Source organism: Heterocephalus glaber, unplaced genomic scaffold (genome assembly GCF_053883595.1).
Source record: "Heterocephalus glaber isolate CG9 unplaced genomic scaffold, H.glaber_assembly_v1.0 deba00000331, whole genome shotgun sequence".
Classification (NCBI taxonomy): domain Eukaryota; kingdom Metazoa; phylum Chordata; class Mammalia; order Rodentia; family Bathyergidae; genus Heterocephalus; species Heterocephalus glaber.
Genome location: NW_028258142.1, coordinates 3,126,022 through 3,198,110, shown reverse-complemented (window position 1 = coordinate 3,198,110; position 72,089 = coordinate 3,126,022). Strand labels below are relative to the sequence as shown.

The window sequence follows — 72,089 nt, the reverse complement described above, 5'->3', positions numbered from 1 at the left end:
GTGTGAGAATGATTCAAGCCCTATTGCTGCCTTGAGATATAAAGGCCACAGGCAAGGACAAAAGAGAGGTCCACAAGGGGCCACCAGCAAGTAAATGAGGGCCCTCATCCTGCATCCACAAGGAACTGGATTCTGCCAATTTGAATGACTTTAGAAGGGGATTCTTCCCAGAGACTTGATCTAGTAATACACCATTATAGGTCCCCCAGTCTCCAATGTTTCTGAATTTGTCATTTTTTTGTTGTTCTGATTTTTGTGGTGCTGATGATTGAACCCAGGGACTCAGGCATGTTAGCAAATCACTCTATCACTGAGCCACATACCCAGCTCTGAATTTGAACCCTTAAAATTCTAAGCTTGCATTTTCATTTCCTCTGGATTTCTGTGTCCCTAGCCCTCTAGCATCAGACTTATGTGGTTCCTCTGAAAGACAATTGCCTCTTCCTGGGATCTCAGAGTTTCCTGAATCATAGATACTCTTCACATTGGGGACCGCCCATGCTTTCCACCCAGTCTTCCCCCCGCCTCCCCCCATCTGGTGGGACCCAAACCCTCTTGGCCAGGGCTGATGTTACTTTCTTATCTCTCAAGGCCTGGTGAGGAATGTGTCCCTCACCACCTTCTCCTGGGTCTCTGTCCTCTGTCCTTGATTTGGCTAATCAGATGCAAGGCAAACAATCCTTGGTGGCAAGAACTTCTCTGTCAGCAGGATTTAGTCATTTTCTCTAGAGACACATTCTCAGCTTTATTTAGAAAAATAGTAAGGAACCTGTGTTAGCATGTGCTCCTACAAGCCATGTGCTGTCCTGCCGAAGTCCTCCCTTGACCAGGAGTGAAGAGCAGCACCCAAGAGCCCCAGCCACAGACAGTATCCAGGTCCCTCTCATAGAGAGGGCTGACCTCTCCCATGTACATTCTGCAATTCCAGCTTCCTGAGGGAGCTGGCCTGCTGCTAGAAAGAAGTCCCAAATAGGTCAACTGCAGGCCTTCATGACTTCACACAAAGCTTTTTGAGAAATCAGTTGTCCTGGCTACTTGCAGCATGTGGCTAGTCTATTATGACCCCATAAGATTAAGCCCTCAGTAGTCAAAGTGAATCCAGCTGCGACTCCAACTTGTCAGTGTTGGCCACACATTAGGATCACTTAAAGAGCTCTCGAACTCTGTGCACCAGGCTCCCCTGGCCCAGGCAGGCCAGAGGTTTTACAGGATCACAGGACTCCAGTGTGCAGCTTTGCTGAGCACACTGTTCTAGACCTTCTCCCAGAGCAGCAGACTGCTTTGCACATGCACTGGGCTCAGATGGTGCACAATCAACTCAAACAGTGCACACTCAACTCAGAGCAGTGCATGACTGGCTCATAGCAGTGCACACTCAGCTTATACAGGCATACAGTGTTTGAGTTTCCCTAGTGTTGTGGTCTCCGAAGTGGATCCCATCCTTCCAAGGTCAGAATCCTTCACTGCAGTGATTGGAATCTCTTCACTGAACCTAGGGTCTTCTTGTTGCCGAGCAGTGCACCATGTGGCAAGGATGCTCTTGTTGCACAGGGAGGCCTATTCCCTGCCATCAGACCCCACTGGAATGGACACTGTTCTTGAACTAGGCTGCACAGGTCAGTTACCTGGGGAGCTTTAGAGATTCTTAGAGCTGAGATCTCATCATAGAATTCTGCTTCATTTGTGTGGCTTGTGGCTTGGACCATAGGTGTCTGAAAAATCTCCCAGGGAGATCTTACATGCACCTGAAAACCACTGGCCTAACTCTGGTCCTGATGTCCACTGTGGCTCATGGTCACCTGGAGAGCTTGTTAAAACCTTATTTGCTGGATTGCAGCTCCAGAGCTTGCAATCCAGAAGGGGTGGGACAGAACACGATAATGTGCATTTCTAACAAGTTCCCAGGTGGTGCTGGTGCCAGGACCACATTTTGAGGACAATTGAATTGATGGAACTGAGCCAGATCCTCTGATCCTTCTATAGGAAAGGTTGATGGGCCCTGCTGACTTGAGCAGAGTGGGAGCTCAAGACCCCATTTTTATCTACATGGGGAAGCTCTGGACAGAAAGGAGAAGATCTAGTGTACTATAAGTAGTGATTTATGATGAGATTTTTGGCCTAAAAGCTCTGAATTCTTCGTGAAATGTGTTTTTTTATTTGTGAGATTTTGCATTTGTTGCAATCTTGCCTGTGTTGTTGGTATAATAATAGGATAGTGTTTCTCTGCTTGAACTGAAGTTCTTTGCCTGTCTTCCCTAAAAGGCCAATTGTGAACTCAGGTGGGGCATACAGAGAACGCAGACCAGGGCTGTGGAGCAAATTGTTAAAGCTCTGTGATTTGTTCCTTAATATACATCCATTCCTCTGAGACTTTTTTTTCCCGACTACTTGCTGCTTCAGCGGAACATGCCAAGACTCAAAATTAGTAAAAGTGAAAGCCCATTGCCCGCCTTGGATGCATTAGAGTGCTTATTCAAGGAAAAAATGAAAAATAAAATATGTGTTACGGGTGCCAGTTAATTAGCAAACTGCTTTGGGCCCTGGGACCCACAGGCTAACATTTTCTTCATAGAAAATGAACTCCCCATGGGAAACAGAAGATGTCATGGCACAGGTTTGCTTTGGAGCAGAGGCCTGGAATCAGACTTGAGCTCTGGTTTTACTACTTACTAGGGATGTGACCTTGGTGAGCCCTACCATTCGTGCCATTGTGCCTTCATTTCCATCTTTTTTTTTTTAAATCCAGGTAATGATGGAAACTCTCTCACACAGCTGGTGTGACACCTCCTCAGGCTGCTACATACCATGCCTGGCCCAGGGGCTGCACCCAGATGACTTCAGCATATCCCATCATATCCTTTGTCCTCCTCCTTTGAGAAGTGGTCTTTCCTGTTTCAGAACTGCTGTTAAAGTCTGGCAGTTCCAGACTGGTATTTTCCCCCTTCATTTCATTGTGGACTCCAGGCTCCTCCTATAACCTCAGTCTCCTGGTGAGATCATGGTGCATCCTCTCAGAGGCACGGCTCTTTCCAGGGTGAGTATTGATTTTCTCTTCCATACACCCCTCTTCTGAAGATTTCAGTCAATTAATTTGGGAGAGGGACTTAGGAAGAAGATCATGGTTGTGGAAGAGAGGGATCTAAATCAGGGAGGCCCTGACCATCAGATGCCATCAGATGGGTGAGTAGACTAGAGAGTGGCCATTTGTCCGGTTTTTGTTTTGATTTGTCTGCTCTTTGCAGAAGACAAATCTGTACAGGTATAGAAAATTTGTTTCTATTGTCTTCCACTCAATAGAAGACTGACTTTTATCTGCTAATAGACCTTTTGTGTTGTGATGTATGAGATCTTTGGCAAGGCTCTATCTCTTGACTCTAACAAATGCCACTACCATATTAGCATTCAGGACTCTAATGACTCATCATAGCTTTACACTGAGGGGCAAGGTGAAGAAAGCTGTCAGGCACAACCTGGAGACTAACATTTCTGATTCTCCTTACTAAGGAGAGTTTGTAGATTACTGTGTTGGAGAGGCCTGGGAGTTCTGAGCTCTAGGGGTACTTTCAGAAACAGCTCCTGGCATTAACACCAGAGTGATGCTGATTTCTCAGAACTAGGTGGAAGAATGAGTAGCTCTTTCCTATTTTAGTATATGTGGTGCCGAAGCAAGCACGAGTAGCTCTCTCCTGATAAACAGCAACTAGTAGATACCATGAGTACAGGCTGGTGAAGGTTGAGATTCATATTCTTGGATTTCAACCTCAAACACCCACAGGAGCTTAATGTTTTCAGTAACCACTACTAGCACCTCTGATGAAGCACAAAGTGCTCTCATCTGTGAGAAATCCTGGCTTCTCCTCTTACTTGAGCGAGCAGCCGGGGGTTCTGGACTCAGTTCTTTCCCTGTGTGACAGTCCTGAGTAGCACACAGATGTGATTCATATTATTGGCAAGCTGTGTTAAGGTGATATTGTCTCAAGGAAGAAGGTGGGAGAGTTGAGAAACGGGAATAAGAATGTGGGTTCTCATTGTTATGACTCCAGCGGGCTACCATACAGTGAGACTGTTGGCTGAGTGAGCAGTGTTTCTGAGCAGAATGTTACTACATTTGACTTACAGGCTGCTGGTATTTCCATCTCTCTTGGATCTACCCTCCTTTTCCTAGTTAATATAGTCCCCAGAGTTGGAGAGTTCTCTTCTCTTCTCAAGATTGCCTGTTTATGCAAATGAATGCAACCAGGCTTATAGCAAGGCTGGCTATTCTCATAGCCCTAGGTGCTGAACTGCCTCAAAGCTACACAAGCAGAATTATGACAGGGTGTACAAGCTACTGAGTGTCCAAGGAACGGCAGTAACTCCAATATTGATGGATTGTCTTTAAGCAAGGGAAGAAGCTGGATAGAACTTCTGGCTGATGCAGGGGAAGGTGAATGAACATGACAGGATGTCTGGAGCCACGGCCTGGGAGGACATAAAGCACAGCAACAGGGAACCTTGGAGACAAGACCAGCAAACTTACAGATGGGCTGCTTGTGGAGCAGATGTACTTTGAGGTGATGATTGTTCCTCTTTCACATTTTTATCATCTTAGTTGTAAAAATGACTTCTACATCCACTTTGTGTGTTTTTTCATGCACAATAACTTCACAATAAAAAAAGCCTTTCTTACAATAAACCTATGTGGTTGATCGTACCCAGAATTGTAGCCAGGTAAGCGGAAGTGAGTGAATTTTCCAGGGCTGTGCAGTGAAATGGAAGGGCTGAGAAGCAGTGGATGCACGTCTGTGCCTCTGCGGTTCAGGATATCCCAGGAGGCCCCATCTCCTATTAAGTCATGTTACTGAGCCATAGATCTTGGGCCAGCTGTTTCTAGTAAATGTCCATCAGTGAAGCATTATAATCTCCCAAATCAGCCTTAAATCAAAGTCCTCCTTACCACAACATCACCCCTGTGCTTTCTGGAATTTGGGTCCCAAATGCCCAGACTCATCAGTTGTTCCCTTGTCTCCTGGCATTAGTACCCACGTAAGTCAAGAGTTAGGATGGTGAGTTCTTGTAGCCTTGTCGAGGGCTGCCTGTTCATTTTCATTTTCTTTTTTAAAAAAATTAATTTTTGGGTACGTTTTAGGTATGCAATATGCTGACATTCATTATTGGGAATTTGTACCTTTACATAATATATCTTGGTTCTTATTTTTTCCCCATTCTTCTACCCTCCCTGCAACCCTTCCACCCCTCTCTATTTACAAAGACTTTGTTTCCATTTTTTCATTTTCTCATATTTGTTCTTTTCCCTTCTTTCCTTTCCCCAATCCCTCCCACTTCTCCTTGGACCTTTTCTTCCTATTTCATAATATCTATTATGCCTTTTGATTCTTATTTACACTTTCAGTTTCTCACACCAGAGAAATCATTCAGTATTTACACATGTCTGTCCTATTTATTTCACCTAAGAGTATGGCCTCAATGTGCATCCATTTAGCTATAAATATCTCTAGTTTCTCATTCATTATGGCTGAGTAGTACTCCATTTTATAAAAAAAACCCCACATTTTCTTTATCCAGTCTCCAGTTGATGGGCATTTGGGCTGTCTCCAAGTTTTAGCTATCACAAACTGTGCTGCTATGAACATGGGTGCACATATATCACTGTGGTATGATTCTTTTAATTCTTTGGGGAAGATCCCCAGCAGTGGAATAGTGGGACTTCCAGTCCTAGTTCTTTGAGGTATCTCCACACTGATTTCCACAGTGCTTGCACCAGGCTACACTCCCACCTGCAGTGGAGCAGGGTTCCTCTTTCCCCACAGCCCTGCCAGCATTTGTTATTGGTTGGTGTCATGATAGCAGCCATTCTTTCTGGAGTGAGGTGGAATCTCAGTGTTGTTTTCATTTGCATCTCTCAAATGACCAGTGATGTTGAGCATTTTTTATATATTTATTTGTTATTTCTTCACAGACCTTGAGAAAACAATCCAAAAATTCATTTGGAACAAGAGACCTAGAGTAGCAAAAACAATTCTAGGCAACAGAGACAAGGTAGGGGGTATCACAATCCCCAACTTCAAACTATACTACAATGCTGCTGTGTCTGTTCATTTTCCCTGTTCCCCCACCTGTCTCAGGGGTGGTGGCCTTCCATCCTGGGGAGAGTAGATACTCTTGCTCCCCCTACTGCTTGGAAACTGCTGCCCCTTTGGGACTCTGTCCTAATGGCTATGCTTGTCCCTCTCTTGCCTTGCCTTAGCCTGGAACCTGTGGTATCATTCATGGTGACTTTGGCAGCCAGTTTAGTCTCTCTCTCTGTACTTATGATGCCAGTCTTGGACTGCATGATGCAGTCAACACCCTTGATTGTCCAAGTGTCTAAAGGCTCTCTTATTTGTATTCATATCTTCAATTTGCTAGGTGAATGAAATGATCCTTTCCCATTTGCCAGGTACAGGAAGGACAGGAAATGACACACCTCATTAGACTAGAACACAATAAATCTGTTGCATCCAGCAGGGAAGTTTCTGAGGAGGGGGAGCCAGGAGTTTCCCATAATGACCCTCTGCCACTCTTTGAGTCCATGCTGTCACTCCAGCACAGAATAAAGAAGTGGAGCTCTTATCAGAAAATGAGAGAATCAAGACTCATATAGTGCAAAGTGGAAGCTTATTTACAGTGTGGCAAATTCAGAAGAAACAGAAGAGCTATCTTAACAGCAGAGTGAACTGCAAGATAGGGGGCATCTTGCTCAGGATCCCCCAAAGGGCATGAGATGTGGTCATACTTATAGGGACAAACTGTTTTGTTGATTGGCGTGGGCTAGGCCAATCAGGGTCTTAGTTTTTGTTTTTGGGAAGGGGACTAGGTCAGTTGGGGACTCTGTCTTTTTTTGTTTTGGTACCGGGGATTGAACTTGGGTCCTTGCACTTGCGCAGCAGGCAGCGAAACCACTGAGCTAAATCCCTGGCCCCCGTTGAGGATTTCTTAAGCATGAGTTACATTTTCATAAAGGATACAGTAGGGTATATTTTTTCAATCACACAATACATAATAAGCATGTGATGATCTTACAATTGTCAGTCACACATAAGCATGTGATGATCCTACAGTGTTAGTCATGTGTGTTTTGTCTTGGTTATTTATTTATGTCCCTCTGATATGTCCCTACAAATCCATGATTTTTCCATTGCAGATGTTTTCTGTGCTCAGGAATTCTACTAGCTCTCTCCTGAGTTTATCCTTCAGCCTCTACAACTGTTCCTCAACCTCTACTCTCCTCACTCTCTGCCTAGGAATTTATTTCCTGTTCCACTGAGTTAATTAAAAACATTAGACAAAGATACATCAGCTTCTTCCCCAGAAACTCTGTATTGCTTCCCAGAAGTGTGCACTAAATCTCTTCTGTTTTCTCGTGGTTTGGCAGTGGTCTCTTCTTCCATCTAGGGGACATTTCAGTCATCCCATCTTCCATCTTTTTTCCTTTTTCTGTTAGTATCTCATTAACATTTATGTTTTCCCTTTTCCCTTTGTCACCCCGTGGCTATTTCTCTTTTTGCCTTCTTTTTCTTCTCTTCAAACAAAGCTTCTCAAAAATCCATTGGTAATGGTAATGTTTCTCATTTCCTCTTTGACTTCTCTAGTTACCCCAGTGTATTTTTTCCTTCATTCTTTTTTACTGAAATATCAGGGTGCTTACTGGTTTTTAGTATGTTAAGCAACAAAGTATCTGATGGTCACATCAGTGTATCCCTTTGTGTCCGGACATGTCCACCTCTTATCTTTCCTTCCTTCTAACTCTTCTGTGATCTTGTAAAGCATGAGTTACACCTTCTCCTCTGTCAGTCCTCCTCTCTACTTCTCATCTCAGTGTTTAACTTCCCTGTGCCTCCTTTGTGCTTTAGTTAGCCCCTCTGTGTCAATAAGTCAATATCTTTATCCATACTCATGCCTCTCTTCCGAGCACTTGAATTTCCCATTTGGTTAGCTCACAGGCTTCTGGAAATAGATTTGACCATGACTGTCCTTATAGTCTGCCCCATACCCAAGGCACTGGGGCTGAGATAAGCCACCCACTCCCATCCACATCTGGCTGGGGAGGACCTGGTGACTGACCCTGGCAGAGCAGTGTGCTCCTCACAGGTGCCTTTCCCCAGTCTCCCTGCCCTGGGCCCAAATGTTGTCCTAGTCCTGCTGTTCAGAACTCCAGAAGGTAGAGAACTCTACCTTCTCTTCATCTTATTAATTTTTAATCAGTCTTCAGGTTAAATTTAAGAAATTATTGCTAAAGAAAACCTTCCCTGATTTTGGAGTTAAGTTTGAAAATAAAGATATAACATTCAAACACATGATAACTTGTCTCTAGCACTTTGCCCTCTTCTCATCATTGATTTAATATTTTTGAGTTATTTGCTCTATAGCCATCTTCCTCACCAAGCTATAAATTTTATGAAGTCAGGGATTATGTTCTATGTCATTATTTTCATAGTGCCTGTGCCTGAAATAGTGTGGGGTCTCCATATATATGTGTGAATTTTAAGAATTTAATAGGGTCATAGGACTTTTAAAAAACGAAATATCTATTTGTCATGAAGTGGGTCAGCTTAGCATGTTGAAGGGTAGTTTGGATGGGTGAGGAGACTGGGTAGGAAGGTGGAGTGATAAAGCATGGGCTGCTAAGAAAGCAGAGGGAAGAGGTGCTGCTGACTGGGTCGGTCCTTAGGGTGGGAGGAAGTCACAGGAAGGCAATGTGGTACCTGAGAACAGCTGTTGGGGCGTGGCATGCTTTGAGGAGGAGTGCTTCTAGGCGGTGACAATGGCCAGGCAGAGTTTGGGGTGCTGATGCTGGATGTAGGCTTCCGTGCATGCAGGAGAGCAACAAGGGGCTCAGGGGACAGGCTGCCAAGGTTAAAGGATGCTCTGGCCAAGTGGCATGAGCTCCAGACAGGGACCACAGAAGCTTGCAGTGATGACAGGGGGCTCTGAACAGGGTCAAGAAAACACTGCTCTTCTCTCCAGTGTCCCTCATTGATCTTAGGGGATGAAGCATTTGGGAGAATTGGAAGTTCTCGTCTCTGGGGCTTGTGGGGAAGCAACACCTGGAGAAAAGGGCCACATTTCAGTTGAGGTAAAGAGATAGGGAGATTTTTCCCCCAAACCAGAGGATAAAGGAGAGTTTGTTTACAATGTAATAATTCCAGGATTTAAAATCAGAATGTGTGTGTCAACACTGAGAAGGAACAGAGATGAGAAAGTAAAGGTCAGTAGAAGAACACGGGGCTGAGGGACTGTACAAGGGATCAGCGTTCACAGCATTCGGAGTGCTGGCTGAAGTGTAGCCTAAGGTATATTTAGATCAACAAGCTTCAAGTCTCTCAAGGTTAGCGTGAGGGAGTGTGTGTGTGTGTGTGTGTGTGTGTGTGTGTGTGTATGTGTTTATTTGTAACTGTACGGAGATGTCAGAAAGTATGATATCGCAGAGCTGGTGAAAACTTCTTCCATAGTTCAAAAGGCCCTGATGTGGCAGCAATCAGCATTTTTTCAGAAAAGGGCAGTTGGCAGGCAGCCAGGTGGCCAGTGGTTTCTATCATATGTTTGGAGCTGCAGGCATTTTTGCTAAAGAGTGAGTTCTGAAGGTGTTGGGAAGAACCTTTGTCTGATGAGAGGAAAGATTCTTTTTTTTTTTTTTCATTATTGGGAATTTGTACCTTTACATAATATATCTCGGTTCTTATTTTTTCCCCTTCCCCTGCCCTCCCTTCAACCCCTCCATCCCTCCCTATGTACAAAGACTTTGTTGCCACTTTTTCCTTTTCTCATATTTACTTCTTTCCCTTCTGTCCTTTCCCCTACCCCTCCCACTTCCCCTTCTCCTTTGTGCCTCTTCTTCCTATTTCATATTATCTATTATACATTCTGATCCTTATTTACACTTTCAGTTTCTCACACCAGAGAAACTATTTGGTATTTACATGTGTGTCCTATTTATTTCACCTAAGAGTATGGCCTCAATGTGCATCCATTTAGCCATAAATGTCTGTAATTTCTCATTTTTTATGGCTGAGTAGTACTCCATTTTATAAAAAAACCACATTTTCTTTATCCAGTCTCCAGTTGATGGGCACTTGGGCTGCTTCCAAGTTTTAGCTATTACAAATTGTACTGCTATGAACATGGGTGCACATATATCGCTGTGGTATGATTCTTTTAGTTCTTTGGGGAAGATCCCCAGCAGGGGAATAGCGGGGTCAATGGGACCTCTGTTAGATATTTCAGAGCCCCACAGAGCAAGCCCCCTCCTCTCCTTTCCCCCTGCCCCACTCTGGCCACAGGGAACAGGGAACTTCTGCCTAACTAAGGCCTGACCTCCCTTTGTTGCTGACTCTCTGCCTAGTTAAGGACTTTCTGCTCCACAGGTTTGGTGGCCGGATGTTCCTGTAAGGCAGGGGCTTCCTGGAAACGGTGGCTCCATCCCCTCCCAACCGAAACTTCTTGCCACACACCCCAGCCCCCATCACCCACCCCCACCAATGGCCTGTGCCCTCCCACCTGCAAAATCCTACGTAAGCCTCCGGCTCAGCCCATGCGGGCTTCGGGTCTCCATTGTGTGAGTCAGCCCGGCAGGCTGCAGGCTGCCACCCTAAACAGGCTTGCTTCTTGAACGCCTGTGTGTGCCCCCTTCTTCGGGGACCGTTTCAACCTCTAGTCCTAGTTCTTTGAGGTATCTCCATACTGATTTCCACAGTGCTTGCACCAGTCTGCACTCCCACCAATAGTGCAGCAGGATTCCTTTTTCTCCATAGCCTCTCCAGCATTTGTTATTGGTTGATTTCATGATAGCAGCCATTCTTTCTGGAGTGAGGGGGAATCTCAGTGTTGTTTTCATTTACATCTCTCCAATGACCGTGATGTTAAGCATTTTTCACATGTTTATTTGCTATTTCTACTTCTTTGTCTGAGAAATATCTCCTTTTAATGTGGTGGAGACACTGAAGAATTCTTCAGTAAGTTCCAGTTTATCATTCTCTTCTGCTTTCATGAAGCTTCCAGCAGAGCCAAGAGAGACATTGACTGATTATCCACACCAAGCCTTAACTGCAGTGTCTTTGAATTTTTCAAAATATAAATGAGTGTCATCAATTCCACTCTTCTCCTACATTGTTTCCATCTGAGCCATTTCTTGGATCTTTTCTCATCTGTTAAGGCTGTTTGATTAATGAGGATATATTCTTCTCATCTTAAATATTTAGCTTATGTGCTTTTTCTCTAGTCCCACAATACATATTTGCCTATTTATGAAGTAAGTACTTAATTACATTTTTATTAATCAGTTTATCAAGTTCCTTTGATTCATTATGCTTTTCCATAGTATTAAACTACACATGGTCAAAACAGACCACTTAACTAATTTAAGCCTAGTTGGATTAGAACACATTAAAATGAATAATAAGTTACTTGGCTTATTTAGAGAATATTTTGAAACCTTTCATAAAGGCAATTGAAAATAAAAGGATAGCATGAGTAAAAGTGCTCAGACAAAGGAAGATGATATATTCTATCTTTGATGTCTAGAATATACAGTAGCTGTTCTGAAAAAGTTTAGTAAGAATAGAAAATAATTTATCTTTTTATTAGGATATGAACAGAGTATTAAAACTTTCACTAAAGATAAATTTACTGAAATATATGTAGATTATTGGAGGCTGATCAGACCCCCCAATCACTTGAGCAAGGGTATGGTGGATGGATTAAAAAAAATACAAAACAAGATTTTAATGCATATATGGGGGGCCCAGGCTGGTCAAAGCTCTTATCTAGCTAAGACACCATCTCCTGGAGCTTACCACTATTTATTGAACATGCAGCATCCAGAATGGGTAAGGGGCAGTGCAGGGAACAGTGAAGTGGATAGCACTGACGTGGGCAGGATCCTAGCAACAAGGGAGCAAGGTATTTTAGTAGGAGCAGATCACTGATTAATGGGAAATTTGTTTCTTCCCATGGATTAATTTTTGCCTCTATGGAGTTTTCTGTATGAATCATGCTGCCTTAACTGCACTATTGTCTTGCCATCCAAGATGTCACAGCGTCACAGATCACTGAGACCTCTGCTGCAGCCAGTGAGGTGGGGAGTTGTTCTGTTCCCACACACACACTGCTGGCTCTTCAGGCAACCATTGTGGGAAAACAGGCAGACTCAGGCTTTTAATATGAAAAGCCAATTTATGAATTTGTAGCTTGCTCAGAGTGGTCTCGATCAGTAGATATTTATGTAAGATTAAATTTATCAATTGTGGTTTTGGTTTAGAAAATTGATACACATAAATTTCATATATTGTTTACCAATTCTATTTATATTAATATAACTTGGATATCTATTTGTATGAAGACTGATTTTCTGAAAGCGCAGTTAAATTCCTAGAGAAGGATGGTTTTCTGGTGGTTAGTTTTATTACTGCGGTGGCCTGGACATGGTTCAAGTATTCCCCAGGGGTCTTGTATGGGAGCTAATTCCCCATTGGGAGGAGCTGGGAGTGGAAACTGTATCAGACTGTGGTGTTAGAGGTGGGCCTTCAGTAGGTGGGCAGGATCAGATAAGGTCATGAGGGTGAATCCTCAGATTGGAAGCCTGGTGGATTTATAAGAAGGAAGAGATACTGGAGTACACAGACATGGACATTTCCTCTCTTAACATGTGATAGCCTGAACCACCTCAGTTCTGCCAGCAAGAAGCCATCCCCAGATCCAGCCCTAATCTTGATCAGAACTGTGAGCCAAAATAAACTTTTCTTTGTAAATTACCCAATCTCAGATATTTCATTATACAACAGAAAGCGAAGAACACAGTTATTATGTATTGTTTATTCAGCTGTAATGCTAATGGAGAGAATGAATCTTCCCTATCTTTGTCATTTTACCATAGCATGTATTATATGAATGAAAATGATCAAATGTTGATAGAATACAAAAATGAATGAATGAATGAATTTTCTATGTAAAGAGAGCTTTACTTTGGAGAAATTAAAACTATCTACTTGAAATTAAATTTCTTTGTCTCCTCTGAAGTGTAAGATATATTTTCTGAAGTGATATACCAGTGGGTATATTTACAAGTAAAAGGATCAGACTCTCATTTCCCCAATATTACTGTTGTTATCATTTTGTAATTTTCATATGTAGATCTTATATATGGGTGGTTAAATGTCTAAGTATTTTCTTTTCTTTGGAGTATAATTAGCATTTGTGATCTTAACTTCATTTTTCTACATGTTTCATTGGTATATAAAAAATGAAAGTTTTTTTTGAGTATTTTCTTATATTCTTTGGTCTTTCTGAACCCACTTAATATAGGGCATGTTGGTAGATTTTTTTATGATTTTTTCATACACAATCATGTCATTTGCAAGTGACACTAGTTTATATTCTCTTTCCCAGCCTAGATGGTTTTTCTCTTTTCCTTGCCTTTTTCTCTGATTAGAAATCTCAGCACTATTTTCAATGAGTGTTGAGAGTAGACTTCTTCATTTTTTTTCCTGGTGTTCGGAGAAGGCTTCGTAGTTAAGTATGGTGTTAGCTGTAGTGCTTTTCTTTTTTTGTAGATGTGCTTTATCAAGTTGATGCAATTTCCCTGTGTTCTTAGTTTGATGAGTTTTTAAAAATCCTGTATGAGTACTGGGTTTGTCAAGTGCTTTTTGTATTGCTATGAGTAGATCATTTTTCTTCTTTAGTTTGTAGATTACATAGTTGGTTTTCCAATATTAAATCAGCCTTGTTCTTGTACATTTTCTATATTATTTTTATTCATGTATTTACTTGATTTGCTAATAATTTAAGGTCATGTGAGATTATGGTCTATAGTTTTTCTCATTGTGTACTGTATTTTATTTTGGTGGCAGGGTAATACTTGCCTCATAAAACAAGTTGGTAAGTGTTCCCTCCTGTTCTCCTTTGTGAGAGAGACTCTGACATTGGTGTTAATTTTTTAAAGGTTTGTCACATTCTCCAGTGAAACCATCTGAGTCCAGAGATTTATGTTTGGGAATATGTCAATTACTAATTCAAGTTTTTTATGGTTATAGATAGGACTATTCAGATTATCTACTTATCCTTGGCTGAGTTTTGATAGTTTATGGGTATGGTAATCATCCACATTCTAATTCCTAGAACCTCAGAATATATTAGGGTACATGGAAAGGCAAATTAAGATACTGGGTAGAATTCAAATGCTATTAATCCAACCTTAAAATAAAGTGAAACCTGTAGACCATCCAGGTGAGCCTAAAGTACTCCAAAGAGTCTGAAGAAGTGAAAGAGAGGGAGGAGAGAAGCAATAAAGACAGCAGCAGGGAGTCACTGGAGCAATTTGTCTTTGAAGTTGAAGGAACTGTAAACCATAGACTATGCAAGACAAAGAAATGGACTCTGTCCTATAACCTAGAACAGTGGTGGTAAGACTATGGCATGTGTGCTGAAGTGGGCATACAAAGCCTTCTATGTTGGCACACAAGCCAAGCCACCTCAGCATTGCCCCAGGAGCTTAGCATTAGATAATAGCTCACATAAGGGCCATGAATATGCTTGAAAAGGAGTAGTGGTGGCAGGAGGTGACTTTATGAGCTGTGACTTGTCCAAGCTTTCACATGGCCCATCAGTGCACTGCAAAGGATATATATATATACACATATATATATACATATATATATATTCACAGCATATGTATGTATATGTGCAGTGAGTTTTAATGCACTTGTTGTTATTAACACAAGATTTTAGCTTTGAGTTTTCTTATGAAAAATTGAAATTTAATATTTAAGATTTAGCAGAGATGTTCTAGTTAAGAGATAGATTCTTTTAATGTTATGCTCTCCCCCTGGCATGTGTGAATCTGCAGAATCATATTTAGTTGTTTTTGAAGAAGTTATGAAAAGAAGAGCAAGGGTATACAATGGTACCATGGTTCACAAACTCAATTCTTTCCGCGATTCTGGTTGCAAACTGAACTGGATGAGAACTGAATCAAATTTTCCCCAAAATCAATGTTGAACCTACCCATTGAATTTGATTTAGTCCCGGTCCATCCTGGGCTGTGACCGGAATTGTGGAACCAATCAAGTTTGTGAACTGAGTACTGAAGACCCTAGTTAGCAAGACAGACTCCATATTGCTGCTTGACCCACCTGCCTGTCCTTTAGATGAACTCAGAAGGAGGAAGCTTAGAGACCTCCTCCCCTTAAAAAGTCCCTTTAAAATAACAATTAATCAACTATTGTTTTACAAATGTTCTAACAGCAGGACGTTCCGCTTCTGTACCTTTTGCTTGCTTTGCTAGTTCTATCCCATAGCGGGGCCTAGAAGCTATTGGCCTCAAAGGTGTATAAAACATGTTTGTCTCCTCCCAGTCTGGGCTCGAGTCCGATGCTCGGCTCGGCTCGGGTCCTGGCCGGTAATAAACTCCTGTGTGGATTTGATATCGGACTCTGGTTGGTTCTTTCTCGCTGGGTCTAAAAAGTACCATTGTATATATATTTACTTGGACTGTCTGTGATTTTAGCAGAAGCCTCCACAAGGTAGGAAATGTACTCTGATGCCATTTTCAGACTAGGGCAAAAGCTGGTGGTCAGTGGAACATTGGCTGGTTGTGCTGGTGGTTAGCAAATTTAAGAGGAACCTCAGTTGAGGATCACTGTTACAGATTTTGGTTCAGGGAATATCCAGTTCTGTAGTGTTAACTAATAGTGTTAGCTATTTTGGTATAGGGATAGGTTTGTATTGGATGCTTCATTTTTAAAAACTATGTGTTTTTATCGACTCCAAGTTTTGAACCCCAAAAATGACTATAGAAAAAGAAGCAAAACTGAAAACACATAATAGAAAATCATTCTAAGAGGGCTAGACAGGGTCATTTGGGTTAACTCAATGCAAAGGGAAAGCGTTATGTATTCTATGTAGTGAAAGTGTTGTGTGTTTCATATTAAGTGTCAGATGACACTTTGACACCAACCACAAAAGTATTGCTGATCTTGGTGAAACTGAAAAATCTGTCTTGAAGGGAAATTGAGGAAATATCCCTGGTATTTTAGTTTTTGCAACTATCTTTTAAAAACAAATCATTTATGAGCTACCCGGTTTCAAATTTTACTGTGTGTAGCAAAACATGGTAAGCCTCTTTCTGATAGAGATTTTATCAAAATGGCTGTGTTATCTGGAAGTAGTTTCCTTTTCAATGATTTCCCAAACAAGGATAAAATTATGCAATGCAACTCTGAGATACCATTTAACAGAAATACTGTTAAATACTGAGTTCTGTGCATGTGAAGTTAGTCAACAGCTCACCATGGACTTACAAAAGGCAGCCTGTCACTTCATGTGATTGGATGAAAGCTCAGATATAAATAATCATGCAAGGCTAGCAGTAATTTTGCATCATGCTGTTGGCGACGTCATGAGAGAAGAGCTGGTGAAGCTGGTGTCTTTGCCTGGAAGAACACAAGGGGTAGATATCTACAGTGCTGTGATGAAGGCGTTTTTTGTCACAAGGCATAAGAGCAGAAAAAGTGCTTTTAATTACATGTGATGGGGCACCTTGCACAGAAGGGGCAATATTTGGCTTCATATAGTTCTTTGTTAAAGAAGCAAAACATCCAGTCATTTAGTTTCATTGTATTATATATCAAGAAGTTCTTTGTGTTATGGAAAGCTTCAAAAAATTAGATGATATTCTCAGAAATGTCAGAGAAATGGTGAATTATATCATGGCTCGTGCTCCTAATTTTCAACAGTTTTAAGCATTTCTTAATGAGGTTCAGCATAGTATAATATTTTACTTATATGCGATAATGTTCCATGGCTGAACAGAGGATGAGACCTGGAGATATTTGTAGCTTGCTTAGGTAAAATCAGGTTGTTTATGAACGAGAAGGGCAGGAATATCCACAACTCACTGATATGACCTGGCTTAACAACTTCATTTTTACAAATTTTACAAATTTTATACTACATTTCAATGTAGTACAACTACAATATGTAGGGATAACAGCAGAAAGGATGTTTTGTGATATCAAATCATGTGAGAGAAAACTGCAGGTTTTAAAAGAGTGAGGAACTAAATTATTTTCCAAATCTAAAAATACACTTAGAAATTTCTACAATATTTACAGACAATCCCACATGCCATTTGGGAAATCTACACGGAATTTTCTAGCATTGTAGCCACTGCCAAGAAGAATTTTAGTAATAGATTTTTACAGCTCCATAACATGGAGACAACTCTGTGTTTTCTTACCTCTTAAGATAAAGCCAGATTTAAAGAACTTGATCTTTCTTGCTTACACTGGTTAGATTTTGGAAATATGAAAATGGAGTTATTGGAATTTGAAGAAAGCTCTGTCAAATTCTATGGCCTGTTACAACACTTGAGAAAAATAGAGTGTGAAGAGATGACAAAGGGCAGCACTGATGGTAGTGCTGAAAACTGAATCCTTTAAGTGTGGAGTTCTCTGCCAAATAATTTTAAGTCAATGAAAGCACTTGGGATAGCTTTTCATACTTTGTTTGGATCATCTTATGTTTGTGAGCAGCTGTTTTCAGCTTTGAATTATATTAAGCTTAAAACAAGAAACAAAGAGATGACCTGAGTGCTGAGTGTCTTGCTCTCAAAGTAACAAGAATGAGCCCTTGCTTGAAAAATTATCAGCATGCATACGACAGCAAAAATCACATTAATTGTACAAAAGCATGCCACATGCAAACTTTTACTTTTCAATAAGGTGTGCCATTGAAAGCTCTGTTATTGTATTTTCTTCTAAGACAAAAGATGTTAATGTATGAGTTGTTTTTTCTAAACTGAAACTTCAGTATTCAGGTTTAATTACAGTGTTGGCACTTTGTGAAAAATAACTGGGTTTTGTGTTGCAGTTTGGGCACTCTGTTTCTAAAAGATTTGCCATCACCAACCTAGAGCCTTCAGAAGGAACCAGCTCAGCTGACCACTTGATTTTAACTCGAGAGCCATTTCATCCCTCTGATGTTAAAAATTGTGAGATTTAAAAAAATTGCACTATTTCATGCCACTAAGTTTGTGGTAACTTGTCACAGTAGTCATAAGAAAAGAATAAAATGTGCTTTGACAAATACACTCATTTCTTCTAAATTATTGAATTTGTTAGCATATATTGATCAATAATATTCTCTGATATTAGTGACTGCAAGATCTAATGGTAGTAACTCTTGGCCTTTTGATTGTGAATAATGTGTTTGTTTTTGTCATTCTGCTTAAAGATTTTCAATTTTCAATAGTTTGTAAAGAAGAAAATTGTTGTTTCTCATTTTAGTTTTCCCTTTTAAATTTCACTGATTTCTATTCTTTAATGTTTATATTATCGGTCATTCATTATATGTTAACTATTTCCTTCCTAATCTTTGCTTTTATTTTATTTTGATAATATTTTTCCAGTTTCTTGACATATTGATGCTGATGATTTGAGACTTTCCTCTTTTCTAAAGAAACTATGGAGTGGTATAAATGCACCACCACTACTGGTTTTGTTTCATTCACATAGGTTAAATGGTATCCTAACCTTCCTTCCATTGTCTTTATTATTATTATTTCCCTTTGAGAGTATGTTTTTGAGCCATGGCTTTTTCATATGTACTGCATTTTATTTCCAAGTGCTTGGATAATTTTTTTCTTCTTCTGAGATTGCTTTCTGATTTGATTCTATTATGGCTAGAAAATGCAGACTGTTGAATTTCAATTCTCTTAATCTTATTTGAGTTTGTTTTCTATCCTAGGGTGTTAGATACATTGTTTTTGGTTTTTTTTTTTTGCCAAGGTATAGTCTCCATGACCATTTAGGAAGGAGTGTGTTTCCTGCTATTGAGGCTGCAGTGATTGTTTACATTACTTAGGTGTTGTTGGTCCATTGCCATCTTCAGTCAGATCTTCCATGTGCTTGATGAATTTGTGTCTAGTGGTTGTGTAAGTTGCTGAGAAGGAAATGAAGTCCTCAGTTGTGATTGTGGATTTACCTATTTCCTTTCAGCTCTATCAGTTTATTTCTCACATATTTTGAGGTTTTATAGTTTGCTGTGCTTCCATGTAGGATTATGTTTCTTCCTGGTGCAGTGACGCTTTATTCTTATTGACCAGCGACACTGAATTTCAGCCTTTCTTTTCCTTTCGTGCCTGGACTATACTCTCAATGGAGGTAACATCCACAGATGACCAGTATTTCAGTCCTTAAGAAATATGTCACTTCTTTCTGGCCTCCATTGTATAACTAAGAAATCTGCTGTCATTTTATTTGGTGTTTTTATATAGTTCATTGTGTCTTTTCTCTCAGGGTATTAAATTTTTTTTTAACTTTCTTTTTCAGAATTTTGACTCTACACTTGATCTTAGCCAAAAGGCTGAAAAGCAATTCAGAATTTTGACTCTATCTGGGTTTGAAGATTTATAAGGTTTATAAGGTTGGGAGCCACTAATATTATTAAATCTGTAGGTTTATGCCTTTGATAAATTTGGAATATTTGGAGCAATTATTTCTTGGAATACTCTTTTAGCCTCACTTTCTTCTTTTTTTCCTTAAATTCTTTTATTGGTACATTTTAGGTATACAATATGTTTACATTTATCATTGGGTGCTTGTACCTGTACATGATGTACCTTGATTCTTATTTTTTCCCCATTCCCCTGCCCTCCCTGCAACCCCTCCATCCCTCCCTATTTACAAAGACTTTTTTCCCATTTTTTCCTTTTCTCATAATTTTTCCTTTCCCTTCTTTCCTTTCCCCTTCCCTTCCCACTTCCCCTACCCCTTTACACCTTTTCTTCCTGTTTTAAATTATCCATTGTTTGTTTTAATAAGTTGAATCCTTATTTACACTTTCAGTTTCTCCTAGCCCCACGTTCTTTATAGGACTGATAATATAAATGGTAATTCTTATATATTGTCGCATATGTACCCGATGTTCTCTCCTTTTAAAAAAATCGAATTTTTCTGTTTTTGAAATTCCTAAAATGTCTAACTCAAGACCATCAAGTCCGTTGTCTGCCATCTCCAGTTCCTACTGTGTCAGGCCAACAGCATTTTGTTTCCTTAAACAGCAGCAGCCTACAGCTTTAATGATCCCAGCCCTGTGGCCATGTTGAGATTGGACCCTTCACCTTTGTTCTTCACTTTCAAAATCATTCCACTGTTTTTTGTTCCATGACACTTCATGACTATTCAGATCTCCTTGTCAGTTTCTGCCACAATGGCAGTGGGATTTGACAGAACAGCACTGAACGTACAGATAAGTTTATGAAATACTGCCACATTGTCTTTATTGATTTTACAATTGAAGAACTCAAAGTGTCTTTCCATTTACTTAGGTTTTGTTTAATTTCTTTCAGTGGTATTTTGTAGGTTTCAACATAAACAGTTTGCTTTTTCTTGGTTAATTTATTCCTCAATATTTTATTCTTTGGTGCTATTACAAATGTAATTGCTTTTCTAATTTTATTTTGAGATTGTTTATTGATAGTTTGTAGAAATAAGATTAATTTTTGGATGTTGAACTTGTTTGGAGTAACTAATTTACAATTTTTAATAAATCTGTATGTGTGTACTATTTTGAAGTTTCTATATGCAAAATCATGTGAGAAGTAAGTAGACACAGTTTTACATTTTTCTTTCCAATCTGATCCTTTTCATTTCTTTTCCTTGCCTATTTATCCTGAAAAAAACTTCCATTACAATCTGAATAGAAATGATAACAGTGATGGAAATCCTCTACTTTTTCTTGATTTTAGGGATAAAGCTTTCAGGTTTTCATCAAGTATGATATTAGCTGTAGGTTTTTTTTTTTTTGGTACTGGGGATCCAACTCAGGACCTTGAGCTTTCAAGTCAGGCGGTGGCACCACTGAGCTAAATCCCCGGCCCTTGTAGATTTTTTCATAGTTGTACTTTAACATGTTGAAGAAGTTTCCTTCTATTATTAGTTTCTTGCGTTTTTTTATATCACAGAAGAATGTATTTTCAAATTTTTTTTGCATATATTGAGATTATCACATGCTTTTTTGTCATTTGTTCTATTAATAGAGTATATTACATAGATTGATTTCGGTATATTGAAACAACCTTATATTACCAGGATAAATTGCACTTGGGCAACATACATGATTCTTTTTTCATATTATTTTTATTTGCTAGTATTTTTCTTGATAGTTTTGGCATCTATAATCTCAAAGGATGTTGGCCCATAGTTTAAACTTTCTGTGATATCTGTGGCTCTAGTGTCAGGGTAGAACTGACCTTACAGAATGAGTTAGGAAATTTTTCTCCTCTTTTGCTTTTGAAAGTGTTTGTGATGCACTGATGTTAAAACTTCTTTTGGCTCTGGAAGAATTTATCAATGAGTTAATTTGTTTCTGTGTTTTCTTTGTAGGAAGTCTTTTAGTTACTAATCCTATGGCTTGCTGTAGGTCTAGTAAGATTGTATATTTGTTCTTGAAGCACTTGGAGTAGCTTATGTTATCCTAACAGTGTGTACAGTGGGTCTGGGTTGTATAATTTGTTAGCATACAACAACAACAAAAGATTTTCTCTACTGTATTGACTTTTTATCCTCTACTTCATTTATTTCTACTGAATCTTTATTACCTACTTTTACCTTCTGCCCTGAATTTACATTGCTTGTCTTCCACTTCTTTTAGATGGAAGGTTAGGTTATTGACATCAGATTTTTCTTCTTTTTACTAGAGATGTTGCAACTATACATTTACCTCAAAGCTCCACTTTACATAGATCTCATGAGGCAGATCTGGGAGAGGTTCCTCTTTGCCTCTTGCAGCTTCTGGTGTCTCCAAGCATCCATGGCTTATGGTTACACCACTGCAGGCTCTGCTCAGTCTTTATATGGCTTTCCCTCTTCTCCATGTGTATCTCTGTAAGGACACATTTAACTGTATTTGGAGAACCCAGGATAACCCAAGGTAGGCTGATTTTGAGATCATTTATCCAGATAAAATCACATTCAAAGGTTTTGGAAATTAGAACATGGATGTATCTTTCTAATTCACTGTAGCATAATATAAATGACATTTTCTGGATAGTCAGAAGACCTAGTTAAGCAGCTTGCTAGGCCAATGGTAGATGTCACATAATGGTAGATAATAAGGACAGGGTATCTTCCTGGCTGATCAACTGGGATACCATACCCTGCATAAGACACCCTTCATAAGATACTACTGCCCATCCCTCTACTTGTTGTGTGGGCCAAGCCCTGAGTTGCTGCCCATGGAAAAGGAATCTCTGTCAGTATCATGTATGATGACAAAAGCAAAGCCCGGAACCTAGGGCCTCAGAGAAAGCAGACCCAGCACACAGGGTGAACATTGTTCCAACATGGGCTCCTGGATAACCACCTGAGTTTGGAAAAGAAAAAATTCCAGGTTAAAGCCACCATGAAGTGAAGTGGTAGGAGAAAAGTTACAATTCATAGCTAGCCAGGCTCTAATTTCTCATATCCGAATGGTCTTAGTTCATAAAATGTTCTAGTTTATTAAATTTGGGTATTCACTGAAAAAAATATGAGAAGTAACTGGCTTTCCAGACAAATTGGCTTCAGATGACTCCAGTGAAAATCCATCTGACTGAACCCTAAGCTACAGCAGCAGCGGAGAGACTGGCTGGTACTGTTCCAGAACACACAGAGATGTATAAATCACCTAAACTATATTTTTAGCTGGAAAAGTCACTAAGTCCTTTGACTTGTACCTATATTAACTGGAGAGTGAATTCCTGTGTGTGTACACATCACAGAGGAACATAATGTTTTAAAATTTTTTGTGAAACTGAACTGTGCCATCCATGCACAACAGTGTATTTTTAAGAGACATTTTTTCCTTTTGTAGAAATTCTATATTCAAAAATTTCTTTAAATATGCTGACTCAATTATGGTAATGTTTTGGCTTTATTCAATTATTTGGTGAAAATTCGAAACTCCTCAAAGGTTACCTCATCAATCTGGTCAAGACAAAGGCAATGTCTGCTGGAGAACTCTGGTTCCAACACATTTGTTAACGCCACTCTAGAAAGACTAAGTTTTCAACTTTCCAGAGGCTTTTTCAAGCTATCAAAAGCATAACAGATGACATGCAGTTTGGTTCACATATAATTTATCATGCATGTAATAAACAGATAAACTTTGCTTCGAATTATTGGTTCTTTCAATAGAGTAAAATACTGTTTGTCCTACAGTATATTATTTTACAGTCACAGAGGTCCCTTGTTCAGAGAAAATAGCTGGAAGTATGAAAGGCAAATGTTAATGAAATCATTACTGCAGCTGGCTTTTGCATGGTCTGATAGAAACTAAACTTCATGTGCTCAAAACATAATTTATTTTCTCTCATTCCCACATTCCACCTTGCTTCATGGACTGTGGCATGATTTAGATGGGAGGCATCAGAGTGCAATTCAGATACTCACGCCAAATCTGAAATGCACTCAAAACTTTTGTCTTTTTCTTTTATCTTTAACCCACATTTAATTTACAAAAAGGTGATGAAAGTTACTCTTTTAGAGTTTTAAATCTAAAAGGAAATGGTGCAGAAAGTACAGAGCACCCCATGTACTCTACCCTTCCCCCTATTATAAGCATCTTGTATTGGTGTGGTATACTTGTTAAAGTTGACACAACAAATGATTAGGGACTCATTTCCTCTAGGGATAAGAAAATTTGGAAAGATCACAGTTCAGGCTCTTGGTGAATATCTTGCGTTTACTGGGTGAGAGAAGGCAACAGTTTTGGGTGAGAGCAATGTGGAATAGAAGCAGGTTGGAAGGTTTGAGCCTTGGGGAGGGGCAGCTATGACAGAGAGGGAGTGGACAGCTCAGGTGTTCATGTCCATAGTAACCAGAAGTGAAAGCAGTGTACTTGAGAAGAGCATGTTCGAGAGAGACGAAGACAGATCACTGTCCCCTGGTCACTTCTCTAGTGCAGAATTTAGTGACTTCATGGCTGTGGCACAGCTTGGCTATTTGCTCTATTGGGTGTGCCATTTAGACTCATCCAGGCTAAGGCTCGACCTGATGAGGGCAGCCCACAAGCTGCCAAGTACTGGCACTGGAGAGTGCAGATCTTTATTGAAACTCAGACTTTGCTGCCAGGTGTGCAGATGGAGAGCCGTGGGGGAGTCACACCTGCGTGGTTCAGATGCCACCAAGCCCAGACTAGTGGGATGGGCTCCTGGGGGACCCTTGGTCACCTGCCACACTGCTGTACGGAGAGAAGAGGTGTAACAAATGTGCAGCCATCCTGTGTGCACCTGAGACTGGCTCGGAGACGAGGGCTCGTGGCTGTCATTCAGCCAGTTTTTACACTCCAGGTGCAGACATGAAATCTTGCAGGCACACATTCCAGGGTAGTCAGCACTTTCTTAGCCTGCTCAGCAAGAAAGGAAAAATGTGTGCAAAAGCCTGACACTGCCTTACTGGGTTGACACTGCAGAATGGAAGCAGGATTTAGCACCTTTTCATTATTCACCCCATATTTGCAAACTTGATCCTCCAACCTAATTCCTTAGGTAGGAAGAATTTCTGACTAGTCTTTTGTTTTTCTGGTTTTTTTTCATGTGTGCTCTGCTATTTTCCCTTCTCCTTTTCCTCTATCTACCCTGTTTACTATCATCTATAATTTTTCTTATTTTCTCTTTAAAATTTGTTTTATTTCTCCCTATTTTTCCCTACTTTGAGTTTTCTTTATTATTCCATTTTTTCTTTTATCCTTTATTGGATTTTATTTCACTCTCTATTTTGTTTTCTTTGCTATTTTACCTCATGTTTTACATCTTTCCTCTTACTTTTTTCTTTTTCTTCCACCTTTTATGCCATTTCTATTATTTTTCTTTTTCTCTTTTTTTTTGTTGAGCTGTACTTTATTAATCTTTAACTTTTTAGTGCATTGCATATTATATTTTCTCTTTTTTATGGTCATGATCATTGTGATTAGGGGTTTTTGATTAGCTTTTGCTGTATTTCTAGATCAGGTTTGTTTAAATGTGGGCACTGCCATTGCTGTTTGTCTTCCCTCTGAGCAGGGCTGGGAATTGAGTCTGACACTACAAACATACTGGGAGGGTGGAGTGTCTCTGAACTACACCCCAACTAGTTAAGAGAAGTGGCATCTTATTTCAGCCATCCATTAGTGCCACTCAAACGATGACACTTAGTTCAGCCTAAAGAATAAGGTAAATAAAAATTCCCAGCCAATGAACTAGCTAGACCACCTACAACTGGCACAGCTAGAGAGGGACTGGAGTTTCATGTTTGGACATCCCCATATCAACAGCAGAGAGAACCAACATAAGTTTTGTTGACACCACTCTTATGAAAGAACCCAGTGTAGATCAAATCCAAAACCTTTCAGACTGCATTGTGCTGATGAAATTAGAGAAGCATCCACAAAGAGTCCACCCCACATACTCTTATTTTAAAGTACACCTGCCTTAACTACCAAAAGAACTTCACTCTGAAATTTACAGAAAAAGGGAGTCACAAAGTGTCCCACAGTATATGCTTGTCAATGCCCAGTATTCACAAAGAAGCTGCTTATAAGTACACCTTACTGGCAAAGACATACACATACTGAAACAGCTAGGATTGAAAGTGATATTGCATGCAAAAAGAATCCAAAAGCAAGCTGGAGTAGGTATACTCACATCTGACAAAGTAGACATCAAGGTCAAATTAGTCAGAAATGACAAAAAAGTGACACTACATATTAATGCAGGGAACAACCTATCAAGAGGATACAGCAATTATAGATATATATGCAATGAACATATGGGCACCTGATTTCATAAAACAAACACTATTGAACATGAAGGGCCAGTAGTGGGTGATTTCAATTTCCCACTCTTTTGAATAAATAGGATATCTAGAGAAAAATTATGAAGAAACAATAGAATAAACTAAAATATTGATCAAATGGACTTAATAGATATTCACACAGTGTTCTATCCAACAATAGTGGAATGTATATTCTTTTCAGCAGCTCAAGAAACATTCCCCCAAATTTTAGGCCATAAATCAAGTCTTAAAATGAAGTAAATTTTACCAAGTAAAAAATAATTACTTGCATGTTATCAGATCATAATGGAATGAAACTAGAAATTAATAAGAAAAAAACTACAGAAACTACACAAACACATGAAGATTTCATAGTACATTTCAGAATAATCAGTGGCTTATTGAAAAAATCTGGGAGAAATTAAAACCGTTCATTAAAAAATGAAAATGGAAACATACCAGAATCTGTGGGATGAAGCAAAGGCATTTCTGAGAGGGACATTTATAGCCACAAATGCCTACATTAAAAAACAAAGAGATCTCAAATCAATAACCTAATAATGCATCTCTAGGTCTTAGAAAAATAAAAACAAACATATTTCAGAACCAATAGAAGAGAAAATAATAAAGATTAGAGAAGAAATGGATGAAATAGACACTAAAAGAACAATACAAAGAATCAATGAAACAAAGAATTTCTTCTTTGCAAAGACAAAATAGATTGATATATTAACCTAAGAACCAAAGACTTGACCAAAGTCCCTAAAAGATAAAGAAAACATGAATTAATAAAACTAGAATATTACAACAGGTCCTATTTCATCTAGAGGATAATTAGGGACTATTTTGAAAACATGTACTACAATTACAATAAATTGGAAAATGAAGAAATAAATACATTTCTATATACATGCATCTATCAATATTGAAGAAAGATGACGTAAAAAATCGAAACAGATCAATAACAGGCAATGAGATTGAAATAGTAATAAAAAGTTTCCCAAGAGAGAAAAGCCAAAGACCAGATGGATTCACTTCTGAATTTTCTCAGACTTATAAAGAACAACTAACAACTATGGAAAGGGAATGAATGATTTCAAACACATTCTATGAAGCTAATGTGACCCTGATACCATAATTGGGATAAATTCTCAACAAGAAAATAAAACAACAGACCAATATCCTTATGAACATAGATGCAAAAATCTTTAATGAAATCATTGCAAATAGAATTCAATAATACCTTTAAAACATTATATACCATGATCAAGTTAATTTCATTCCAGGGATGCAAGTATTGTTCAGCATATGCAATTAAATAAATATAATATACAACATAAATAGAGGCAAGGATAAAAATCATGTGGTCATCTGAATTGATGCAGAAAAATAAAGCTTTGGAAAAAATTCAACATACCTTCATGATAGAAGTCCTGAAGCAACTATGTAGGAAAGGAACTTACCTTAATATAATAATGTTTATATATAAAAGTATATATCCATAGTCAACATCATACTTAATGAGGAAAAGTTGAAAGCATTTACTTTACAATCAGTAAAGAGATAATAGTGTCCACTCGCACCAGTGCTGTTCAATATGGTACTTAAAATTTTAGAGCAATTAAACAAGAGAAATAAATAAATACAAAAAAGCAAAGCAGATATAAAATTATTCTTAGCTTCAGACATTATTGACCCTTTACTTATGAAACTCTAAAAAGTGCTCCAGAAGACTTTTAGGTCTGACAAACAAATTCAGCAAAGTGACAGGATATAAAATGACTGTACAAAAGTCAATAACTTTATTAGACACCAATAACAAACCTACTGAAATGAAAATCAGGTAAACAATCCTATTCATCATAGCTTTAAAAATACCTAGGAATCAACCTAACCATAGAGGTAAAGGACCTTTACAATGAAAATAGAACTCTGAAGAAAGAACCTGAAGAAAACACTAGAATATGTAAAGACATCCCATGTTCATGGACAAGAAGAACTAATATGGTTAAAAGGGCCACATTACTGAAAAATAGACTTTCTCATATTATTGAAAATAGACTCTTTGTAATACCCTTAAATACCAATGACATTCTTCACAGAACTAAAAAAAGCAATCCGAAAATTTATATGTAAACACAAAAGACCTGGAATAGCCAAAACAATCCTGAGCAAAAAGAGTAATGCTGGATAATTATTTCCAAATGTACTACAAAGCCATGGTAACAAAAAAAGAATGGTGCTGGCATAAAAATAGACATTTATACCAGTGAAATAGAGAAAGAGAAGCAGAAACAAAGCCATACAGTGCAGTAATCTGATTCTTGACAAAGGTGCTAAAAATATACATGGAGACAAGGTAGCCTCTTCAGCTAATTGTGCTGTGAAAACTGGATATCCATATGTAGAAGATTGAAAGTAGGTCCTAATCTCTCACCCAGTACAACAACCAATTTAAAACAGGTTAAAGAACTAAAGATAAGACCTAAAAGTTTAAAACTTGTAGAAGTGAAATTAGGAGAAACAATTTAAGGCATAGTTACAGACAAGGGTTTCCTAGATAGGACTTTAACAGTGAAGGAAGTAATAGCAAGATTTGACAAATGAAATTGCACCAAATTAAAGAGTTTCTGCACAACCAAGGAAATGACCAACAGAATGAAGAATCAGCACAGAGACTAAGAGAAAATCCTTGCCAACTCTGTTTCCAACAAAGATTGATATTAAAATTAATATATGAAGAACTCAAAAAATTTAACACTGAAAATCACCAAGTAACTTAATAAATGAACAGAAGAGACATTTCTCAAATGAAGAAATACAAGTGACTAACAAATATATGAAAAAATGTTCAACATATTTAAACATGAAGGAAATGTAGGTCAAAACTACATCGGGGATTCCATCTCACTCTAGTCAGAACAGCTATGATCGCAAATACTAAAAACAATAAATGCTGCCAAGGATGGCTGAGATAAGAAATTCTTCTACACTGTTGGTGGGAACATAAATTCATATATCCAGCATGGAAATAAGTATGGAGGCTCCTCAAAACACTAAAAATAGAGCTGACATTTCATCTAACTATGCTACTTGTCAGTATATGCTCAAAAGAACTAAAGCCAGAATACTATAGTGGGACCTGCATACCTATGTTTATTGTAGCTTAATAGCTAAGCTATGGAAACGACTTATGTGCCTTATGTCACTTGCAGGAAAACGGATGGAAGCAGAAATTATCATCATGTTAAGCCAAGAGGACCAGACTCAAAAAGACAAATATTGCATGGTTTCCATACTATGTAGAATCTAAAAGATTGACATCAAAATATAAGGGAGACCATTTTAGAGAAGAAGAAGGGAATAAGGGGGAGAGTGGAGGTAAGTCCAAGAGGGGTAAAGGGAAATGGAAAGTATGTTATATGCATGTTTGAATATGCCAAAATGAAACATTAGTCCGTCTAACTAATATATGCTAATGAAAAGATTGATGCCCTAATACCAACACATCATTAATCATGGAAATGGATAGTATACACTAGTTCAGTCTTTGTGTTGTGTAGGGTGATGAGTTTTCACAAATGTAGATGTCAAGTATACACCCATACAGTAAGACATTTCACATGAAATCTACTCTCTCAAGTTTTTAAGTGCACAACATGGTATTAACTATGGGTACTGTCTTGTAGAGCAGGTCTCTAGAATTTACCCAATTTACAAAGCAGAAATTTTATGCATATCGAACAACTCCTTGTTCCCTTGGCTCCATTGTTCTACTCTCCACTTCTATCTATTTGAAGATTTCAAATACCACATACAAGAAGAATCATGCAGTAGTTGGACAGACCTAGAGGAATCATTCTAAGTGAAATAAGTGAATTATTGAAGGAGAAAGCTTTTCCCTTCTTGCAGTTATATCCCTGCAACCAGTCCTGGAATTTAAGACTCTTGAAGGAACTGTTTTGTGAGTGAATAAGTCATCATAGTAAACATTTATGCATGAGACATGCTGTTCTATGGGGTCAGATTTATGGAGTCACTTGCTCTTCACATTCCACATGTGATGGTGCTATTAATTGTTTTCATGTTGTGAGACCCTATAGCTTTTAAGTGTTGGAGTCCTACTTGATGTCAGTTCCATTTGTGGGCCTTGATCCTACCATGCAATTCTGCTCATTGTGAGGATACACATCAGTGTCATAGGGTCTGCTAGTCCAGACTTAAGGTCACTTTCCTTAGGCCTAAAGGACACTTTATCCTCACTATTTAGCTTTCAGCAAAAGCACCTTTGCCCAAGATTATGGGCATTCTTGGCAGCCTGTGTCTCATTGCAGGGGTACATAAAGTCTTGGCCCCTTATCCTAACTCAGGACAACTCTGGATACCATCCCTGCTTGCTGTGGAACAACAGCGACTCTTCTTGGAGCTTGTCTTTCTTTTGTCCTCCTTCCCACAGTTGATCCAAAGGCACCCCCTTTATGTAACAAGCCCCTCCATACTGGCTCAATGTTGGCTTCCAAGGGGGTCAAACCTGTGATGTCAGCTTCCATTAGTTCACAGGAGAATTGGGGGTAAACAACTTTTCTGCAAAATCTATCTCAAAAGGTAGACTTTTAGCATGACTTGGCCACCTACAGAGGGAGAGAGAATGAGAGAGAGAGGGCGAGAAAAATCAGGTAATAAAGCTGAGGGGATTTCTGCTGTCTTTGGTAGAAGGAGCTGTTATGGTTTGGATCTAAAATGTTCCCCCAGAGTCTCATGTGTTCAGAGATGGAGCTGTACGGAGGTAATTAGATCACAAGGGCTCTAACTGCATCGGTAGGATAATGCATTGGTAAGATCATATTTTCATAGCATTTTTGAGAGATGATGAAAACAGGAAGTGGGGCCTGGTTGCAGGGAGTGAATCATCGAGAAGGGGCCTTTGGGACTGTATCTGCCGCCCGGTCCAGTTCTCTTAGTCCATTTCTGTCTGGAGTTTCCCTCGCTCTCTGCTTCTAGGCTGCTATGAGGTGAGCAGTTTTGCTCTACCACACCCTTCTGCCATGATGTTCGGCCTCATCTTAGCCCACAGCAATGGAATCAGCCTACTGTGGACTGAAACATCTGAAACCATGAGCCAAAATGAATCTTCCCTTACTTAAGTTGACTTTTTCAATTATTTCTCACAATGACAAAAAGTTATCTTTTTTTTTAATCTCACAGAAACCACGTGAGCTAAATAGTAGTTGCCCATTGGATGGACGAGTGAGGCAGGCTCACTCATGTTGGATCACCTTCGCAAGGTGTTCTGCAGGTAGATGGCAGAACCAGACTTGAAGCAACACACCCTTCCTGTTTCATCACATCTCTCACAGCTTAGTAAGCAGAACGTGTTGTTATGTGACTTCAGCAATGGGATCTCAGAATGTGGTAAGGTAGGGCAAAGATGGCTACAACAAAGTTTTTATATTTTCTATTATTGCTTTTTGGTGAGTAATGGTAACTGAATTGCTGCATTGTTGTTGTTAATATACAGATTTTATTATTTTAAAAACCAAATAAGGGTATTTTTTTCCTCGATATAATGGTCATTGTGATTCACAGAACTCCAGAGCAATCACCAGGAATCAGTATACAGCATGGAAGAAGATGGCCCCGGAAGGTGAAGTAGCCCCTTTAGAGCTCACCCTGTGTCTACATAGAAAGAACATAAATGTAGGTGGTTAGGGTCAGGGTTGTTCAGTGACAGGAAGTCAGGGCACTGCCACTAGGGAAAAGCTTGTAGGTTGGCTCAAAAGAGCTCAAGGGTGATATCCATTATCTTGTTAAATTCATCCTCATCTGGGCTGTGATTGTGCAGATACACAAGAGCACATCCGTTTCTCAGTGCGAGACATACTAACCAAGCTTACAATACTGATCCATACAGCCAGAATGTTAACAGGTCGACAGATTTATTACAGAGAGCCTTCATGACCGAGCAGTCTTCAGACTTCGTCAAAGTGGGATGCCCTTGTTCTCAGCCGTAGGAGCTGTTTCAGTTTACAGAAAGGAAGACTCACTGTCCCCATGGTGGGTGTTTCTGAGTCCACAGGGAAGTGCACATCTCTGCTGTAGGAAACCCTTTACTGGGCATTAAACCCTGATCAGAGCAGCTCTTAATAACTCTGGAAACAGAAACAAAGATGGGAATGTAGTTTACCTTATCACTTGATAGGTTGTTTATTCAAATCTCAGTCACAGATTACATTCTTCCTTAGGTTTCTCTATAATTAAAGGTCACTTTCACAGATGTAAAAATCACTGGGCATCATGCTGGAGGCTGACAGATGCAGGGATATAGTCTGCAGTGTTTCACTGCACGGACACCAGTTGGGCTTCCTGTCCCTAGGGTCTTAAATCTCCATGGCAGCGAAGCTACCTCTCTAGTTTCCTCCTCTTCCTTTGCTAGTGTATAAATCACACTATTTCCAGATACATAAAGTGTTTCAATGGTGCTGATTTTGCTTGTCCTGGATTCTGGAATATCAGCCCTCACTGGTTAAATTCCCTGGATCATAGTCACAGCTAGAATGGTTTGGAACCCTTAAAAACACTCCCTTAGACTCTCTTAGTTCCAGAAAATACATCATCATGGTCTGACCAGTTTTTATTTTTTGCCAAATGTATTATAGCTTTAATTTATGGACAGAAATACGTTTTTTCTTTTTTATTTTTCTTTCTTTTTTTTAATCATTCATTTGCATTTTTACTTGATTTTGTAACTCAGAAAAGAATGCCTGAGATGACTTCAGGTTCTTGTCCTTTCCTTCATCCTTTCACAAGGAGGCCTTGCCAGTTTTGGTCAGCTGTTTCAACTTCTCCGAAGCTACTGCTTTGCTCTACTTCCCTACTTAATCTGGGTTGCTATTTTCAAGCAATTTTCTCCACGTCTTTTCTTTATTTTCAAATGCTTTTGATATTTCTTTTTCCTCCATTCTTATTTCTTGCTTACAGCTGTTTTCTCATCCGTTGGTTTTGGATCTCCAGCCTTATTTTTCTCCCAGATTCCTTAGGGGCCAGGAGCGCCACGTCATTGACATTCACCGGGGCCACTTCCTCCATGGTCATCGCTGGCAAACTGAACACCACCTTCATCTCTGGCGCCAGTAGTTTCGCGATGAAGTGGATGTCTGACAGTGCATCTAATTTTAAGAAGAGAGAATCCATCATCTTCTGAATTTCCATGTGCTCTGGATTTTCTTCTTTGGCATTTTTTTGCTGGTTGAGTTTGATGTATTCCTGCTTATAAATTTCAGCAAGACTCAATTTACTCTTCGCGTGATCTAATGTTAAATACTTTTTATAGTCATATGCATCTGCTTTAGGTTTTTCTCTACGTATTACATCATCCCAAGCCAGATCTCTAGTTCTCTGCTTAATGATGTCTTCTAATTGGAGGGTGGTTTCCTCTGTGATCGCAGGTGCCATCTGGATGGCTTGGTCAAAATTCAGGGTCTCCTCCAGGAGACTGTTCTCCGGTCGCTTCTGTGCCGCCCCTTCCCCTTGAAGCTGCCAAGGCATTGTCGCAATAACTGTTTCTCTAAACATGCAATGTTTTCATTTTCTCTTGTCTTTTTTCAAAAGAGGATTTAATTTCATCAGAATCAACTTTGACATTTAATACATCTGTATCTTTATTTTCCTTATCATCCAGCACAGCAAAGATCATTCTCTCTGAGCCTTCTTTATGTTGTTTACCATCTTTGCTTTCTTCAAGGTCATTGTCTTCATCCATTTTAGAAAGATTTTCTTGATCTGGTTCTTCAGCAATTTTTTCCTCTTTTTTGTCTGAAGTCAGATTATCATCATGAACATTCGATATGTTTTCATCACTCTGAATTGGATCAAAGAAATCTTTGTATTTCAGATTTCTGGAACTTTTACCTGACTTAAATTTTTGATTTTCAAACAGTACTCTACCTTCATCAGAACCAATGTCTTCAAAAAAGTCATTTTTCCTCTTTATTATGCAATGATTTCATAATTCAATTTTTAAAATATAATAACATCTTTCATATTTTCCAGCTATTGTGAAGCTTCACACTGTAAGCACCTAACAGGATATGTTTGTGCTGATAACAACCTAAGCCAATAAACTCGAAGATGATTTAAGACAAAAAGTCAGTGATCCCACTATAGCCCATCTCATTGTTTGCATCTGCATTCTTGTGCCATTAAATCTCTGAGTTCTTGGGGTAACCCACTTTCTGGTCCCCCTTCTGTCTCTCTTAGAAGCTTTCTTTCTCTCAATAAATTTTTGCTACTCTTAACCTCTGTTGTTCCTAGAATTCATTTTTCGATGTTAGAGAACACGAACTCGTGTTTCGGGTACCTAGCAGGTTTGGGAGTTACATCTCTTCCCCCTGAATCAAAATGGCACAGGTATTGTACCTACTACAAGGGCTATTTAGATGAAAGGATAAGTTAATACTTTTGTGTTTAGAATATATGACAGTGCTGATAGCTATTCTTTTCTTCCTCATTATTGTTATTAGCCAAAGATAATGCCTGCCAAGGCTTTTGTATTTGCTATATCATTTAATTTTGTAACATTCTTATTAGGTTAGTACTATTATTATTCCTATTTTATAGTCTATTAACCCAAGGCTTTGCAAGGTTATTCAATTTCCCAAGTTCAAATAGCTAGCAAGTTTTGGATTTGAATTAGAGCTTTCTAATTCCTAAGATCATGCTCTTACCAATTAAAAATTGTTCCCTAAAATCTCAACAAATAGGCAGAGGTACTTCTTTTGGTGGGAGAGATAGAAAGTGGTGTAGAGAAAGTAGTGAAGGAAAGAAGAAATATCTTAATTCTCAACTGGTGCAAACCTACCTACAAAGTCTAGCTGAATTTTATTATATAAGCATTTTTACTGCCAACTACTCTCACAAACTCAATGAATGCCTTCTGATGGGGCAGGCATTTTTCTAAGTGGACTAGGGATTGGAGTATGAAGAGGTACAAAATATAACGTGGAACTGTTCAAAACATATAAAATAACCATGGCCTTCCACAGGCATACCACTTGAAACACTCAACATCAAATCTTTGGACAAACAAATGTGTGCACACCAAGTAGAGCAGAGATCACAGCAATCTCAGTATGAAAGAGGAGAAAATCAGAACATTTGGTGAATAAACTGGATTTGCCTAAGATAGCATTTGCCTAAGGTCAGCAAACTTGAAAAGACATGCACTGTCTTGTTGACAACTGGAAGGTTGTTGGAAATAGCCAGTGTAGGATGGAAATGAGGAATCTGTATAGTCTAATGGTTTAAGAAGGTGGAAAAAAGGAAGAAAGAGAAAAAGAGGAAATGGGCAAGGTAAATGGAGCATGGTGCCATCCTGAGTAGGGTCCCTTTGATGAGTATATATCTCTCTATTGAAGACATATTGCAGATAGGTAAGTTAATTAGATATCTTGTAGGCAGTTAGTCAAGGCCAGCCCACAAGGAGTCAACATGGAGGACAGTGAAGAAGCCAACATGGAGGACAATCAAGACACATTCACTGAAGGCTAGCATTGTAAAAGGAGAGAAACTGCCATACCCATGTAGGATAAATAGCAGTGATTGATATTCTAAATAGGTATCAATCACCTGGGTGGGGGACCAAGATCTTCCAGGAAAGATCCCTGACACACCCCTTACCATTGAAAATCCTTGCTCATTCCTTGTATGCTTGCTACACATGACTTGTTTCCATTGGATCCCCATTTAATCAATATCACCTAAGTGACTGTTCTTGCAATATTACTAGTTGACTACAGTTTTGTCCCATGTTGAACCCGCCTCACCTCATGGCTTTGCCCCAAAGAACACCTCTGAAAAGTTGGGTGAGTGGGAAACCCATTTTCCTATCCCCCTTCTATCTCTTAGACAGAAACTTTCTTTCAATCAATAAACTTTTCCTACTCTCAAAAAAAAAATCTTTGGGCTAGGGGTTTAGCTCAGTGGTGCCGCTGCCTGTCTCACAAGTGCAAGGTCCTGAGTTCGATCCCTGGTACCAAAAAAAAAATCTTTGTGTTCTTTATATATTCTGGATATCAATCTTTTGTGAGAGAATAGCTGGCAAAGATTTTTCCCCATTCTGTAGGTTGTCTCCTTACTCAATTATTTCATTTGCTATAATTTGATGCAACCCCCCAATTTCAATCATATACACCAGTTTTCCACCATCACTTGTTAAAGATGCTATCTTTTCTCCAGTGCATGTTTTTGGCATCTTTGTCAAGAATCAGATATCTGTAACTGCTGAGTTTTTTTCTGGGTCCTCTATTCTATTTCATTGCTATGACTATATAATATATTTTGATATTGGTTATGGTGGTGCCATGAGCATTGCTTTTTTTTACTCAAGATTGCTTTGATTCTTTGGGGACTCTGTGTTTCTATGCAAACACAGGAGGATTGTTAAGATTGGTTTTTCTAGTTCTGTGAAGAACATCAATGATATTTTGATGGACACTGCATTAAACCTGCCTGTAGATTCTCTTAGGTAATCTGGCCATTTTAATAATATTAATTCTGCTGAGCCATGACCTGGATAGGTCTTTCCATCTTTTAGTGTTTTCTTCAACTTCTTTCTTCAATGTTTTATAATTTTTGTTACTCATTAATTTCTGGACTATAATAATACTGAGCAGTTGCAATGTGGTAAGATGAACTAGAAATAAAATACTTTTATACTTAGGGATTTTTTTCTTTCAGAAGGTCAGATTTGATATTTTATAATGCAAAACCAAGACACAATATGCTTTCCTTGTCTTTACTTTCAGGATTTTATCGAAAAAAATTTATTGTCTAGACTAATATAATAGAAATTTTTTTTCTCACTTTTTTGTTGCTTAAATTGTTTTATTGGTACATTTTAGGTATACAATACGTTTACATTTATCATTGGGTGCTTGTACCGTTACATGATATATCTTGGTTCTTATTTTTTCCCCATTCCCTGTGCTCCCTTCACCCCTTCCACCCTTCAATATTTACAAAGACTTTGTTTCCATTTTTTCCATTTTTCATAATTTTTCCTCTCCCTTCTCCTTCCCCTCCCATTTCCCCTACCCCTTTGGACCTTTTCTGTATAAAATAGTGTACTACTCAGCCATAAAGAATGAGAAACTAGAGACATTTATAGCAAAATGGATGCATATTGAGGCCATACTCTTAAGTGAAATAAATAGGACACATGTGTAAATACTGAATAGTTTCTCTAGTGTGAGAAACTGAAAGTGTAAATAAGGATTAAAATGATTAAAATGAATAATTGATAATTGAAAATGTCATAGAGATTTTGTGCCATTTTTTTTTCCCAAGTAGTTTACAGTTTCAGATTTTATAGTTGTCTTTAATCCATTCTGGGTTGATTTTTTTATATGTGGTTTGAGATAAGTGTTTCATTTAATTCCTTTGTGTGCATCCAGTTTTTTCAACATCATTCATTAAACAGTGTTCTTTCTCTACTGTGTGTTATTGGCACCTTTGTTAAAGGCTGATTATAAATGTATGAGTTTAATTTGAGATTCTTATTCTATCCCTTTGGCTGCTGGGTGTGTTTTGATGCCAGCACCTTGCTGTTTTGATTACTATCACTCTTAATATGTTTTGAAATCAGACAGTGTTATTTTGCCAGCTTTCTGCTTAAGATTGTTGGGGCCATGGGCTGACATCAAATTAAAAAGCTTGTGAACAACTAAGGAAACAATCAACAGAGTTGAAGAGACAGCCCACAGAATGGCAGGAAGTACTTGCAAAGCAGACATTTGATGTGGTTTTAATATCCAAAATATATAAGGAAGTAAAAAAAAAAGGAAACAAATTGAAAATGGGAAAGGTTATCAATTGACATTTATATATTAAAAAAAGACCTAAAAATGGCCAACAGGTATACAAAAGTAAGTCATTGGCAAAATATAAATTAAAACTGCAATAAGATATTATCTCATGCCTGTTGGAATGGCTATCAGTTTTTTTTTCTTCCCATTAAGTTTATTGGCACATTTTCGGTATAAAATACAGTTACATTCATCATTGGGATTTTGTACCATTATATAAGTCTCTTGGTTCTTTTTTTCCCCCTTCTCTTGCCCTCCCTTCACCCCCTCCACCCTTCCCTATTTGCAAAGACCTTGTTTCCATTTTTTCCCTCTTCTCATATTTTTTCCTTTCCCTTTTTTCCCTCCCCTACCCCTCCCAATTCTCCTGCTCTTTTAGACCTTTCCTTCCTGTTTCACTATATCAGTTATACATTTTTAAAATTACAATATTAAGATCTAGGAGACATTACCACAGATTTTACAGAATTTAAAAGGATATAAAAAGCATATTACAAAAATCTTTTTAAAAATAAATTTGACAACTTCTAAGAAGTACCTTGGAAGACAAATTAATGAAACTAACTCTGGAGGAAATATAAAATTTGAATAGCACCTATTAAAGAAAGTATATTCCTAGCTTGAAAACCTACCTATATGACAACAGCAGGCTCATAAACATTTTAACTGGTAAATTATATCAAACAATTGAAGCAGAAAAAAGAAGGAACATTTCTCCCTTCATTTTAGGAACTCAACATTGTGCTAATCCTAAAACTGGATAAAGATAATAGAAGAAGGCAGACAGGCAGGTCTGCCCATGCCCTACTGAGGTCCCGAGTGGCACAGAACATGCTGAATCACCCCGCTGCAGACAGGCAGCCACCTACTTCCACACTACAAAGATGCAGAGGACACCAGACCACCAGACCAAGGTAATGAGTCCCTCTGCTCCAGGCCCAGAGGTAGGGGCTTCTGAGCCATCGTCCCACTGCTAATGGTCCAGAGGACGGGGCTTCCCAGTCACCATCCCTCCTGCTGCTCCCAGCCCACAGGAAAGGACTTTTCAGCCACCTTTGGTCCCACTGCTCCTGGCCCAGAGGAAGGGGCTTCCGGGCCACCATCCCTCCCACAGCTCCCGGCCCAGAGGTAGGGGCTTCTGAGCCGCCATCCCACTGCTCCTGGTACAGAGGAAGGGGCTTCCCAGCCATCATCCCTCCCACTGCTCCCAGCCCACAGGAAAGGGCTTTTGGGTCACCATCCCTACCGCTGCTCCTGGCCCCTGTCCCACCTCTCCCAGCTCAGAGGAGGTAATCCGTGCAGGCACCAACAGCCTCCACCCCAGTTGAAATGATGAAACATGTAAATAAGTCTCAAAACCAGACTTCCAGATCACCTACAGCAACCCCAAAGGGAAATGAGATGGAACATTCTGATACTCAACCACCTGGACCCACTGAACTGGCAACAAAAGGAGATCTGGAGAAAATGAAATCAGAAATAATTTCTCAGTTATCAGGAGAAATTGTGCCCCTAGTGCAAGACATGATAAATAAATCTAGACAGGAGCTCAGGAACATGATGGAATCCCAACATAAGAAACAAATGGAATCCATAAAACAGGTGCCAATAAATTTTGAAGACATGAAAAACTCCACTGAAAGTCTACACAGCAGAATGAGCCAATCTGAGGACAGAATTTCAGATATAGATGATAAGATTGCAATTAGTGACCAGGAAAAGAAAAATTGTTTCAAAATTATAAGGGACCATGAGAAATCAATCCAGCAGCTGCTAGATGATGCAAAGAAGAATAACATAAGACTGATAGGGCTCAATGAAGAAACAGGAAAGAGTGCAGATGACATAAAAAATCTCTTCACAGAAATAATGGCAGAAAACTTCTCAATCAGGGGAAAAGAGCTTGACATACACATAAGTGAGGCATATAGGACTCCAACTAACCTCGATCAAAAAAAATCTACACATAGGCATATAATTGTTAAGATTCCAGAAACACAACAGAAGAAAAAAGTTCTTCAAGCAGTGAGAGAAAAGAAACAAATCCCATACAAAGGAAAGCCCATCAGAATCACAGCAGACTTCTCAACACAAATCATCAAGGCAAGAAGAGCTTGGAGTGACATATTCCAAGCCCTAAAAGAAAACAGCCTCCAACCCACATTGATGTACCCTGCAAAACTATCTTTCAAAATGGATGGAGAAATAAGATACTTTCATGACAAAGAGCACCTTAGGAACTTTGTGAATACCAAACCAGCACTCCAAAGAATTTTACACAATATTCTAGGAACAGACATTGAGGATCACAACTGCAGGAAGCAAAGCAGAATGAACTCATCTGGCATGACAAGAAATTAAATGTAAAGGGGGAGAACCCAACAACAAAAAAAGTCATGGAAATGACAAGTCAATATGTTTCAGTTATAACTATCAATATTAATGGTCTCAATTCACCAATCAAAAGAAATAGACTGACAGAATGGGTCAAGAAGCAAAATCCAACAATATGCTGCATACAAGAAACACACTTAATTCAAAAGGAAACTCATAGACTGAAAGTGAAAGGGTGGAAAACAATACTCTATGTGACAGGAACCCCCCCCCCCCCGCAAAAAAAAACAGAAGTAGCTATCCTCTTTGCAGATCAAGTAGATTTCAAACCAACACTGATTAAGAGAGATGAAGAAGGACACTACATCCTTGTAAAGGGAAGAATCCAACAGGAAGAGATGACAATCATAAATATCTATGCACCAAACACTAGTGCACCCAACTATATAAAACAAATATTAACGGACATGAAAAGTCATATACAGACTAATACAATTGTAGTGGGGGACCTTAACACCCCACTATCACAAATAGATAGATCAACTAGACTAAAAATAAGTAATGAAATACTAGAACTCAATCGAACTCTTGAACAAATGAACTTAACAAATGTTTACAGAGTCTTCCACCCCACAAAATCAGAATACACATTCTTCTCAGCTGCACATGGGTCATTCTCCAAAATAGACCACATACTCACACATAGAACATGTTTAAGTAAGTGCAAAGGAATTGAAGTTATCCCCTGTATATTATCAGACCATAGTGCGATGAAATTGGAGATCCATAGCAAAAGAAACTCAAAACATTTCATAAACATGTGGAAATTGAACAGCACACTTCTGAATAACCAGTGGGTCACAGAGGAAATTAAAGAAGAAATCAGACAGTTCCTTCAATTAAATGACAATGACAATAAAACATATCGGAATCTATGGGACACAATGAAAGCAGTCTTATGAGGGAAATTCATAGCAGTGAATATCCATATTAGGAAAACAGAATGAGCCCAATTAAACAACCTGATGCTGAACCTCAAGCTTCTAGAAAAAGAAGAGCAGGACAACCCCAAAGCTCATACAAGGGAGGAAATTATAAAGATCAGAGGAGAAATCAATGCAATGGAGACTAAGAAAATGGTACAAAAAATCAATGAAGCCAAGAGTTGGTTCTTCGAAAGAATCAACAAAATTGACAAATCTTTAGCCAACCTTGTCAGAAAAAGGAAAGAAAAGGCCCAAATCCATGCAATTAGGAGTGAAAAGGGTGAAATTACAACAGACCCAGCAGAAATCCAGAGGATCATCAATACCTACTTCCAGAACCTATACGCCAATAAGATGGACAACACAGAAGAAATGGACACATTCCTAGATACATATGAATTATCAAAGTTGAATGAAGAAGACCTAAAAATTCTGAACAACCCAATATCAACCAATGAAATTGAAAATGGAATTAAAAACTTATCACCTAAGAAAAGCCCGGGCCCTGATGGTTTCACTGTTGAATTCTACAAGACATTTAGAGAGGAACTACTGCCGCTACTGTTTAAATTCTTCAATTAAATTGAAAGGGAAGCAATACTCCCAAATTCATTCCTGGAAGCAAGCATCACCTTGATCCCCAAAGCAGAGAAAGACCCAACTGAAAAAGAGAACTATAGGCCAATCTCACTAATGAACATAGATGCAAAAATCCTTAATAAGATAATGGCAAACAGAATGCAGAAGATCATCAAGAAGATCATACACCCTGATCAAGTGAGATTCATCCCAGGGATGCAGGGATGGTTCAATATACAAAAATCAATCAATGTAATACACTATATCAATAGAGCCAAGGACAAAAACCATATGATTATCTCCATAGACTCTGAAAAAGCATTTGACAAAATCCAACATGCATTTATAATAAAAACTCTACAAAAAATTGGAATAGATGGTCTCTGCCTCAAACGGATAAAAGCCATCTGTGAAAAATCAACAGCCAATATCATACTAAATGATCAAAAACTGAAATCCTTCACACTAAAATCAGGAAGAAGACAAGGATGTCCACTATCCCCACTCTTGTTCAATATAGTTCTGGAAATATTAGCCACGGCAATTAGACAAGAGAAAGAAATAAAAGGAATAAAGAGAGGAAATGAAGAAGTCAAATTGTCATTATTTGCAGATGACATGATACTCTATATAGAAGACCCCAAGAACTCCACCAAAAGTCTTCTAGACTTAATAACCAAATTCAGCCAAGTAGCTGGTTACAAGCTTAACACACAAAAATCAATAGCTTTCCTCTACACCAATGACAGACTCACTGAGAGAGAAATAGGGCAAAGAATTCCTTTCACAATAGCATCCAAAAAACTGAAATACCTAGGAATCATCCTAATGGAAGAAATCAAAGTCCCCTTCTCTGAAAACTATGGCACTCTGAAAAGAGAGATTGAAGATGATATTAGAAAATGGACAGACATCCCCTGCTCCTGGCTAGGAAGGATTAATAGAGTGAAAATGGCCATACTTCCAAAACTGCTATATAGATTTAATGCAATTCCAATTGAGATCCCAGCAGCATACTTCATAGACCTCAAGAAAACAATCCAAAAATTCATTTGCAGCAAGAAGAGACCCAGAATAGCAAAAGCAATTCTAGGTAACAGAGACATGGCAGGGGGTATCACAATCCCCAACCTGCAACTATACTACAAGGCTACTGTGATAAAAACAGCATGGTACTGGCAAAGAAACAGACTTGAGGATCAGTGGAACAGATTAGAAGATGCAGAAACAATGCCAGACACACTCAGCCATCTCATCTTTGATAAAGGAGCCAAACACCCTCACTGGAGGAAAGATAGCCTCTTTAATAAATGGTGCTGGAAAAATTGGGCTTCAAATTGCCAAAGATTAAAACTAGACCTGTATCTCTCACCATGCACTAAGCTAAAATCAAAATGGATTAAAGATCTAAATATTAAAATAGAAACTCTGAACCAGTTGGAACAGAGGTTAGGTAGAACCCTTGAAGACATCGGTGTAGGAAAAGATTTTATGAACAAACCCTCAGTTGCCCATGAACTAGCACAAACAATCAACAAGTGGAATCTCTTCTTATTAAAAGGCTTCTGCACAGCAAGAGAAACCACCAGCAGTGTGAAGAGACAACCCACAATGTGGGAAAAAATCTTCACCTGCTCCTCCTCAGACAAAGGTCTACTATCTTGAATCTATAAAGAACTTAAAAAGATCAGACCTCCCAAATTGAAAGACCCAATCCAAAAATGGGCATCTGAAATGAAGAGACATTTCTCAGACAAAGAATTAGAAATAGCAAATAAATACATGAAAAAATGTTCAACATCACTGGTCATTCAAGAGATGCAAATGCAGAAACGCTGAGATTCCACTTTACTCCAGAAAGAATGGCTACTATCATGAAATCAACCAATAACAAATGCTGGCAGGGCTGTGGGGAAATGGGAACCCTGCTCCACTGCTGGTGGGAGTGTAGACTGGTGCAAGCACTGTGGAAAGCAGTATGGAGATACCTCAAAGAACTAGGACTGGAAGTCGCATTTGACCCCGATATTCCCCTGCTGGGGATATTCCCCAAAGAATTAAAAGAATCACACCAAAGTGATATATGTGCACCCACGTTCATAGCAGCACAGTTTGTAATAGCTAAAACTTGGAAACAGCCCAAATGCCCATCAACTGGAGACTGGATAAAGGAAATGTGGTTTTTTAATAAAATGGAGTACTACTCAGCCATAAAAAATGAGAAATTAGAGACATTTATAGCTAAGTGGAGGCACATTGAGGTGATACTCTTAAGTGACATAAATAGGACCCACATGAATAAATACCGAATAGTTTCTCTGGTGTGAGAAACTGAAAGTGTAAATAAGGACTAAATGTAAAATAGGTAATGTGAAATGGGAAGAAAAGGGGCAAAGGGGAAGGAAGTGGGATGGGTAGGGGAAAGGATAGAAGGGAATGGGATTAATATGAGAAAATGGAAAAATAGGAACAAAATCTTTGTAAATAGGGAGGAATGGAGGGGTTGAAGGGAGATCTGGGCAAGGGTGAAAAATAAGAACCAAGAGAGACTATGTGAAGGTGCAAATTTCCAATGATGAATGTCATTATATTGTATACCTGAAATGTACCAATGATTAGAATGAATAATCGATAATGCAAAATAGGAAGAAAAGGTCCAAAGGGGTAAGGGTAGTGAGAGGGGCAGGGGAAATTAAAGAAGGGAAAGGAAAAATAATGAGAAATGGAAAAAATGGAAACAAAGTCTTTGTAAATAGGGAAGGGTGGAGGGGGTGAAGGGAGGGCTAGGAATAGGGAAAAAATAAGAACCAAGGTGCATTATATAAAGGTACAATTCCCAATGAGAAATGTAATTGTGTTGTATACTTACAATGTACCAATAAAAGAATTTAATTAAAAAAAGATAATAGAAGATAAAAGTATGCACATAGAAATTTGTTTAACAAAACAAACTATTGGTTGTCAGATCTGGCAGGATGTAGAAAGTCATTTTGTTATAGGGATGGCAGTGTTGGTTTAGGGGTGGAAAATCCACCCCCAAAAGTCATCATTTAAACAGAGGAAAGGAAAAAAGCCATATGATCCTGTCACTAGTTGGAGAAAAAGTATTGGACTAAATTCTATAGCTGTTCATGATAAAAGCTATCCGGAGCCTAGAAGTAGAACAGAAACTTCTCAACAGATTAAAGACATGTACTCCATATTTCCAGCCAACACCACTTATATAAATGGAGAAGATACAATGATTTCCCCTTAAGGTGGGGAACAAGGGCAGATATACTTACTCTTTATCTGTCCATTAAACTTTGAAGTCTAGTCCCCAACAAAATAGTCTGGCAATAAAATGACACAACAAAGATAGGATCGGCATGGCAGAAACAAAATCTTTATATGTAGATGAAATGATCATCTACAGAGAAAATGCTAAGAAATCTCTAGAAGCCCCTAGAACTTGTACTTGAATTTAGCAGGATTAGAAAACACAAAGTATATATAAAAATTCAGATCTATGTATACTTGCTATAAATGAAGAATTGGATATTGAAATTTAAAGTTATGTAGGAGTACAAAGGACCTAGAAAAATTAAAAACAAAAACAAAAATAGTGTTGGAAGACGTTTAGTACCTAATTTTAAGACTTATTCTAAAGCTACAGTAATCAAGGCAGTGTTGGTGTAAGGAAAGACATATAGATCATTGGAATAAAACAGAGAATCTAGAAATAGAACCACACATATATGGTCCACTGAGTTTTGAAAGATTATTTAACATTAGCATTTTATAGAATATAAACTCAATTCAAGAGCCAAGGAAGAGAGAGTGTTTTCAGCAAATGACACTAGAACACCTGGTATCCATATATAAAAAATTACCCTCAACCCTTTTTTTCCACACATGAAAATAACTTGAAGGGATCTATGAACCTAAATAAGAAAGCCTAAAAGTATAAAACTTTAAGAAGAAATTATGAGGGAAAATATTTATGAATTCAGGGTAGGCAAGAACTACCTAGGATACAAAAAACATGATGTATAAAAGAAAAAAATTGATAAATGAGATTCCATCAAAATTTAGAACTTTAAATGATATCATTAAAATGAAAAGTAGTCCTTAAACAGACCATATTTACAATGCATATAACCTACCATGAGAATACATAAAGAACTCTTACAGCTCATTAATAGACAACCCAATTAAAAAGTAAGCATAAGAAGATGATAAATAGCCAGTATAGCACAAGGAAAGGTGTGCAACTCTAGAATCAGAAAAATACTAATCAGTACAATAATAAGATTGAATTATACACTCATTAGGGAGATGAAGTTAAAAGTTTCAAAAGCCTTGTCCTGACTTTTTCTTTTTGTTGGATTCTCCCCCTTTGTGTTTAATTTGTCACACCCAATGGATTCATTCTGCTGGGTTTTCTGGGGTTGTGATCCTCATTGTCTTTTCCTAGGATATTGTCTAAAATTTTTTGGTTTGTTATTCATGAAGTTCCTGAGGTGCTCTTTATCATGAAAGTATCTTATTTCTCCATCAATCTTGAAAGACAGTTTTGCAGGGTACATCAATCTGGGTTGGAGGTTGTTTTCCTTTAGGGCTTGAAATACATCACTCCAAGCTCTTCTTGCCTTGAGGGTTTGCATTGAGAAGTCTTCTGTGATTCTGATGGGCTTTCCTTTGTATGTGATTTGTTTCTTTTCTCTCACTGCTTGTAGAATTTTGTTCTTCTGTTGGATTTCTGGAATCCTAACTATTTTATGCCTATGTGTAGATTTTTTTGATTAAGGCTAACTGGAGTCCTATATGCCTCACTTATCTGTATGTCAAGTTCTTTTCCCCTGTTTGGGAAGTTTTCTACCATCACTTCTATGAAGAGTTTTTTTATGTCATCTGCACTCTCTCCTCTTTCTTCATTGACTCCAATCAGTCTTATGTTATTCTTCTTTGCATCATCTAGCAGCTGCTGGATTGATTTCTCATGTTCCCTTACAATTTTAAAGCAATTTTTCTTTTCTTGGTCACTAATTGCAATCTTATCTTCTATATGTGAAATTCTCTCCTCACATTGATTCATTCTGCTGCGCAGACTTTTGATGGAGTTTTTAATCTCTTGGAATTCTGTTTGTATCTGTTTTATGGATTCCATTTGTTTCCTATGTTGGGATTCCATCATGTTCCTCAGATCCTCTGTATTTTTTATCAGTGTCCTCTCTAGATTTATTAATCATGTCTTGCAGTCTGAGCACAATCTTAGCTGTTATCTGAGTAATTATTTCTGATTTCATTTTTCCCAGATCCTCTTTTGTTGCCAGTTCAGGGAGTCCAGGTGGTTGAGTATCAGAGTGTTCCATCTCCTTTCCCTTTGGGGTTGCTGTAGGTGATCTGGAAGTCTGTTTTTGAGGCTTGTTTATGTGTCTTCTCATTTCCACGGGGGTGGGGTGGGGAGTGCTTCTGGCACCCACGTGGCTCACCTTCTGTGCCCTAGGAGCTTGGGATGGCAGCAGGGGAGCTTCCTTCTGGGTTTTGGGACCGGCTCAGGTTCTCTGTCCTAGGAGCCTGAGATGGAGGCAGGGAGCTTCCTTCTGGGTGCTTGGACTGGCTGAGCTTCTCTCTGGAGTGGCTATCATAATAACATGAAGATAAGGGGAGAAATGGAACACTTGCACATTGCTGCTAAGAACATAAATTAATACAGATACCATGGAAAATGGTATTGCGGTTCCTCAAAAATGGAAAAAAATTTCTAAAAGTTGATGTACATATGGTCCAGTAATCTCACTTATGGTATATTTTCCAAAAGATTGAAATAAACTTATCAAGGGAATATCTGCACTCTATTATTCATTGTACTTTAAAAAATTTTTGGTACCAGGGATCAAACTCGGGTCCTTGCGCTTGTGCAGCTGGCAGCAAAACCACTGAACTAAATCCCTGGCCCATTGCTCCATTATTCACAATGCCAAGATAAGAAAATAACCTATGTGTCCATCAATGGATGAATGGCAAAAGAAAATGTGATATATATACACCATGGAATGCTATTGAGCTTTAAAAAAGCTCTAAAAAAGGGGGAATCTTGTCATTCACAGCAGTGTGGGTGAAGACACTGTGGGTGAATCTGGAAGACATTAGGCTAAGCATAACCCAGGAGAAAAATGCAAACACTGTAGGATCTCACTTATATTTGGAACCGAAAAATATTGAACCCATGGAAGTAGAGAGAAGAATGATGGTTGACAGGAGCTGGAGGGCCGTGTGTGGAGAGAGGGATGATGAATTATTGATCAAAGGGTACAAAGTTTCGGAGAGGCAGGATTAATGGATTTCCAGGTCTATTGCTCAGCAGGCAGACTATAGTCAGCATGAAAATGCATACTTTTAGATGTTGAAGAGTAATTTTCAAATGTCTCATCACAGAAAAGAATAGGTAAGAGAGGTGATGGATATGTTTGCTTCATTAAGTCATTCTTCATTCTACATATGTATCTAAATATCATATTGTACATAGTGTCCCACAAATGTATACAAATACCATTATCAAGCAAATGTAATGGTAAATAATAAAAAAATTCCATGTGCCTTGTACTAGTATTTGATACTGATTTAAGTACATTTGTGCTTGCAGACAGAAGTATAGATTTTTATGAGTAAAAATATATCTTCCCTACCTCACTCTGAAACTAAGAAAAACTTACCATCATTGTATACTTAAGGCAAAGTGTAGTCATCAAGATTTCACTGACACGCAGACCCTCTTAAAGCCCCATGTACAAACCTATGACAGATGTTGGCAAAGGTTATCAATTCATCTTCTCTAGAGAGATTGCTGTATAATCTCAATTATTTCAGTGGCATCAACTGTAAAGTACATATAACCAACTATCTGCATCTGCTGTGCACATTCAGTGGTATAGTTTCCTGTTAGTCATAAACAGACATTTGGGATATTATGATGTCGCACACACAACCCTGGAGAATTTGAATCAATTCTCTTTCATTTTTCTTCCCACTGTGAGACTTGAGAAAATCATTTTTAAGTGGTAGTTTTGTGTTTTCTTTCAGATATGTGCCTGAACAATTATTTTTACAATTTCTCTAGACACCAAAACAAATTTTTGAAGACCCTGCAGGAAGGTTTTGAGTTTAACTGTAGACCCTGCTTCCTTCTTATGAGGACCTGGACACCAGAGAATCATTTCCCACAGCCCTTCATGTTGTCATTCCTCATTTGGCATAAGTTTCATATTTCGAGTAGAACAGAACAAGATCCTCAGTTGGACCACTGGGTACAATGCAAATTGCTTTTGTTTGCAACATGTTTGCAAACGAATACAACAACACCCAAACAAGGCTGATCTTCCTCCATGCCAGGCTCAGAGTTGTTTCAAGTGCTGGTTGTGAGGTGTGCAATTTCTTTCATTGTGTGTCCTATATCCTATATATGGGATCCATTTCCATAGATGCTTCATGTACATGTGAGAAGCATGTGTGTTTTGCTGTTGCTGATGGAGTGGTCCCTAAGTGTCAGCTGGATCAGGCTGATTGATGGAACTGTTCAGGACACCCATACCCTTACCGCTTTTAGCCTGCTGGGCCTGCCCAGGTGTTCTGATGTCCAGATGTTAGGGTTTTCTTCTAGGAGACTTGACCTCTTTATCACTGTTGATGTTCCTCTTTATCCCTGCCAGGCACGTGTTCTGAAGTTTGACATTCAGGAAGCTTCTTGCTTCTAATTTCCTTAATAGTACATAATCTTCCACAGCCCTCTACTCTAAACACTTTTGTGTCTTTACATTTTAAATGGGTTCCCCATAGCAACATCAAGTTTAGCCTTTTTTTTCAGGTACTCTGATGATCTGTCATTTAACTGGTTTGCTTAGACCATTTACTAGTTTAAAAATCTGTTGTCATTGTAACTATGTTTCTTTGTTGCACTTTTATATGTTCTCTCTAGGCCCCCTTTGTGCTTTCTCCAGTTTTACTTGAACATGTTATGTGATCCCATTTATCTCTCCTCTTGGTATAATCACTTATTCTTCTTTTAAAAACTCTTCCCAGAGGTTGACTGGGGATTACTAGTATATTGAAACATACTCTCGCTCTACCACCAAATGACACCTCATTGCCTGCTGTGTAGTACAGGGTTTCACTTTTCCTGCCTTTCATCCCTATGACATTGTTGCCATTTGTTACTTATCTAAATGTTATAATCACTAAATACATTGTTATTATTGTTGCTTTAAGTACTTTGTTTTAGATTAATTGAGAGTAAGAAAAGTAAGATACTTTACTTCACCTTGATTTATTTTCTAAACCATCCCCTTTCCTTTATAGAAGCACAATTTTCTGACTGTTTTAAAAAAAGATTTACCTAAAGAATGTGTTTTATAAATTACCTGTTTTTGATTGGCTGACTGAGTCTATTTTTACTTTGCTTTTTTGTTGTAGTTGTTGTTACCAGGGATCAAACTCAGGACCTTGCACTTGCAAGGCAGGCATGGTGCTACTGAACTAAATCCCCAGCCCTTTATTTTTACTTCGGTTTTGAAGGAAATTTTGTGCATATATCATCCTAGATTGGCAATTTTTCTTTCATCATTTTGAATACTTAATTTCATTCTCTTCTTGCTTGCTTGGTTTCTTGGTTACTTTCTCATTGCTGGAACAAAATGCCCAATAGTCACAATTAAAAAAGGAGAGGTTTACTTTACCTCACAGTTTGTAGAGTTTTCAGGCCACAGCCAGCTGGCTCCAAGGCAAGGCAGGATGGTGAGGGGCATCACAGAGGAGAAAGAGTTCATGACAGGGTAGCCAGGAGGCACCAAGTGCTCACGGTAGCTGGAAGGAAACACACATTGTGCCCACAGTGGCCTACCTCTTCCCATCAAGCTTCACCTCCCAAATTCACACACTGCTATAAACCCATCAGTGGACTAATCCAATATCACACACATGATCCAGTATCACCCACCCACTACTCAGTATCACATCCGGGATCCAGTCGCCTCCCAAAACACCCACCTATCAGTGCATGAGGCTTTGGGGGGAAAACTAGATATAAGTAATGTTTCTGATGAGAAGTCCATTTGTTTCCTATTAATTTTTCTTTTAGGCTTGCACTGTGGGAAGTTTCTACTGACCTATCTTCAAATTCTCCTGGTTGTTTTCTTAGCCAACTCTACTCTGTTGATGAAACCATTGAAGATGCTCTTCATTTTGGTTACTAAGGTTTGAATTCTTTTGATCATTTCATATAGTTTTGATCTCTTGAGTGACACTACCCATCTGTCTTGCATGCTGTCTGGCTTTTCCGTTAGAGCTTTCCAGATATTAATCATATCCCCTACATTTGCCTCATCTGACTTTGTCTCTGGTGATCACTCTGTCTTTTAGATTGTGTTTTATCTTACCTTTTGGCATGCTTTATAATTTTTGTTGAAACCAGACATGATGTACCAATGATAAGTACTTAAAAAAGGCTTTTACTGTGAGGATTTACACTAATTGGACTAATGTTCAATATTAGTGGTAGCTACTGGAGCCAGGGACTCCTAATTATACCAAAGCCTTTTTTCTCTTGGGTCTTCTCATCTCAGAGTGGCTTCCTTTTAACTAGAATCCACTTTTGATAGATTGAGGGCTTGTTGGCTGGTAATAGATCAAAAAGAGGCAGGACAATCCTAGAATCATTTAAGTCTCATGTTTTAAAGTTCAGTAGGTCAGTCCTAAGAACCTCAAGTTCTATGATTTTTTTTTTAGAAGGCTCATAGACCTTAGCATATAGTTATATGTGTGGCTGTGACTTATGAAAGCAAAAGCAAAATCAGCCCAGGAAAAATGTGCAAGGGGAGAAGTTCAGAGGAAACAGGCACAGACTCTCAAAGGTGCTCCAGCAGATTCACCCAGGACATGTAATCTCCCCCAGCACCAAATTGTGGCAGAGATGTGGAAAGTTGTCCATGGGGAGCTGTTTAGAGATACATCCCCTGGGGCTGTTCAAGTAGACACCCTCTACTTTGCATGGACCAAAACCCAGAAAATCCCAGACAGAAAGCAGATGTTTAGCTTCAGCCACATTGTTTGGGTGACAGCATTGTTAGGCACAGAGAGTGCTTCTTATCAGCACAGAAAATTGGGTACCTGTGGAATTCCCAGGTGCTAATCATGGATAAACTGACAAACTGTACTTTCTAAGGATATACACTCTCAGGCCTGCTATATCAGCTCTTTATTTGTGTAGCTATTAGGCATTTCTAAATCACTATTAGCTTGTGCTTTTAACTTTTTATTATGGAACTTTGTGTGTGTGTGTGTGTGTGTGTGTCTGGTATCAAGGATTGAACTCAGGACCTTGCACTTACAAGGCAGGTGTGTGCCACTGAGCTAAATCCCCAGCCCTTATCATGGAACTTTCTGAACAAACAGGAGGTCAGGTAGAAGAGGTGATATCTGGAAGATTGTGCCACAGCTTTAGTCCTATCCACTCACACCGGCACCACCTTGTTCATACCCATCCACTTCCAGCCTACATATCCTTCTTCGACCCTCAACTCTTCTGTAGCCAGTTCTAGACTTTGCTTCATTTTACCTGTAGTTATTCATCTCTTTTTTTTTCTAGTTATTCATCTCTTAAAAGTCTCTGACTCATCCCTTGTAGATTTAGATAAAGCACACTTATGGTATTTGTCACTTGTGTTATTATCTAAAAATATTTGCCTTTGTATTGTAAGGAATATTGTTCTTCCCTGCTCTTTTTTGCCATTAGATTTTGCCAGGTGATTACTTAGACCAAGAGGTGCACACAGCGGTGATCTCTGTTGTCTCTGGGAGAGCTTTTGTGGTCAGTGAGGGCCTGGGCCACAGTCTCTGCTTCCTTTCTCCAGAGGGGACGTGCTCTGCCCCTCCCATGGGCCACTCTGAGTTACCTGCAGGCAGGGGGAGCATGAGTGAAGATTAAACCTGCCTACTGTGCCCATGGCAATGCACATTTTAAACATCCTACTTATTAAGATACAAAGTCCCCTGGAGTACTGAATCTTCTGCAGGAAAAAAACCCCCTTATTATTGGGATTTAGAAACATTTTATGTGCAAAATCAACCACTGAAAAACATTTTTATAACTTGGCTTTGAGGGTGGTAAGTATCATAGAATGAGAACATTAGTGTTAGAAAAGAAACTATTGTCCTTATAACCAATTAAAAAATCCATTTCAAAATGTTCTTTCACACTGTTTCTGTGTTGGCTCCTACACTGTTTTCTTAATGTCAGAAACTTCTAGGTACCATTTTGAAACAAAGGTTTAGATTCTGTGGTATTTAAACATTTTAACAAATATCAGTGACATAAAAAACCAGCATGGATAATTAAAACACCTTTAATTTTTATTTTCTTCTAAGAATTTTATATATTGCCAAAGGCAGTATATATGGCATGCTGAATTTTTGTAAACAAAAGGAACAAGCTGTGTAGTTAGAATCCAGAGCAAGGAAAAGAACATGACCTAGTCCAGAAGCCTCTTCACAACACTGCTAGTCATTTCTTGGGCTATGAAAACTTTATGGACTAGGTTTTTCTGGTTTTGTACTTCAGATAAATGGAATCAGAGAGTATGTGATTTTTTGTGTCTGATTCCTTTCATTGAACATTATTCTGTGAGTTTCATCTGTCACTGTACTTATCCAGTAGGAAATACTGCATTATCAACCTGTCACACTCCTAGAGTGAGGCTTTGATCCTGTATCTTTAATACCTAATCTTCTAGACATTAGTACCCTAGGAGGGGGCAGCAAATGTTTAAAAGACAAATTAAATTCCACATGTAAGGATTAAATACTAGTCCTATGGATTGACTGGTTTCCCATACCACCCATCTCACCTTTATTCTCTGAGACCCTGACAATTCTATTCTGTTTTTCTAAACAAGAAAGATCACACCTGCAGTTATTCCTGGGAGGGCGCCTGCAATGAAGTTCTTCAGTTCTGAAACAGAACAGTGCTGGCCCACGGAAAGCTAAATACACGTTCATTGTTCTGCTAATCCAGCAAATATTTATTGAGCATGCACTGCTGCAAATACCTCAGTAAAGAAGACAGAAAAACACCTCTATTCTCCATGTGGTTCACTTGGTAGTTGTTGGAAACAACCAATAAAAGAAATCAGCTAACTATGCCTTGTCAAAGGAAAGCTAACATAGATAGGACTTGTTGAAAGACAAGGTATAAAACATGAGAAAAAAAGAGATTCAAGACTGAATCTAAGGTTCTTGGCCTGAAGAGGTAGTTGTAATTAACTGATAGGAGGAAAAACAAGTTTGGATTTGAAAGTGTTTATTTAGAGATCTCTATTTGGTGCCAAAAGAAATATTTTGAGTAGCTCTACCTGTTGTAGGGCTGCATGGATTCCTAGAGAAGGGTCTCGGGAGGGCACACACATTGGTCAGCTGTCAGCCTGCAGATATACAGAAGTTATGGGGTTGGATGTGGTCAGCAAGGGGTGGGTGTGTTGAAAGAAGATAATAAATTCAGACTACATGCCCTGGGCCTTATAACCTTTAGAATTTGGAGAGGTAAAGAAGAACTAGCAAAATAATTGGGAATTAGGAATCAGTAAGTTAAGAGTAGAGCAGACTGCTGTGACCTGGAAACTAGAATGGGAACTGTGTTCAGGAGGAGGATATGATCAGCTCTATAAATCTTGCTAAGTTGGAACATAACACAAGATAGGGTGTCACTAGATTTAAAAGAATTAGCTGTAATTTCTACTAATGCAATATAGTTCCAAGGAAAGGAAAGAGAGCAGGAGAATCTGAGCACAGAAAACTCTTTGGAGTAATAGTTTTCCTGCAAAGAATTGTAGATAAATGAATTGGCATCCACATGGGGATAATAGAGAGAGAAGACGTTTTTATAGGTGTGTATTTTCCCGTGGAGGAAGTTCAAGTGTGTCTGTATGCTGATGCACACCGTTCAGGCAAGAGAAAAGACTGGTGACACATGGGAGCAGGTTATTCCTGGAGGAACATCCTTGTGTAGGAAGTGGGGACATTCTGGCTGTCCAAGCCTGGAAATAGACATAGAATGGCTTCATGGAGAATAATGGGAGAGGAAGGCACTTGCAAGTAACAGTGGCTGAGTGCACTGGTTAGATAGTGGGAGGTCAAAGATGTTTTCTAGTATAGGAATCTGTCTTCTCAATAAAATAACAAGACCTCAGTTGACAGTGACAGTGAAAGATGTGAGGCTGGAGGTTAAAAGAAAAGGAGAGTTTAACAAAAACAGGTACCAGAGGGGCAGAATCTAGAGAACAGTGGATCCAAATGGGGTGGTTTTCTCCCCTTGTACCATTTGACAGTGAATGGAGACATACATGATTGTCACAGCTCGGGGGAGGAAGAACGAAGCTGGCATCTAGTGAACATCTAGTGAGACTTCTAAACATCTTACAATGCACAGGGGAATGTCATGCAGCAGAACTTCCTGGAACAAAATATTAATGATACTAAGATCGAGGGACATTGCTGACAGGCATGAAGTGGTAGGAGTCACTGTACCTCTCTGAGATCTGTGATTAGAGTTGAAGCATCCACTTAGAAGGTGGAATGCCTTTTCCCCAGATATACTTAGTGACACATATGCAGCCATGGAGTATCCAGTGGGGTTGGGACCACCCCAAGTAGTAAATCAAAAAGTAACAGAGAATGGGTTGGGCAGAGCATCTAAACAAGGGAATGATGCACTATGCAAATTCAGTTGAGTATGGTGGGATATGAGGTTGGTAGAGGGGTACAGGGGTGTTATGCTTGTATCTAGACATCCCTCCATAGCCTTATGTGGTCATAGGTGGGGCTTTTCAGAGGTGGCTGGATATAGGGTGTGTGATGCTGGGATTAACGATATGATGCTGGGATTAAGGGTGCCCCATCCTGGGTGCGATTGCTGGCCATCCAAAGGGTGGGTGCCCTGCACTGAATATAAAGGGCAGAAAGAAGGCTGCTGTGGCTATTTCACTACTTTTCTGCCTTCTTCCTGCCTTATCTGGATTGTTTTTCCTCTGAAAAGTGCCATGGCACTCTGCCTTGGAGCTACCTGGTTATGGACTGAAACCTCTGCAAACTGTGAGCCAAAATAAACCTTTCCTCCTTTAAATTTGGGCGATGAATATTTTGTCTCAGCAACGAATAAAAAAAACTAAGATAGGAGACAAAGACAAGGTTTTAGGATAGATAAATTATAGGGCTTAGATAAGCCAAATAATTTTTGAAGTCAGGGTATTAGATATATTGATGCATAGAGTTAGAGAAGGATTGTTCTTATTAGTAATTATGTGGCCATAAAAGTGAGTGGTTGAGTTAGCATGGAAGAAAGATCATTAAAAGAGAGTAGGTCAAAGATACGAGAATGGTGAAGGATTGTCCACATTGATGGGCAGATCACACAAATTATGGCAAAAGTAGCATTGGGTAGGAGCAATGACAGGATCTTATTGTAAGACTGGGGGACAGGACTTGGAGTGGTAGATGATTACAATGGGAAAAGGTAGAGAGCTGGCATGAGATTTATCCTGAGGGTTTTCAGTTATGGAAGTAGGAGGATGGTGGTCTCTTCTACAAACCTAGAACTTTTGGACCTGAGATTTCTTCCCTGCCTAGTGGGCCATTTTGGAGATTTCTGAATCTGCAAAGCAGAGGAACCTGAACATTTGCAGTTTTTCTCTAACACCAGAAAACAAGGAATGAAGCTAAACTTCTATCAGAGGTGCTGTAAACATGACCAAGAAATGCTGTATTTGAGTCAGGTACGCTGCCATTTATTCTGGATATAACTGTTCCCAGCAAGCCTGAGAAAGGTTGATGAATCTTGCACATTTGATGAATTTGAACAGAGGCAGGGAATCTGAATGACCTAATACTGTAACTGGACAATGGGAACAATTTCATTAATAGTGGCTGAAACCTGAAGGTGTCTTCTCAATCAGGGTAGGATGAGCTGTGAATAACAACTGATTATTTATCAGAAGCACATTCCAGACTTTCAGCTGTTCACATCAAAGAACAAGAAGCCCAAGCACATAAAGTCTAGGAGCATGTTGAGTTATGGTTTTACAAATAGATTGTCTAATTTCATTGTGGCTAGCCAAAGATGCATCAGACTTAAGTTTCCTACCAGCATCTGGCATCCTCAGTAACCCCAGAAAAAGGTACAAGAAGCATGGGTCTGTTTCTCTTCCTAAGCAGCCAATAGCAATTCTCAGAGTGATATGAGCTGAAAAAGAGCTCTATTTCCCCTTCTCAGGTGCAGTCATGCTAATCTCCAAAGACGAGATTATTAGTTTCCTGTGGCTGCTTTAACAAAGTATCTCAAAACGGGGTGCTCAAAATGACAGAAATTTGTGCTCTTGTAACTCTGGAGATGGAAGTCTGAAATCTAAAATCTAAGTGTCTTCAGGGATGCACTTCCCCTGGAGGATCTTGGGAGGACCATCCCGCCTCTTCTGAAGGATCTCAACAGCCCTCGGCACTCTTTGGCTTGCAGCTCCATCCTCTCCACTCTTTCTGCCTTCACATGGTGACCTCCTGCAATGTCCTTTGCTATTCTGACAAGGCACTGGTCACACTGGATTTGGGGCCCACTGTAATCCAGCGTGACCTCATCGTAGTCATTACATCTGCAAAGACCCTTGTTCCAAATAACATCAGGTTCTGAGACTTGGGGTGGACGTGGGCGTTGAGGGGACACTGTGCGATTGAGCAAGCTAACTTTCATTCATGTCGTATTTCAATGATTCTAGACTCCAAGTAGGAGATCAGTTTCTCAACCTTTTGGTGGTTTTGGGGTTCTCTCTCATTGCTATCTTTATTTTAAGCCCATTCGTGCTCTGGCCAAGCCAGGATACATCACAGCACACTCTTCAGGTGCTTCTAATATTTATTGTGGAAAAAGTTTTTTTTTTAAAAATTAAATGCTAATTTCAAGAGCCCTTTCACAGGGGGAGTCCACAGGGGCCATCACAGAAAGTCTGGCACCACCTAATGGGTAAATCTTGACCTGCAGAGACCACTGTGGCACGTGCCATATCCAGAGGCTCCTGAAGAAGTCTGTGGAGTCCTTTCTGGAAAGACCCTCTTCTCAGAGCATGTCTGTCATTGCTAACAGGTGAGTTAGACAGTCTGCCTTGAGCAGAGGCTGCACAGCCGGGAATCTCCACAGGCCCTGCTGTTCCCTGACACTTCCTTTGCCACGTCCTGGAAGGAACTGAGCTCCTAGATTCACAGAGCTGGCATCACAGCTGCAACACAATCAGAGGGGGAGAAGAGCACTGAGCCTTGAGTATTTGTTCTCCGGTCTCCAGGCTGTGAGGGATGCTTTCCCTCCTGTCCCCCTAAGGTCAATCTGTCCATAAGAGAGCCACCCTTGCTTTCCTCATGTCTAGTCAGTGATGGAAGTCCCACCAGCTCTATTTCACCTAGGATGCCATTGGTTCCACCATTGGTTGGTGGTGATGGTGGAAATCTCTCCTTAATTGACATTTGTTTCCTCTTATGATTCTGTGTTGGCCACATGTTTAAAAGAGGCAGGGAGGAACCAGTAAGTTCTGTTTTCATTAATTTAAAAAATTTAAACAATCATATGTCTACTAGAAAGTAACAATATATAGAGTTTATTGAAATTTTACAGGCTAAACCCACTCATGGATCCAGCATTCAGATTGAGACTCTGGAAGTCCCTATGGCACCCCTTCTAGTCGCAGTCACCTCCTGTACGTGCTGCTTCCTAACTTCCAAAGTCATTTTTGCTTGTTTGTCCATTTTTTGTAATGAGAATTATGCAGGATGTACTTTTCTGTGTCTGACATCTTCAATGCTGCTCTTTTAAGAAGTGTCAGTAGGATAGTGGGCAGTAGGGGGCGCTCATTCTCACAGCTGTATAACCTTATTCCTTGGCATCAATATAAGGCCCCAAACAGACAAAACAACCGTTCCTCATTTGGGGCTCCCCGTTCATACTCTGCCTCAATCCTTGATGTCCTATCAAATTTCTAAAGATAAAACCATTTGTATAAATTTCTCAGTACTCTTTTAGTAGAGGTGGCAAACTTTTCTGTAACGTCCGATAGTAGATAATTGAGGAGTCATAGATCCAAGAAGCAGGATCCTGCACACTTTGGGCAAGTCCTCTCTATCAATAGTGAATAGTTTTATTTTGTCTTACATATTACACTAACAGATGTGGAGACATTTCTTAGCTTGTAGATAGTACAACAAAGAGGTGCAGGCTGCGGTTTGTTTCTTGGGTATGGCTTTGCTGACCCTGCTTGATCATGAGGGTCAGAGCTGTTCCTCCCCTCTGTTGACTTCCCAGATGTGTGAACCCAAATTGACGTTCATTAGGACTCAGTCACAAACAATGTGGCAAAACCTGAGGGCTCAATCATTCCAGAAGACTGCACATGTAGGAGAGTGCCTACAGGATCAGGACCCCTGGCCAGGATATTGCCCAACTGTTTCTTTGTTCCACAACCTCTTGAGCTGTTTTCACTCTTAGCATGATACACTTTAGGGAAAGCCAGTAAGTGCTAGTCCTCAGCTCAGAGGCGACACCTCTCAAGTCATGTGCTGATGGCCTGTGTGACCGAGCAGGAAGGAGCAGCCTTTATTGTGCAGCCAATGTCCTAGGCTCTAGAGGTCACCTAGCCTCAGGTATCCTCTGTAGCCATGATTCCTGCACTTTCGTAAGCCCTGATCAGTCCTGGGAAAGGCCTCAAAGAGTGCAAGAACTGAGCTCATTTGAGTTTTGCATGCTTTTTAGGCCTGAAGATCAATACCCCTTGTGTGCAACTGGCTGGCAGGGGCTCATCTTCTCCAGGTGAGGGTGAGGCGTGCAAGCATGACTGTGAATTCTGCAGTTCTCCTATGGAGCAACTTTCTCTAGACAAAAGCTTGACTTTCCTCCCCCAGTGATTACCTCTGAACATGGAATTTACCTAAAATTGACAACTAAGACTAGTCTTCTCTTTATTATTTGCTTTTACAAAAACTGAGTTTACCAGTTCATTTTAGGTGTACATTGTGATCATATTATTCATTAGGGATTTGTACTTGTACATAATATAGCTTGGTTCTTATTTTTTTCCCTCCTCCCAACCTCCTCCCTGCCCTCCTTTCAACCATTCCACCCCTGCCCCTTTACATGAGTTTTGTTTCTGTTTTTTCCTTCTTTTTTCATTTTTTTTCTTTCCCTTCTCTCCCTCCACCAGTTCCCCTTCCCCTTTGAACATTCTTCCTGTTTCATAATGTCTATTATGCATTTTGGTCCTCATTTACCCTTTCAGTTTCTCACATCAGAGAAATTGTTCAGTATTTATACATGTGTATCCTATTTATTTCACATAAGAGTATGGCCTCAGTGTGCATCCATTTAGCTATAAATGTATCTAGTTTATCTTTTTTATGACCGAGTAGTACTCCATTTTATAAAAAACACATTTTTATCCAATCACAAGTTGATGGGAGTTTGGGCTATTTCGAAGATTTAGCTGTTACAAACTGTGCCACTATAAACATGGTTGAGCATATATCACTGTGGTATGATGCTTTTAATTCTTTGGGGAAGATACCCAGCAGGGGAATAGCGGGGTCAAATGAGACCTCTAATCCTAGTTTTTTGAGAAATATCCATACTGATTTACACTGTGATTGCATAAGTCTACAGCACCAACAGTGAAGGGTTTCTTTATTTCCCACAGCCCTGCCAATGTTTGTAATTGGTTGATTTCTTGATAGCAGCCATTCTTTCTGGAGTGAAGTGGAATCTCAGCATTGTTTTCATTTGCATCTCTCAAATGACCAGTGAGGTTGAACATTTTTTCATGTGTTTACTTGCTATTTCTACTTCTTCATCTGAGAAATTTCTCTTCATTTCAGATGCCATTTTTGGATTGGGTCTTTAAATTTGGGAGGTGTGATTTTTAAAAATTCTTTATATATTCTAGATAGTAGTCCTTTGCCTGAGCAACAGCTGGTAAAATTTTTTTCCCACATTGTAGGTTGTCTCTTCACTCTGTTGGTGGTTTCTCTTGCTGTGCAAAAGCTTTTTAATAAGATGAAATTCCAGTTGTTGATTCTTTGTGCTAGTTCCCATGTGACTGAGGTTTATTCATGAAGTTTTGTCCTACACAATGTCTTCAAGAGTTCTACTTAACTTATCTTCCAAGAGATTTAGTGTTTCTGCTTCAACTTTCAACATCCAGCCTTGGAGAGGCCCTCTCCCTGTTGCTCATCACTGAGCCGTCTTCTCGAGCTCATAACAATGGCCTATCTGGCCCTGGGTGCCTCTGCCCATGAGGAGGACAGGGCAGGGCAGGCCCTCCATCTGGTATTATTTGCTTTGACTCTTTCCAAGTTAACCGCAAGAATTGGCAGGAAGAAGCAGGGTCTTCTTGTGGTCTTCCATGTATTCACAGTATGCTTGTGGAAGTAATAACCCTACCTACCAGTTTGGTCCCTGTTCTCATTCACCTCTTCCAAGGTGGGTGGGGCTTACCCTTTGAGGGCTCAATAGAACAAAAAGTCAGAGGAAGAGCCAGTCCACGGTCTCTCTGTTTGACCTGGGATGCCCATGTCCTCCTGCCCTTGGACATCTGCACCCCAGTTGTCAGGCCTTTATTGGATGGGTACTGTTCCACTGACTTCCCTGGGCCTCAAGCTTGCAGATAGCAGATTGTAGGAATTTTCAGTCTCTGTAATTGTGTGAGCCAGTCCATCATAATGATCTCTTCCTGGAGACCTAACATATTCCACTGGTTCTGTGTTTCAGGAGAGTCCTTACTCATAGATGATACTACATTTGCAGCCCCTGCTTGGTACTGTCACTCTAGCACAGTGCTTCTTTCCACTACTCTGGTGCTGGTTTCAAAGGCTGCGTAGAATCCCCCTTTATTCCAGATGTTACACTGAAACCCAGCACAATCCTTGGGAGGTGTTATATGCACTGCAGCATGTTTGTCTTTCAGACTGGCCAGCATGTTAAAGAAGCTCCTAACAATATTCCAGGAGGAACTGTTTCATTGGGTTGCTCTGTGACTTGTAACTCTCTCAGAAGAACTTTTGAACATGTAACCAGAATTTCCCTAAAGACCAACAACTTTTGAGAGTGAGTGTCTATGTTATAGTCATAGAAAATTCCAGAAAACCAAGTCCTCTAAGTGCATATCATTAGTACTGTAAATTTAGTACTCTAGTCTTGAGCCTGCTACATGAGATGTTGGACTCAGAAATAGGAGCTCTGAAGTTGGGAGCCACCAACCATATGTCTCAGTTTCCTTGCTCTGGGCTTTGGCTCTACTTGTTCTGCAACACACACTGTGCTGATGGACTCTCCCCTCATGGGCTTCAGCCATAGTCATTGTAGAAATGTAACAGGTGACTCTTATGACCTCTGCTTTTATATATTTAAATACTAGAGTTTGGATGTTATTTAAATATCATAAACTCAACTAATTTTGATCAGAAAAAATATTTTTTAAATTAATTTTATTGGTACAATAAAATGACATTCATCACTGGAAATTTGCACCTTTACATAATCTATCTTAGTTCTTATTTCTTCCCCCTTCCCCTGCCCTCTCTTAAACCCCTCCATCCCTCCCTATTTACAAAGACTTTGTTTCCAATTTTTCATTTTCTCATATTAATTCCATTCCCTTATTTCCTTCCCCCTCCCCCTTCCCCTTCCCCTTTGCCCCTTTTCTTCCTATTTCACATTACCTATTATACCTTTTAGTCCTTGTTAACACTTTCAATTTCTCACACTAGAGAAACTATTCGGTATTTACACGTGTCTCCTATTTATTTCACTTAAGAGTATTGCTTCAATGTGCATCCATTTAGCTATAAAAGTCTTTAATTTCTCATTTTTTATGGCTGGGTAGTATTCCATTCTTTTAAAAAAACACATTTTCTTTATCCAGTCTCCAATTGATGGGCAATTGAGCTGCTTCCAAGTTTTAGCTATTAAAAATTGTGCTGCTATGAACATGGGTTCACATATATCACTGTGGTATGATCCTTTTTTTTTGTTAAATTCTTTTATTGGTACATTTTAGGTATACAACACAATTACATTTCTCATTGGGAACTTGTACATGATGCATCTTGGTTCTTATTTTTTCCCCATTCCTAGCCCTCCCTTCACCGCCTCCACCCTTCCCTATTTACAAAGACTTTATTTCCATTTTTTCCATTTCTCATCATTTTTCCTTTCCCTTCTTTCCTTTCCCCGGCTCCTCTCACTGCCCCTACCCCTTTGGACCTTTTCTTCCTATTTTGCATTATTGATTATTCATTTTAATCATTGGTACATTTCAGGTATACAATATAATGACATTCATCATTGGAAATTTGCACCTTTACATAGTCTCTCTTGGTTCTTATTTTTCACCCTTGCCCAGCCCTCCCTTCAACCCCTCCAGTCCTCCCTATTTACAAAGATTTTGTTCCTATTTTTCCATTTTCACATATTAATTCCATTCCCTTCTTTCCTTTCCCCTACCCATCCCACTTCCTTCGCCTTTGTCCCTTTTCTTCCTATTTCACATTACCTATTATACATTTAGTCCTTATTTACACTTTCAGTTTCTCACACCAGAGAAACTATTCAGTATTTACACATGTGTGTCCTATTTATTTCACTTAAGAGTATTGCCTCAATGTGCATCCACTTAGCTATAAATGTCTCTAATTTCTCATTTTTTATGGCTGAGTAGTACTCTATTTTATAAAAAACCACATTTTCTTGATCCAGTCTCCAGCTGATGGGCATTTGGGCTGTTTCCAAGTTTTAGCTATTACAAACTGTGCTGCTATGAACATGGGTGTACATATATCACTGTGGTATGATTCTTTTAATTCTTTGGGGAAGATTCCCAGCAGTGGAATAGCGAGGTCAAATGGGATTTCCATTCCTAGTTCTTTGAGGTATCTCCATACTGCTTTCCACAGTGCTTGCACCAGTCTACACTCCCACCAGCAGTGGAGCAGGGTTCCTCTTTAGCCACAGCCCCATCAGCCTTTGTTATTGGTTGATTTCATGATAGCAGCCATTCTTTCTGGAGTGAGGTAGAATCTCAGCGTTGTTTTCATTTGCATCTCTCGAATGACCAGTGATGTTGAACATTTTTTCATGTATTTATTTGCTATTTCTACTTCTTTGTCTGAGCCATGCCTGTTCATTTCAGATGCCCATTTTTGGATTGGGTCTTTAAATTTGGGAGGTCTGATCTTTTTAAGTTCTTTATAGATTCGAGATAGTAGACCTTTGCCTGAGGAAGAGCAGGTGAAGATTTTTTCCCACATTGTGTGTTGTCTCTTCACACTGCTGGTGGTTTCTCTTGCTGTGCAGAAGCTTTTTAATAAGAAGAGATCGCATTTGTTGATTGTTTGTGCTAGTTCACAGGCAACTGAGGTTTTGTTCATAAAATCTTTTTGTACACCGATGAATTCAAAGGTTCTACCTAACCTCTCTTCCAATTGGTTCAGAGTTTCTATTTTAACATTTAGATCTTTAATCCATTTTGATTTTAGTTTAGTGCATGGTGAGAGATATAGGTCTAGTTTTTATCTTTGGCAAGTTGAAGCCCAATTTTTCCAGCACCATTTATTAAAGAGGTTATCTTTCCTCCAGTGAGGGTGTTTGGCTCCTCTGTCAAAGATGAGATGACTGAGTGTGTCTGGCGTTGTTTCTGCATCTTCTAACCTGTTCCACTGGTCCTCAAGTCTGTTTCTTTGCCAATACCATGCTGTTTTTATCACAGTAGCTTTGTAGTAGAGTTGCAGGTTGGGGATTGTGATACCCCCTGCCATGTCTCTGTTACCTAGAATTGCTTTTGCTATTCTGGGTCTCTTCTTGCTCCAAATGAATTTTTGGATTGTTTTCTCGAGGTCTATGAAGTATGCTGCTGGGATCTCAATTGGAATTGCATTAAATCTATATAGCAGTTTTGGAAATATGGCCATTTTCACTCTATTAATCCTTCCTACCCAGGAGCAGGGGATGTCTGTCCATTTTCTGATATCATCTTCAATCTCTCTTTTCAGAATGCCATAGTTTTCAGGGGAGAGGTCTTTTATTTCTTTCGTTAGGATGATTCCTAGGTATTTCAGTTTTTTGGATGCTATTGTGAAAGGAATTATTTGCCCTATTTCTCTCTCAGTGAGTCTGTCATTGGTGTAGAGGAATGCTATTGATTTTTGTGTGTTAACCTTTTAACCAGCTACTTGACTGAATACTAACTTATTAAGTCTAGAAGACTTTTGGTGGAGTTCTTGGGGTCTTCTATATAGAGTATCATGTCATCTGCAAATAATGACAATTTGACTTCTTCATTTCCTATCTTTATTCCTTTTATTTCTTTCTCTTGTCTAATTGCTGTTGCTAATGTTTCCAGAACTATATTGAACAAGAGTGGTGATAGTGGACATCCTTGTCTTGTTCCTGATTTTAGTGTGAAGGATTTCAGTTTTTGACCATTTAGTATGATATTGGCTGTTGGTTTTTCATAGATGGCTTCTATCCGTTTTAGGTAGAGACCATCTATTCCAATTTTTTGTAGGGTTTTTCTCATAAATGCATGTTGGATTTTGTCAAATGGTTTTTCAGAGTCTATGGAGATAATCATATGGTTTTTGTCCTTGGCTCTATTGATATAGTGTATTACATTAATTGATTTTTGTATATTGAACCATCCCTGCATCCCTGGGATGAATCCCACTTGATCAGGGTGTATGATCTTGATGATCTTCTGCATTCTGTTTGCCAGTATCTTATTAAGGATTTTTGCATCTATGTTCATTAGTGAGATTGACCTATAGTTCTCTTTTTCAGTTGGGTCTTTCTCTGCTTTGGGGATCAAGGTGATGCTTGCTTCCAGGAATGAATTTGGGAGTATTGCTTCCCTTTTAATTTCACTGAAGAGTTTAAACAGTAATGGCAGCAGTTCCTCTCTAAATGTCTTGTAGAATTCAGCAGTGAAGCCATCCAGGCCCAGGCTTTTCTTAGTTGGTAAGTTTTTAATTACATTTTCAATTTCATTGGTTGATATTGGATTGTTCAGAATTTTTAGAAGAGTTCAGGTTCTTGAAGTAGGTATTGATGATCCTCTGGATTTCTACTGGGTCTGTTGTGACTTTACCTTTTTTGTTCTTAATTGCATGGATTTGAGCCTTTTCTTTCCTGTATTTTTGATAAGGTTCGCTAAAGGTTTACTGATTTTATTTATTCTTTCAAAAAACTAACTCTTTGATCCATTAATTTTTTGTATTGTTCTCTTAGTCTCCATTGCATTGATTTCTGCTCTGATCTTTATAATTTCCTCCCCTGTGTGAGGTTTGGGTTTGTTATTTTCTTCTTTTTCTAGGAGCTTGAGGTTCTGCATTTGATTATTTATCTGAGCTATCTTTGTTTTCCTAATATGGGCATTCACTGCTATGAATTTCTCTCATAGAATTCCTTTCATTGTGTTCCATAGATTCCTGTAAGTTGTATTGACATTGTCATTTACTTGTAGAAGCTTTCTAATTTCTTCTTCAATTTCTTCTGTGACCCATTGGTTGTTCAGGTGGGTGTCATTCAATGTCCATGTGTTTGTGGGAGTTTTGTGATTTCTTTTGTTATTGGCCTCCAATTTTATTTCACTGTGGTCTGATAATATGCAGGGGGTAACTTCAACTCTTTTACATTTATGTAGACTTGTCCTATGAGGTAGCATGTGGTCTGTTTTAGAGAATGACCCCTGTTCAGCTGAAAAGAATGTGTATACTGATTTTGTGGGGTGGAACATTCTGTAAACATCTATTAAGTCCATTTGTTCAATAGGTTGGTTCAGTTCTACAATTTCATTTTTACTTTTTTGTCTAGAAGATCTGTCTATTTGTGATAGTGGGGTACTGAATTCCCCCACTACAATTGTATTAGCTTTTACTTGATTTTTCATGTCCATTAATATTTCTTTTGTATAGTTGGGGGCATTTGTATTTGGTGCATATATATTTATGATTGTCATCTCTTCCTCTTGGATTGTTCCCTTCACAAGGATGTAGTGACCATCTTTGTCTCTCTTAATTATTTTTGTTTTGAAATCATGGTTTCCATTTCTTTCTTATGCTGGGCATTCATGGCTTCCAGCATGTTTCTGAGGTCATCTATTTTTTATCTGTTTCTGTTCTAGAGCCTCTAATCATGTCTTTCACTCTGCTCACCATCTCTATAGTTATCTCGGAAATTATTTCTGTTTTGAATTTTTCTACAGCCTCATTCATTTGTTTTGTTACTTTCTGTGCTATCAGTTCAGGGTGTCCAGGTGGTTGATTATCAGACTTTTCCACCTCATTTCTCCCAGAATTTCCCTTTTGAGGGGTGGAAGTCTGAGTTTGTGCCTTACTTAAATGTTTTCTAATTTTTGTTTTTGGTACTGTCCTTGGTTTAGTTCCTGGGCTGATACTTTGAAGTTGCTTATTGTAAGTATCTTTGTTGATGTATTTAGAACACTGATGGAATGGTTGCTTCTCAGAGGTGCCTTCCATATATAGCTGGTCTTTAGGTTTTGAATCTCTAATGACTCTGAGGCTATCTCATTTTCATTATACCAAGAAGGACAACTGATTAGATCAGTCACAACACCTCAGCCCAAGTGATACAATCAGCAGCACAATAGCATCAAGTACCTCTTAGAAAATGACCATTTGTGGTAGGTATTAATCTATCACCTTTAACTGTGTGAATTAAATAAAAATTGAGGCCAACCCAACATATGTTTATAGTGAATAAACTCTTCAATAATAGCAACTTTACCCTTCAAGATGGGGAGTTAGAAGGTGTTGGAGAGGGAGGAATAGGTAAGTAGAAGGACAGGGGAAGGTTATCAGTGAGGCCAGAGGGCACAGACAGGAGAAGGAAAGAGAAGAAAAGAAAGATAAAGAAGAAATATGAATTAGAGGCAGAACAGGAACACAAAGGGAGATGAAGAACAATGTGGGACAGCAAGGGAGTGAGGGAGAGAGAGAGACAGGGAGAGAAAAGAGAAAAAAAAGAAAAAAGGGAAAAATAAAAATTTCAAAACAGTAGCAAATAAGAAAAATAATTAAAAATAATAGCAAAAAATAGTGGTAGTTTTGAAAATAACAAATAGAAGATAAAAATGAAGAGCCTCCTTCAGGGTATGTCTCTGCTGTCACAACAGACAACGTGGGCAGAAATGTGCAGTTATAAGTCAATGAGTCTCAGCAAGCCAGTCACAGACTTGTGAGATTCAGGCAGATTTCTGGCTGCAAGTCCCAAGTTGAGCTCCCTGACCTCCTGCAAAGTTGAACTCTGCCAGGTTCTACTGCAGGTTCCAGATGTCTTTCCCCTGAAGATACTTCAGGTTCTGATGGGAGGCGATGATCCCTCCAACTTACCAAGCACTGTGGTGTGGTATGCCTTTATTGCAGAGATTCTCTTCACTTTTCCAGTGGGCTTCAGTTTTCATCAGGGAGCCTGAGAGAGGCCCTCTCTGCTGTTCACTTCTGCTGCTCAGGACAATGGCCTTTATGTCCCCCTGTGCCTCTATAGTGTGCATCCAAGTAGCTGTGTGGCCAAGAGGCGGGGGGTGGGGGGTGGGCTGTTGTCGCAGGCACCTGTGTGGCTTAACTGGAGGCTGGTGGGCATGCCCAGTGAGTCCTCACCTGTTCTGGTTGCAAGTGGGCTGAGCAAGCTGGACTGAGCAGGGCTGGAGGCTGTTGGTCCATTACCTAATTCTGAAATGGACAAGAATCTAGCCAGAAAGAACTACAGGTCTCATTCATGAACATAGATGCAAAAATCCTTAACAAGATACTGGCAAACCGAATCCAAGAAACCATCAGAAAGATCATACATCATGACCAAGTAGGCTTCTTCCTAGCAATGCAAAGATTGTTCAATATATGCAGATCAGTAAATGTAGTACATCACATTAAAAAAAGCAAGCAAAAAAAAATCACACAATCATTTCAATAGATGTAGAAAAAACTTTTGACAAAATTTAACATCCACTCTTGGTAAAAACCCTGAAGAAAATAGGTATAGAAGGACCTTATCTCTATCTGATAAAAGCCATTTATGACAAATCTGCCAACATCACATCAAATGGGAAAAATCATAAATAGATTTAATACAATTTTGATCAAAATACCAACAGCATTCCTCACAGAGCTAGAGAAATCATACCCCAAAAGAAAAGATAGCTTCTTTAACAAATGATACTAGGAAAACTGGCTATCCACATGAGAAGATTAAATATAGATCCATGTATCTCACCATGTACTTAACTAAAATAAAAAATGGATCAAATATTTATATGTTAATACAGAAATACAATCTAGTGAAAGATAAAATAGGTAAAACTTTTGAAGACGTAGCTATAGGCAAGGACACTCTGAACAGAACACCAATGGGATAAGAAATAGTGCCAACAATCAACAAATGGGATCATATAGAATTAAAAAGCCTCTCCACAGCAAAGCAAATAATCAACAGAGTGAAGAGTCAACCTACAGAATGAGAAATACATTTTGCCAGCTATTCTTCAGGCAGAGGATTAATATCTGGAATATGTAAAGAATAATAAAAATATAGGCACTTAAAACAAATAGAAATTTTTCAGGAGAAGCACAAATGGCCATTAAATACGTGGAGGAATGTTTAACATTGCTGGCTATAAGAGAAATGCAAATTAAAATAACACTGAGATTCCATGTCACTCCAGAAAGAATGGCTCTCATCAAAAATTTAAGTGATGATAAATGCTGGCAAGGCTGTAGGGAAAAAAGGACCCTTCTACACTGGAATTACTTCTACACTGTTGGTGGCAATGTAAACTAGTACAGCCACTATGGAAATAAGTATTGAGGCTTTTTAAAACCCTGAAGCCAGAAATTCCGTTTCCCCCCAATATTGTTTTTATAGTGATCTTCCTGAAGAGCTAAAGATATCATATTACAGCAATACTCACATACCAATATTTCTAGCAGCACAATTCATAATAGCTAAATCTTGCAAGCAACCATTTTGTCCATCAACAGATGAACAGATAAAGAAAATGTACTATTTATGCACAATGGATTACTATTCTTCCATAAAGAATGATATACTTGAGTCATGCAAGAAAATGGTTACACCTTTGAGACCATAATGTTAAGTGAAATAAATCAGACACACAAGCTTAAATAATGCATGGTTTCTCTTATATGAAAAACCTAAAATATAAATAAAGAGGAAAATAAAAGTTAGGTAACAGGAAGAAGGGAGATAGATCTTCTCCAATTGGGAAGGGAATCAAGAGACAGAGAGAGGAGGGAGAGAGAGGAAAGAAAGGGGATGAAAAAGGGAATTGGAATGTGTTAGTTACATGTACCAACTCCACACAAGGAGTGTAAACATTATGTACTGCACACACATACAGTAAGTCCTGTACTTACAAATCAGTTCCATTCCAGGAGAAGGTTCATAATTTGATTTGTTCATATCCAACAAAGTGAATCTTATACAGTACATGTGTGAAAGTTTGCCACTCAGATGTTTGTAAGCTGGGGACTTGCTATACTAATAATAAATAAAAACTGAAAAAAAGTAAAAAAAAAATACATATATATATATAGAATTAGAATGTAACACAATCCTCCAGATAGGTAGGTCTGTGACACCCTATTTGCCTTTGCTGAGATAAACACTGACTTTTTATCTAGTGTGACCCAATAATAGTGTGGAGTATTCCCTGGCTTGTTTGTCTGAGTGCCTGTGCAGTTTGAGTTTGATTTCAGATCATTTGAATATAAATTTTATATTTAATTCTGAAAATTATCTTAATTTGTGGAAGTCAAATCATTTTCCCCCTATTGAATTCTTTCTGAACTAATGAATATTTTAGCTTTCCTGCCAGCTTTATCTTTCCCATGGATTTGAAAAATTTCAGATTACACATTTAATGGTCAGGTATTGCATTTAATTCTGTCCCCTTAAAGAACATGTCCAAGTCTTTAGCCAGTCTCCTGTGAATGTGATCTCATTTGGAAACAGTTTTAGTAGCTTATTCACATTTAAAATGTCATATTTGATTAGGCTAGCCTAAATCCATTGTGACTGGTGTTCTCATAAGGAGAAAGATATTTGGATTCACAGAGACACAGAGAAGAAACCTGACAGAGACAGAGTTGGGAGGCACAGCTGCAAGCCAAGGAAAGCTGGGGACTGTTGAGAGCCACCCTGGTCAGGAAGAGGCAGGAAGGACATTTCCCTAGCATCTTTGGAGGGAGTGAGGCAATGCTGACACTTTGATTTCAAACTTATAGATAACAGAACTTTGCAAAAATACATTTCTGCTTCTTTCAGCCACCTAGTTTGGCAGTGCTTTGTTGGAGCAATCCTGAGACACTAACATGAGACAAGCAAAAACAGCAACAATCACAAGTTCATCCAGGAATAACAACTGCTGTGCAGAGGTTGGTGCTTGGTGGATAATGATAATAACACATGACATGGAGAGAAGCCACTAATTTCAAAGAGCATCCAGAGATACACTCACTGAGCTGGGTCTGAAAGGTTGGCTGTGAAGGAAGGTGAAAGCAACGAAGCTTTTATGCTTAACCATGTATCTCTCACCTTGCTCAGATTCAACTCAGGATGCAGCCCAGGAAATTGACCTAGCACATGTACTGGCTTGCAAGGATCTGTACATTACAGTGAGCGAGTGGGAAGGTAAGATCTAGGGGGAAAATTTGATCTGGTGGTCTGAGAATTAGGAGAAATCCAGGGCTCTTGTCTGGCTGGGATTTGCACAGAGAACCTGAAGTTTGCTCTGGGGATAGGAAGAGAAAGACGGTTGCCTTCTAAGCCCTCTGTCCATTTGAATTGATCAGTTCCAAAAGATAGTGGCATACAATTGATGCCAATGCCTTGGGAGAGCGAGGAGGCCTCCTGTAGACAGGGAAGAACTGGGAAGTCATGTCCTGGAGGGAAGTTTGGTCCTGGTAATTTTGACATTATTACAGGTATAGAAGACCATATTATACATATAATTCACTGGGAAAATGTGAGGGATTTGAGGGTGTCTATATGGTACTTGGAGAAATAATGTTCTTTTCTATATTGAAATTATAATATAGTATAGTACAATGCATTCTGCAACATTATTAAATTCCTGGGTTTGTACAAAATTCCTCAATTAATGATTATAACTCATTGATCTAGAAACTTGGTTTTCACCCATGAAGAAGTACATTTTAAAATATCAGTTGTATTCTTAAGTATCCATATGAAAGATTTCAGCAAGACTTAGTTACCATGCAGAAGTATTGTTTAAATAAGTAGGTATAAGACTTTGTTTTAGACATTTTTCAACCATGAGGATATATAAAATTGATTTGACATTTAAAAAGTCTTTTACTGGTAAATATACTGTTGCTAGTTTTGTGACAAGGGAGATAAACTTCAGATT

At 38.9% G+C, this 72,089-nt stretch overlaps 1 pseudogene; it reads right to left on the bottom strand.

The window, feature by feature from the left end:
• Positions 1-32,249: 32,249 nt before the first annotated feature.
• LOC101720150 (U3 small nucleolar ribonucleoprotein MPP10 pseudogene) lies at positions 32,250-52,169 on the bottom strand (annotated as a pseudogene).
• Positions 52,170-72,089: the final 19,920 nt, after the last annotated feature.